Source organism: Podarcis pityusensis (assembly GCF_964106645.2).
Source record: "Podarcis pityusensis genome assembly, chromosome: 12".
NCBI lineage: Eukaryota > Metazoa > Chordata > Lepidosauria > Squamata > Lacertidae > Podarcis > Podarcis pityusensis.
This window is the reverse complement of record NC_138037.1, coordinates 56,677,594-56,738,541: the sequence shown is the minus strand read 5'-3', so window position 1 is coordinate 56,738,541 and position 60,948 is coordinate 56,677,594. Positions and strand designations below refer to the sequence as shown.

General features: G+C 42.5%; 1 protein-coding gene across 1 annotated transcript; it reads right to left on the bottom strand.

Moving 5' to 3' along the window:
- Nucleotides 1–1,421: 1,421 nt before the first annotated feature.
- On the bottom strand, nt 1,422–48,197 carry VOPP1 (VOPP1 WW domain binding protein). Its single transcript, XM_080976063.1, has 5 exons — nt 47,884–48,197; nt 12,626–12,684; nt 8,161–8,238; nt 6,066–6,202; nt 1,422–5,255 (listed from the first exon to the last, which is right to left on the bottom strand). The coding sequence occupies exons 1-5, from the start codon at nt 47,932–47,934 to the stop codon at nt 5,074–5,076; spliced, it is 507 nt and encodes a 168-aa protein (XP_080832189.1). The 5' UTR covers nt 47,935–48,197; the 3' UTR covers nt 1,422–5,073.
- Nucleotides 48,198–60,948: the final 12,751 nt, after the last annotated feature.

Below are 60,948 nucleotides of genomic sequence, written 5' to 3'. Positions count from 1 at the left end.
GGGTTTGCAATTTTGGGAGAGGGGAGCAGGCGGGCTGGGGAGGCCCCCTAGATTTAGAGGCGCTAGGTTCCAGCCTCCTTAGCCTATACATAAATCCAGCCCTGCTCCCTTGTTCCTCTGCCTATATTAGCAGGCTGTGCACAAGAGCAAGTTTTAATGCACCCACATAGCCCAGCCTATGACTAGCAATCCACATGATATTCAGAACCAGCTCAGTTTCAACTTGTGTTCACATGAATTATAATATTCAAACCTATAGGGCATCTTTAAAAATACCATGCTTTTTGTTTTTTAAAAAACTGAAAATGTTTGGGGGAAAACATGCAAGTAGTCAACAAGAGACTCATAAATTTAATCACAACTTTGCTTCTTTTTATGCAATTGAGTACCAAACACTTTCACCAGACCAACAGTCTGGCTTCATTAAAAGAGGTATATGATCCACTATCAATAACATGAAAAACCACATTTTAATTTTTTTTTTACTTTGTGTTAAGTTGGATTTCAATGTACAACATCAGAGGTGATGGTCAGAGTGGGTTCTACCCAAGGTTAAAAAACAAATTGTCAGTTCTTAAGACACACTGAATTGTTATGGGAAGGGATTACGAGAGTCAGTGCTTTTTTCTGGGGGTACACAAGGGTGTGCAGTGCCAGCACCATTTTTTTCTAGAATAAAAGCACTGGTTAAAAGTGTGGCACTCACTGTAACAACTTCATTGCGAGTAGGGGCACTTTTTTTTTTTTATAAGAAGAGTTGTCGAACAACTTCTGATGAGTGCAATATTGGCTATACTTGATTTAATGCTTACAGCATATTTTCTTTTTCCTTTATTTAAAAATTGGCACTGTTACTAGATCCATCGAAGACATGTTGGGAGTAATATAAAGCAGCCATTTTCAATTAAAGGTTTGATCTGAGAAGCTGTGCATTGTGTGTTCAAGTGATCTGCATGGGCCACAAGTGCAAATGAAAGGTGAAGCTTACACATTACTCCAGTTCAGTCTGAGTAACATTGAAAGCTGATTTCAAAACAACAGTGATTAAATCTAGAATTTAGTAGTTACTAAATTACGGTACTAAATGAGTAGTAATTTAGTAGTTACTAAATGAGAGCCAGTGTGGTGTAGTGGTTAAGAGCAGTAGTCTCGTAATCCGGTGAACTGGGTTCGATTTCCTGCTCCTCCACATGCAGCTGCTGGGTGACCTTGGGCCAGTCACACTTCTTTGAAGTCTCTCAGCCCCACTCACCTCACAGAGTGTTTGTTGTGGGGCAGGAAGGGAAAGGAGAATGTTAGCCGCTTTGAGACTCCTTCAGGTAGTGATAAAGCGGGATATCAAATCCAAACTCTTCTTCTTCTTCTTCTTCTTCTTCTTCTACTGCACACACCTAAACAAATTTACTTTGATGCAAGTCACCCAAAGTTCACGTTATTTATTATTATTATTTATTAAATTTGTATACCGCTGTTCAACCAAAGATCACAGGGCGGTTCAGAACATAAAAATGAGAACACAAAATACATAATAAAAACAGATACAAAAACTAATCAATAATCCCTCTCCATATCCTAGTTTAGATCTTTAAGATTACAGCCTTAGGGCCATTTCACATTACATGTGTCAGACAATTCTGCCTTTTTTGTGAATGCTCCTGTAGAGGTGCCTGCAATGACACGTTCAGTGCACACACTTTCTAGATTTGTAGGTACACACTTAAATAGCCTAGGTATACTTCTAAGAATCTAATCTGTTAAAAGTCTTTAATTTCATAGAACCAGAGAGTTGGAATGGATCCAAAGGGTCATCTAGTCCAACCCCCTGCAATGCAGGAATCTCAACTAAAGCATCCAAGTTAGATGGCCATCCAACCTCTGCTTAAAAACCTCCAAGGAAGGAGAGTCACAACCTCTTGAGGGAGTCCATCCCACAGTCAAACAGCTCTTACTGTCAGAAATGAGATTACTGTCAGAATCTTATTTCTAGTAACTTGAGGCCATTGGTTCGAGTCCTACCCTCCAGAGCAGGAGAAAACAAGCTTGCTCCATCATCCACGTGACAGCCCTTAAGACATATGAAGATGGCTATCATATCTCCTCTCAGCTTTCTCTTTTCCAGGCTACACATACCCAGCTCCTTCAACCATTCCTCATAAGGCTTGGTTTCCAGACCCTTGATCATCTTGGCTGCCCTTCTCTGCACACCTTCCAGCTTGTCAACATCCTCCTTAAATTGTGGCGCCCAGAACTGGACACAGTATTCCAAGTGTGATCTGACCAAGGAGGAATAGAGTGGTACCATTACTTCTCTTGATCTAGACACTACATTTCTGTTGATGCATCTGAAAATAGCACTAGTTTGGGGGGGGGGGTTGGCTGCTGCTGCTGCTGCATCACACTGTTGACTCATATTAAGCTTGTGGTCCACCTAGATCCTTTTCACATGAACTGCTACTAACCCAGGTGTCCCCATCTTATATTTGTGCATCTGGTACTTCCTGCCTAAGTGCAGAACCTATTGAAATTCATTTTGTTAGTTTGGGTCCAGTTCTCCAAGCTGTTAAGGTTATTCTGAATCCCGATTCTGTCTTCTGTGGCATTAGCTACCCCTCCCAATTTGGTGTCATCTGGAAATTTGATGAGCATCCCCTCAGTTCCTTCATCCAAGTCATTTATGAAGACACTGAACAACAACAGGGCCAGGACAGAACCCTGCGGCACCCCACTTGTCAGTTTTTTTCAGGATGACAAGAACTCCTATCCCACTTGGACTCCTTTCCCTTTGAGCATTTCTGACCATGTGATCAAACCCTGGAGCTCCTTCAGCTTTTCGAAATTGGCCTTCTTAAAGTCCAGAGTGTGTGTCCAACTACACTCAGTTTTCCCTCGCCTTTGTATCATGAAACACAGGAGGACATGATCACTTCCTCCCAAGTTCACAGGTGCTTCCACTTTGTTGATCAGTTCCTCCCTGCTGGTGAGGACCAGGTCCAAAATAGATGACCCCCTTGTTGCTTCTTCCACCTTCTGGGAAAAGAAATTGTCAGTGAGACATTTCTTCAAAATGTATTTGTTTGATTACTGCACAACACTAGAACTCATTCAAGGTTCTGAGTATATTAAAACCAAAGTTTTTTTAAAATATTGCTTTCATAATATTGCCCATTATAGCTCAGTCAGAAGAGTATGAGACTCTTAATCTCAGGGTTGTGGATTTGAGTCCCATGTTGGGCAAAAAATTCCTGCATTGCAGGAGGTAGGACTAGATGACCCTTGTAGCACCTTCCAACTCTACGATTCTATGATCACATTCAATAATAACTGTAAGACATTTTTCTAAGACAGAGAAAAGCCCACCTCTCAAGTCCCTTAAACATAATTGCATACTGATTCCCACTTTCCCTTAAACTGAAGACTGGGGTACATTGTTGTGGCATGTGCCTACACCTGGGGTCTCTGCCCGATACTTTGGTGTGTCGCCTGAGGGGCCTGGTTGATACAGCAGGTGAAGGAGGAGAGTGAACAAAGGGAAAGTGGGTGGCGTATATGGGAGAAACGGCCACTGCCTGGCCTCCCAGTTCAGGAGCAGAAACAAAGCAATGGGGAAATCTGCAGCCTGGCCACCCTAAGCAAGGTCTCGTCTGCTCTGCAATTACAACATACCAAGAGACTGAGAAGCAAGTGCAGGTGGAACCCAGAAAGGCCTAACAATGGAAGACAAATGAAGGACATTTATCGCAAGCAGAAACTATGGAAGATTCCAGTATTCTTTTTTTTTTTTTAAATAATAAACTCACCATGATATGGAATGAATCTGTTGTTTTCTAGTGGTCTTAAATTTCTACATCATTTCTTCATCATATTCTGGAAAACTGCAATCATTCCCTAGTATTTGGTAACTCTTACATCTCCTATGAAGTTCATTTTGAATAAATCAGCCACCACATCAAAAACAATGAGTAAAAGTCACCTTGAAGCAACTTTACCATGTTAAAAATGAAAGACTCAGGCCCCAGAGGAATGCGGAGAAGGAATACTAAACATCCAGATATTACCTCTGGGTCATCTGACACATCACACAAAGAAAGGCAAAACCATCAAGTGTATACTCAGCAGGCTACTGCAACCAATCCTGGAGCTCTGCTGAGTGTATTTGTCCCATTCACATCTGTCACACATTTTCAGATGCATACAATGAATATCTTCAGTGTACGCCTAAATAATGTCATGCAAAGGGGCCCAAAGTCAATAGGAAAACTCTGATTCAAAGACTACCCATTTTATTTTATGAATTCTCTTTAGAGAATAAATATTTCCTAGGCAATCAGTTTTTTTGTTGCTAGACCTCTGCTTATCATTGTTGGCGCTGAACATTTTTACCTTCCACACAATTGCTATGATATTCACACCATCAACAGTACATCACAATGTTAGCTCTTGGCAGCAAGACACTCCTTTACTCCCCAAAACAACTGTCAGCAAAAAGTAAAGGGAGCCAGATTTAAGATGCTAGGCTTGGACCACAGGCAGAGCTGCTATAATCCTGTTCCACCCAGTGTTTGTTCAAGTGAAGCTGGGCGATGGATCTTTTCCTGCCCTGGAACCATTTCCCACACTTTATCTTACCACATGATCCAGTCGCTTCCTTGATTAACAAACATCACTCATCTCACATCTTTCACTTGCTTCTGCCATTACCTCCTGTCCTGTGCTCCTGGTTTCCCATATTTAAAATACAAGTGACTCCAAGGTTTTTAGGCTGGTATACATTGTTTTGTGCTTATTACCATACTGTGCTGCATCAATATGTTAATACATGTCTTAAAATCACAAATACCATTTTTTTAAGTGTATGGGATTTAAATATAGGCTTCCAATAAAAAGCACTATAAAAACTTTCATTCTTGCTTTGAAGACATCAGAAAAGAATTCCCCCTGGGGCTGCACATCCACCAGTGTCCAAACAGTGCTAACTAGGAGGAGAGCAAGGTCAACAGAGCACTAGCAAGTCTTCTGCTGCTCCCAAGCCTGCTCTCTTCTGCCCAAGTCACTGTTCACTGCAGAGAAGAGAGGTTAAGTGGAGGATTTCACCGCCTGCTCGTATGGTGGTGGTGGGGTATTACAGTAAGAAGGGAGAGGAGGGTAAACTGGGTTCACTTGTGGGGACTTAGGTTGGACGTGGTAAGTCATAGCCATGGGGTTCATCATAGCTCCTTCTGGGTCTGTGTAGTATGCCATCCCCGGCTGCTGGGCTCCTAAAAGTGGGAGACACAAAAGAGTAATGCCGGGCATTGGTCTGTGTTGTCAATATTTGAAAGGAGTCACAGATGATTTTCAAGGCACCAACAGGCACCAACAGGCACCAACTTGTTCACTTCAAAGAAATCCCTTTCTTTATCTATCATACATATGTATTATATGTACACACACAAAAAATGGGTGCACCCCTGCTTGCTCCACTCTCTAACCCCCTTGATATTCCCCCACAGTAAACCTACAGAGCTTCCCCCTCCCTACCCCAGTGCAAATACTAAGCTTGCTATTCACCTTCCCAGTCCTATACTTGGAGGGCATTCTTGAAACCCCCCCACCCTGGATCACTCAAGCCAAAGATGGGGTGGGGAGCTTGTACATCTTTTCTCCTGATGCAATTCATTTCTATCATTTTCAAAATTTAACGTCATCCAGCAATAAGGGGCCACTTAATATTTTCTATTCGTTCTAATTGTTACATAGGAACAGTTCAGTACTTGCTGTTCTCTTCCATATTTCCTGCCACAGGAAGCAGCAGGCACAGGGAAAGAGAAAAACCAGCAGGAGAGAATTATAAAGTATAATGCGGTTTTAAGTGATCACTTGGCCAAACACATAAACACATACGGGCGACTTCCTGGTTTTCAGCATTCAGCAATGGCTATAGAATAAGTTACTCACTGGTCTGCCTAGATAAATGCTTGCATGCTAAGCGTCTGGTTATATTATCCTCAGATCAATCACAACAGTAGTCTGTGGCCAATAATTATTGTCTCACATAGCAGTACTAGTAGCAGGATGCAATTTCTGACCTGCTGCAGAGGGGTTAGGTGGCCGGGTATACGACACGTTGTATGTTGTTTCATCAACCAGCGGTGGAGGATACATCCGCCTTCGGATAAAAAACCCCGCCCCACAACAGAACAAAACTCCCATCATCAGAAGGAACCTGATCAAAGGGGAAGGAGAGAAGGAACAAATTTAACCAGAGTTTGCACAATTTGTAAAAACCCTAAACATTTACTCAGTAGTTAATTGCAGATCCAAGTTTTTTGTTTTTTACTATTTTTTATTATTACTTATTATTATTATTATTATTTACCCACCCCCCATCCTAAAGTCTCAGGGTAGATTATGGCAATGAACACACAGCATTAAAAACAAACTAAATCAACTTACAATCACAGAAAGAAGGTGGGTCCTAAAAAATATACCTCTCATGTGTCAAAGGTCAGGGTAAAGAGGGGCATCTTCGGCATTCACTGAAAATGGTATAGTGGAGTTGATAGATGCATCTCCGCGGGGAGGGGTCTTCCACCACCTAGGGACTACCACAGAGAAGGCCCTCCCGCAAATTCTTGGGGGGCAGAACTATAAAGAGGTCCCTCTCTGCCAAGCTTGACTCCCAATAGGGTCTGTAGGGAAGCAAGCAGTCTATGTAGGGCTTTAAACACTGATGTGAGCACCCCGAATTGGGCCCAGAAATATTTTGTGGCCAACAGAAGCCCTTTTTTCAAGGCTAGCTGAAGAATAGGGAGTGTGTTTTTTTTGGGGGGGAGGTCACACCTGGGGAGAGAGAAAGGTAACTCCCCCCCCCCCATGATGATCATTGACATCAAAAACCCCCCTAGATCACATGGGTCTGAAAGAAACCTTAGATCACCAACTTTAGGTAATGGGTGGTGTGGAGCCACAGCTGGGGAGGAAAAGATTAATTATTTCCTGTCTAGCTGTGACAGCCTTCACTACTGGCAAAAACATCCCTGTGCATGATATGTTCAAATAATAAATCAGTCTATTCATTCTATGATACTTTCCCTCATCAACTGTTATTATTATTACTAGCAGTAGTGGTAGTAGGAGTAACCGTATTTTTCGCCCTATAGGACGCACCGGCCCATAGGACGGACCTAGTTTTTTGGGGGGGAAATCAAGGGGAAAATTTTTATTTCCCCCCCAGGTTTGCGCAGCCATCCCCAAGCTAGAAGAGGGAGACGGAGCGCTCCGTCTCCCTCTTCTGCCTTCAGGGACAGCTTGCCCCGCTGTCCCCCGGGTTTGTGGGGCTGGCGGGGGAAGAAGCAAGCTTGCTTCTCCCCCCCCCCGCAGCCTCCAGATCAGGTCGGGGAATAGCGGGGTGGCGGCGCTCCGCCTCCCCGCTATCCCCAGAGCTTGTGGGGCTAGACCAGGTCTGGGACATCCCGCCGGGCTTGCAAGACTTGCGGATAGCTTCCTGAAGCCTGGAGAGCGAGAGGGGTTGGTGCGCACCAACCCCTCTCGCTCTCCAGGCTTCAGCGAAAGCCTGCATTCGCCCCATAGGACGCACACACATTTCCCCTTCATTTTTGGAGGGGAAAAAGTGCGTCCTATAGGGCGAAAAATACTGTAATTAGTTAGTTAGTTAGTTTATACCTTGCTTTCCCCCTAACAGGGACACAAGGCAGCTTATAGATAAAAGTAATTGCTGAGGATCTCCAGCAGAGAGACCCACCACACTTGCCCTGAACCTCAGTTCCCAGGATGCTCAAGGGGAACCCAATTATTGTTACATTCAAATTAAAACTGATATAAATTTGTAGTGTAGATATAGCCTTAGAGCAGGGGTCAGCAAACTTTTTCAGCTGGGGGCCGGTCCACTGTCCCTCAAACCTTCTGGGGGGCCAAACAATATTTTTTTTGGGGGGGGAGAATGAATTCCTATGCCCCACAAATAACTCAGAGATGCATTTTAAATAAAAGGACACATTCTACTCATGTAAAAACATGCTGATTCCCAGACCGTCTGCAGGCTGGATTTAGAAGGTGATTGGGCCGGATCTGGCCCCCGGGCCTTAGTTTGCCTACCCATGCCTTAGAGAATCCAATTAGAAGATGCAACCCTAAACTTATCAATAGTTATCACTGCCTTACCAAAAATACCATAGTCGCTGGATAGACAAAGTCCTTATGCAGCATCTTGAACCACAGCAATCTTCATAGGAGCGGCATCTGCATAAAAATAAAAAGAAGAGGAAATTTGGTGACTGCAAAGCAAAGAAGCAGCCTGGCAGAATACGGCATTGACAGGAAAGGAAAACCTCAGTGGGCTAAGATTCTGTCAAGCCTCATGGTTTTAGCTGTCAACACATTAGCTGAAGAACAGACGTAGAAGATGCAACAATTCCAATGCAGAGAGATCTAAGAATGTCATTTGTGACATTATACATCTGGAGGCTGTACCATAGCTGTACCGTGTTGCTATGGTTGCACAAGACACAGCTGGGCTGGGATGCTCCCTTGAGACTTGATAGCAATGCTAATTTGCGCCTGTAAAGAAGCCAACATTGCTAATGCCCTACAATTGTAGTCACTAATACAGAGAAGTCCTCAGCTCTGGATGCAACTGATTTTTATTTCAATCATATTCATGGTGTTCCACTTGGGATTATCCAGGAGATAAAAAGAAACACACCCACAGCTTTGAATTAATTTCCTATATGTAGTTTCTAAAACAGGAGGTAACTCTGGGGTGATTCTCACACACGATTGCAACATCAAACAGATACTTGTATGTGAATACAGGTCAATCAAAAGAAAAATGAAAAGGTATAGACTCTGAAAGGTGAAAAACACCAGAAACAACAACTAATGGAAATAATTACAAAATCAGATAAATGTTAATAATATGCAAAAATTCAGTTGTATATTGTAATGTATATTAACAGACTGTACTATAAATGACTATACCAGCTTGTGATGGGACGATGAGCTGCTTGTGTGTAAAATCCAAGTCCCTCAGAGTTTGGTCAAGTTTGCAAACCTCTGTCTGTAACGGAGCCCCTTAAACATGGCTCCGTCAGTCGCTGGCAGATTCCGACAGTGGTTGCTTTCGGAATCGCTTCCAACATAAAAGCTCCTTAACGGAAACACGTCTTCTGGACTCTCTGCGTGACAGTTTCCGGCGAGGAGTGGGTGTCCCTACAGGAGGTCCTGAAACCTCCCCACTGTTTTCGCTGGAAGTGTCTCGGAGCCATCCCTCCTGCTCACTTTCCCTCAGCTCACCTCCTCTCCCCCTACTGGTTCCCTCTTCAGCTGCTGAGTCTCTCCCAACCTGTGTGAGCCCTTTCACCTCCCTTCCTTCCGATGGCAGTTCCCTGACACAGCTAGTCACAAAATGCCTGCATGAAAAACCTTATTTAATTTGATATACTGCCAAACAGCAAATAAAACTGGAAATCCACACAATTTAAAGATGGCTGAACTCAGTCATGGCTGACAGATCACTGGACCCATTTTCACAAAGCTCTTCACCAGGAGTCAAAGTAAAAAGAAACTTAATGCTGGTTGTTTAACATATCCTGCCTTTTAACAGGATTGAAGGCAGCTAGGAAATGTCCATGAATCAAATGCAGTAAGAGATTAACATAAGCAACACTTTCTTTGGAGGGAAATCAAAGAAACAGGAAAGAAAACACGGTGAGTGAAAAAGAAAGCTGGGCAGCACTGAAGTGGTGTCATCCTGAGGACTCAGGAGAAAAACAAAATAATGCTGAGCAGGAAAAGAAATCCAAAAGTTATATCTGAAATAAAATATTTCTTTGAATTAGTACTTTATTTTTCACATTTCTATCCTACCTTTCTACTACAATGTTCAAGAGCAACTTTAGTAGTGAGTTCAAATGTATTTTAATTTGTGGGAAGAGAGTGCTAAGAATTAAGGTCTGAACTGTTGTTATGAAGTGTTTTGCAAGACCAATTTACGTCACTTAAAGTCAGATGCAGAGGCCTGCTTCACACTGTAAGCATATATGGTACAAAAGAAGCACGTTTAGAAAGACATGTATCGTACAGGTACACAAATTTGAAAGCCAGCATTGGCTGCAGCTCCTTGCCATGAGCAAATTCCTCATTGTGAATGCTGGTGCACTGCCACACAATTTGTGGAATGGCATTAAGACGTTCTAGTCCTACAAATAACTGGAACAGATGGAGAACAATGAATGTTTCAGCAATGTTTAAACCATATTACTGTGTGAGCATTGCAGGGATATTATTCCAGAAAATAAACAAACAAATGCACACAAAGATCTGGTTCTGTATGCAAGTATAATCAGGCTATGGTCAATCCAGAAGTTTAGTATTTTCTTTCAACTACAGGAACCCCTTCTGTTCCTGATGTGAGCTCTGAAGCCTTAGGACACAGTGCCACACTAGACTGGATCCCAGCCTGTTCATAAGCTGCCAGTTCAAGCCCCAGAGTCCCTGACACTAGGCTAGTTTAAAAAGCATCTGTTCATGGAATACAGAGTTCTCAGAAAGCAACACAAAGAAACCTGCAGATACTATTCGAGTATGAACATAAATCAAATAATACAAAGCCAAGAAAAGATGTATTAGGACTACAGAGGCTTGGGATGTCTCCCTCTCCCACATGGACTTGCAGGAAAAAAAAACATGTTAAGAACACCTCGTTTCTCTTTGTATACAGTAACAGGCTTTGAACAATGACCAAGCATACAATGTGTTTAATGAGATGGAGAATATCAGATCTCAATATGTCACTGGTTAGACAACAGAAGCACAAAAGCGAGAGGAAAATCTTCATTATGACAGCTCATTCACCCAATGTTTATAGATTAGATGCTAACACAACAGAACAAGACCAGATCTCCTCTTGAAAGTGTTCCCAAGGTCCTGGAGGCCCAGAAGTGTTTGGCAGCCTGGCTGGTTTGTACATCAATAAAGAAAATACCAAAATAATAGGCAAAATAAAATTTGGAAAAGATTTCTGGATTTAAAGCAGAAAAGAAAGTCAAATATTTGGGACTTTGGCTGGTGCCTAGAAATTTGAACTTATTTCATGATATTTACAGTAAAATAATACCGAATTATGGAACTGGATGAAGAATATTGGCAATCAAAATGAATATTTTACCAAAGATTATATTTTTGTTTCAAGCACTACCTGTGATAAATGGTACTGATTGCTTCCAGCAATGGAGAAAGGCTATAACTGACTTCATCTGGCAAGGGAAAAAGCCCCAGATTAAATGTAAAATTCTAATTGATGCAAAGAGTAGAGGAGGGTTTGCTCTTCCAGATTTGAAAATGTATTATGAGGCAGCGTGTTTGTGCTGGGTGGAGCTGAAAAATCCAACTATTTTGGATCTTGAAGGATTTGACCTAGTTTATGGATGGCATGCATGCTTACTTACAATACATAGCCCAGGCCCATTTATTGCAAAGGGCAGCCTGTGCAGATGTTGTTTTCTTGTTTTCTGTGGGAAGCTACAGGTATGTGGCTACATTTTGGGATGGGGGAAAACATATGTATGGCAGAATCCTAATAAATTCAAAAATTGGTTGTTCTGATTGGGTAATCAGCAAGAATAAAAACTAATTAATCTCTTTAAGCCAGGGATGAAACTTGGGCACAGGAGGACTAAATAATAAAAATTACTACTACTACTACTACTACTACTACTACCAACAAGATGAAATCCCAGCTGTTTCCTACTCAGTCTTCACCAATACTTTATCAAGCCCTGACCAAGCCTTCACCTATGTCTTCATGGTGCAAGATTCTTCAGTTAGCAGAACCTTCTGCAAAGTTTTGCTAAAATGTACCATCTCAGATTACAAATAAGAAATAGCATGTTTGAACACTCTCATATAAAAAGTCTTCTGCATATAGAACACTTGCAAGTTAGGGACACAATTGCTTTTTTATTATTCAGTTGTATGGAGCAATGGAGACAGTGTTTTCCTCCTGGCTGGGGATAGGCAATTTGTGGTAATATCACAAATTTTATGGTCTGGCTGGTTTTTTTTTTAGTATACCTTTGCTTCTTAGGGGCCACCCCACATTTTCTTCAAAAAATTGCTTTGCACAGGTAACTACCATACAGTTATCAAAAATATCAAAAGTAGGGGGTCTTCAGTAATTAGCTAATTGGGAATGACTGCTCTAGAATAAGTGCTGATATAAAGAGCTTAACAGGGGTCAGCAAACTTTTTCAGCAGGGGGCCGGTACACTGTCCATCAGACCTTGGGGGGGGGGGCAGACTATATTTTGGGAAAAAAAATTGAACGACTTCCTATGCCCCACAAGAAATGCATTTTAAATAAAAGCACACATTCTATTCATGTAAAAACACCAGGCAGGCCCCACAAATAACCCAGAGATGCATTTTAAATGAAATGCCACATTCTACTCATGTAAAAACACGCTGATTCCTGGACCATCCTCAGGCCGGATTTAGAAGGTGATTGGGCCGGATCCAGCCCCCAGGCCTTAGTTTGCCTACCCATGGCTTAAATCTATCTCCCAACATTGTAAACACACAGACACACACATCTACAGATGAACACAGAGAGAAAAGGAGGATCACTTACATATAATATGTAGGATACACCCCTTCAAAGTACCAGCACTGCTTTTTGGCCTCTGAATACTGAAAAGAAAGGAAAAAGAGGACATTGTTCATCATTTAAAGCAGAATCTGTGAGTTATACACAGCATTTAACAACTGTATCTACAAGAAGTTTTAACAGAAAATATGCCTTCAGTTCACATATGAATATATTTAGGATAACTAGAAGCAAAGTGAGAGCTAAGGCAAATGCCACGATGGGGTTTGCAGGGGCTGGGTGCTTCATCCCTCCTAGACATGCTGACCTTGCAAATCCTCACACACACACCCCCCCCCGGTTCTTCCAGTTGCAGAGGCTGGTTCTCCGGAAGGGGGAGTCCAGAATGACTTGGGGATCTCTGCAAGGAAGAATATGTGGGCTGGGAAAGGCCCATTGACTCTTTGCAAGTGTTTTCCTGCTCCTGTTGTTAGAACCAGTCTTAGGAGGAGTTGTATCCTGGAAGGATATTGACAAGTGTAATCAATAAATAAGAGGAAAACATGGTTCTAACTGTGGCAGAGGAGAGGGAATTACAGCAGAGGCATCTTGATTGCCTATTTGACAATCTGCTTCTGTCAAAATAGCCTGTTCTATTAGACCTATTTAAATAACAGGACCTATTTAAATAACAGAGATTAAAAGCACTGCTCTATGTTATTACATAGCAGATGGTGAATACATTTTTGACCTAAAGCAATGGGGCTATGATTGAGCATAATGCATTTCTCTCTCTTCCAGAAAGAAAAGGTATTCATATTTACCAAGCTAAGCTAAAAAAAAAATTGCATTGTGAATAGGTAATATCTAAGGCAATCAGCAGATATGCAAAAATGAATAAAAGTGGGAAGAACAACAGTTTGCTTCAGCTTCAGTTTAAGGGAAACATGTCTGCTGTAAACAAAGACAACTCACAATTCACTTCTAAGTGGTTAGAGGGCCTATAAGGGACTGTTGCATTCCCATGGTTGCTTCTCCTACAAGGGACCACCACGCTGTGCCTTCACACACAACTGATGCAACAGCTGACTTGCACACACAAAAATTGTGTCAATGGCTGCTTCCCACCCAATTAAGTCTATTTCTTCTGGGTCAGCACAGGGACTTTGAAATGATGAGACAGCAAAGTAATCAGGACCCTGGACAGCAGCACAGAGCACAAAGCAATATTGCCAGCCTTGGCTGATTGCTTGTTTTGAAAGGTCTGAGAGATGGGAGTTGTAGTCCAACAACATCTGGAAATATACAGGATTCCCACCCCCAACCTACAAGAAATCAGTATTCTCTCAGTCTCACTGTCCATCTCCAACAAGGGGATAAGAATTCGGACATCTCACAGCATGTTGTTAGAATTACTAATCTAGCATATGTTAAGCACCAAAAGCACATATAAATGCTGTGTATTATTATTTACATAGTAAAATAGACAGTCCTGGTGATGTTGAAATTGCTTAACTTTGCAACCACTAGTGGCTACCACTAGATCTGATACTCACTGACTATGTGACTTGTTAGGGATTAGGCCTAATTCACTTATGCATAAATAAAGCTTCATGATCAATTTATGAAGATTCATTTCACCTGTTCATGCTTGTGGTGAACCAACCATGTGAACCGGCTGTCAGGATATTTGGCCCCATGAATTCCCTCACTTGGTTCATTGCAACAATGCTGCTGATGTGTGCTTATGGCAGTCAACTCATGCAATCTATCTACCATGTGAATATTAAATACAGACAGAAGAGGAGTAATAATATTGAATGAGATAAGCCCAAATTCTGAACACATCAAATAGCTCTAATAAAATGTGAACTTGGTATTCTAAAGAGTACTAGACATTCCGTTTTGGTGACTGCAACCTGGTTGAAGGAGTCATCTGGCATGTAACTTATATCTCTGAGCTTCTAACCCTCGTATAGACAATGGTGCAGCAAATTCCTCCACTTTATTTACTAAAATAAAGCTAAATATATATATTTAAGAACTACCAATAATATACTTTAACTGAATAGTTCAGGTACACCAGATACCTACAAAAGATCACAGAAAGCAGGGACTACATATTCATACCACTGTTGTGATGCATTCCATACCCAGAGCAGAACCATCAAAGCTTCAAAGTTTTGGATCTGGCACAAAATAATCACTACTGAAAAATATGAGCATTTAGGGATGGGTTTATATGAAGTCAGGGACGTGGGTGGCGCTGTGGGTTAAACCACAGAGCCTAGGACTTGCCGATCAGAAGGTCGGTGGTTCGAATCCCCGCGGCGGAGTGAACTCCCGTTGCTTGGCCCCTGCTCCTGCCAACCTAGCAGTTCGAAAGCACACCAAAGTGCAAGTAGATAGACTTCCGGGGGCGGCGCGAACGGCAATGGCGGTCCTCTTCTGAACGGGAGAGGAGGCTCCGCAGGCAACGGGTCGTCCGCTACGGCGAAGCGGAGACCCACTCTGGAAAACCCCAGGCGGCAAGAGCCGGGGGTCTTGAGGCTCGGTGGGCGCCTTGAGTGACCCTCCAAGTGCAGAAGGAACCCCGTAAGGGGCTCCGAAGCGCGGAGGGGGGTTGCGGCGCTGTGAGCTGTTTCACAGCCTGCTACTGTCGGTGAGCGCTGATCCCTTTTCCTGCCAAATTACGGATTCGGACGAAAAAGCAACTAACTTGTGAGTAAAAGACTGAGTCACTTGAATTTGAGACTTTGAAAGAAAAACTTAAATTGGTTTGAACTTGGCTGAAAGCGGAGAGACGTGGAAGCAGGAAGTCCGTCTTCCGCAGCCATTGAACTTGAAAAAAAGCAATCAGCTGGAGGAGTGGAGGCTGAAAGAAAGACTCTAAGTATTACAGATCTAAGCATCTATTGAACCATTTTAAAGTAAAGACTTTAAGCTAAAGATTTGGGATTTTTATTTGCATTTGACTTTCCTCCTTTTATTGGATTACAAATCAGAAGGTGAAACCCAGAGTCAGGAGCTGCCTGAGCACTAAGGGAGCTGTCAGCACTGCAGATTTGGATACTGTATATTGGAACTTGAAACAATCTGAGGGTATTGAGACCTTTTAAATTTGAAACATTCTTTTTGGAGATAAATAAGCACTGTCTGCAATAAAGTGACCATTTATAAACTCTGCTAAACATTTGTATTTGAAGGTTCTTGGACATTAAATTAGACTCTGAAAGACAGATTAAGCTCCCTCTAGAGGATTGGATTAAAACAGTGACTTTACATGTACTTTTTACTTTCGATTCCCTTGCTGTTTGCTTGCTCTGGACCTTTCCATTCCCATGGGAATAACTCAGTGTGACCTTGACTGATAGATAACGTTGGAATGAGTGGCACAAGAAAAAGAGGGAGAGCTAAACAAACAACTTTAACAACTCTAACCTCAGCCTCACAGACACGTAGATCATCTGTGCCTACTTTGCCCTCAGAAGTGGAGGGAGAGGGCGAAGCAGAGCAGTTACAATTGGAAGATATGGCCTCAGGAGCATCTGTTTCTGTTCTAGACAAAATTTTTGAAAAATTGGAAGCTTTGGACAAGAAAGCAGATGCGCAATCAGCAAAGATTGATAAAAACACAGAATGTCTAAATAAATTAACCACACAAGTGGCACAGAATGCACTAGCAATTGGACAGTTAACGGAGGCCTCAGCAGAAAATCGGAAATTGGCTGAGGACACCAGACAAAAATTTGAAAATTTAGAGCAAGAGGTAAGACCACTCACTAAACAAGTCGGGGAACACCAGATTTATCTCTCTATGATAGAACTGCGAAACCGTGAGAACAACTTAAGGATTAGATCACTACAAGAGGCAGAAGAAGGGCATCTAACTGAGTTTTTGACCAAAGAATTCTCCAAGTTCTGGAACTTGGAAGAAAAGGACTTTAAAATTGTGTCAGCTTTCAGACTTGGAAGATTTATAAAGAAGGAGAGGCCCAGAGACTGTTTGATAACATTGAGATCAAAGGAGGAAAGGGACAAGATTTTGGGACTACATTTTGTAAAATCACTGGAGGTTTTGGATAGAAGAATTGAAATTTATAAAGATATCCCAAGACTACTGCTTGATCTTAGAGCCGCCTATTCTGAACTTGTTAAACTACTAAGGAGCAACGCAATTCCATTCAGGTGGGAATTTCCCCAAGGAATATCTTTTACCTTTAGAGGGAGAAAGGTTAAAGTGAGAACACCGGAAGAGAGAGACAAATTCTTGACTACATACGGAGAGGACCTTCAAAAAGGAATTGAACTACCTTCTGGGCCTGAGGCAACGCCAGTACCAACATCAGCATCTGTGGAACCTGAAGACCCTGAGAAGATACCACCCCTTGAAAAATAACCAGATAGTCCAGGATGTCTCTGCAACTGTTGAGCTGGAATATTAATGGTTGTAACATTCCGGAAAAAAGGAAGAAAATATTTCATATATTAAAAAAAGAACAATTGGACATTATTTGTTTACAAGAAACACATGTGACGAGGCTCCACAGAAAAGTGTTAATAAATAAAAGATTGGGCCAGGAATTTGTATCGTCCGACAAAGTGAAGAAGAGAGGTGTGGTGATATATGCAAAAGAGAGCCTGTCACCTAAATTCCTATTTAAAGATGAACATGGAAGAATTTTGGCTATTGAGATACAACATCAAGGAGAGAAACTGCTGATATTAGGAATCTATGCACCTAATGAAGGGAAATCGGAATTCTACAAGAAGTTGCAGGAGACAATGCTGGACTACCTAGACTATAACAACATCATAATGATGGGAGATATGAATGGGGTCGTATCAACTAACATGGACAAGTCACAAAGTCAAAATGTTACAAAAGACGGCAGACTACCTAAAACCTTTTTTGAAATGACTGACAATATGGATTTGATTGACATTTGGAGGACAAAGAACCCACTAGGAAGAGAGGGAACATTCTTTTCTGAAGCCCAACTGACCTGGACAAGAATCGACCAAATATGGATCTCCAGAGGCCTGGCACCTAAGGTCAGAAAAGTGGAAATCTGCCCAAAGACCTGCTCCGACCATAATGCAGTAAAGATGGATATGACATTATTACCAACTGGATCCTTTAGATGGAAGATGAATGACAATTTGTTTAGAGATCAGGAAATTACCAAGAAGGCCCAAAAAGTCTTGAAGGACTACTTTGAGATAAATATGAATAACATGGTGGAAAAAAGAATAATCTGGGACGCAAGTAAAGCTGTAATGAGGGGATTCTTGATACAACAGAATGCAGTAAAGAAAAGAACACAAAATGAGAAAAAAGATAAGATCTTGGAAAAAATAAAAGAATTAGAGAAGAAATTAAGAGTGAATCCGAAGTCACAGCCAACTCTGAGAGAAATTAAACTTTATCAAACACAATATTCTAAATTGATAAATCAGGAAATTGAATGGAAGGTTAAATTAATGAAACAAAAAACGTTTGAGTCGGCGAATAAATGTGGAAAACTGCTAGCTTGGCAGTTGAAGAGAAGACAAAGATTAAATATTGTTACAAACTTAGAGGTTGATGGAAAAAACATCCAGAATCCAGTGGACATTAGAAAGTGTTTCCAGAGATACTTCAAAAAATTATACACCCAAGGGCCGCAAGATGATGCTGAGATTAAACAATTTCTGGTAAAAAACGGCCTATCTAAATTGTCACAAGAAAATAGGACAATCCTGAATTCTAAAATAACACGACAGGAGATCGAACAAGCTATCCAGAACATGCAACTTGGCAAATCTCCAGGACCAGATGGGCTGACCTCCAAGTACTATAAGACATTAAAAGACTATTTGATACAACCTTTGATGGAGGTCAGCAATGAAATTATGGAGGGGAAGAGGGCACCGGAGTCGTGGAAGGAAGCGTTTATCACATTAATACCAAAGTCGGAAGCTGAAAAGACACAACTTAAGAACTACCGTCCCATCTCTCTTTTAAATGTGGATTACAAAATATTTGCAGACATTTTGGCAATTAGATTTAAAAAAGTTTTAAATGAAGTAATTCATAAGGACCAGGCCGGCTTTCTCCCAGGAAGACATCTGTTTGCTAATACAAGGAACATTATTGATATCTTGGAACTTTTGCAAACAGACATAAATACAAAAGCAGTCCTAATTTTTATAGACGCGGAGAAGGCCTTTGACAATGTCTCCTGGAAATTTATGATGGGAAATTTAAAAGAGATGGGAGTGGGACGGGGTTTTGAGAATGGGATTGGGGCAATATACTCAGAACAGAAAGCTAAACTGATAGTTAATAATGTGGTTACAGAAGAGTTTAAAATTGAAAAAGGGACACGACAAGGTTGCCCTATTTCCCCTTTGTTATTTATTTCGGTTCTGGAAGTGCTATTAAACATGATTAGAGAGGATCGGTTGGTGGAAGGAATTCAGGTCGGTCAGAAACAATATAAACTAAAAGCTTTTGCAGATGACCTGGTTTTGACCCTGCAGAAGCCAGAGCCCAGTACGAAAAGAGTATTACAACTGATTAATGATTTTGGTCGGGTGGCTGGATTTAAACTAAATAAACAGAAAACTAAGGTTTTGGGGAAAAATTTGACTGATACAGAGTCAGAACGGTTTCAGAATGAGACGGAACTTAATGTGGTTAAAAAAGTAAAATACCTAGGGGTAAACATAACAGCAAAAAATCTAAGTCTATTTAAGGACAATTATGAAAAATGCTGGACAGAAATTAAGAGAGACTTAGATAGTTGGTCAAAATTGAAACTTTCTTTGTTAGGCCGAATTGCTGCTATCAAGATGAATGTATTGCCAAGGATGTTGTTTTTATTTCAAACACTTCAGGTCTTGGACAAAACGGGGTGCTTTCAGAAGTGGCAGAGAGACATTTCTAAGTTTGTCTGGCAGGGCAAAAAGCCCAGAATTAAGTTTAAGATATTAACTGATGCAAAACAAAGAGGGGGCTTTGCCCTGCCAGACTTAAAGTTGTATTATGAAGCCGCAGCGTTCTGCTGGCTAAAAGACTGGCTACTTCTTGAGGACACTGATGTGTTGGATCTGGAAGGGTTTAACAATGCTTTTGGATGGCATGCATATTTATGGTATGACAAGGTTAAAGCAAATAAGGCCTTTAAGAACCATATTGTCAGAAAATCATTGTTTAATGTCTGGACAAAATATAAAGACTTGCTGGAAAATAAAACACCAAGGTGGCTTTCACCTTTGGAAGCCAAGGCCCGAAAAAGACCCAATATGGAGGCTAAATGGCCAAAATATTGGGAAATATTAGAAAAGGATGGAGACAATTGGAAATTGCAGAGTTTGGAGAAAATGAAAGACAAAGTGCGAGATTGGTTACATTACGCTCAGATTAAAGAAGTTTTTAAAAATGATAAGAAACTAGGGTTCCAGGTGGAGAAATCGAAATTAGAAACAGAATTGTTAGAACCAAAGATTAAGGTACTTTCAAGGATGTATAACTTGCTGTTGAAATGGAATACACAAGATGAAACGGTTAAATCGGCTATGATAAGGTGGGCACAGGACATTGGGCATAATATCATGTTTGAGGACTGGGAGAGGTTGTGGAGCAATGGATTGAAATTTACTGCATGTAACGCTCTGAAAGAAAATGTAATGAAAATGATTTATAGATGGTATATGACCCCAGTCAAACTTGCCAAAATCTACCACCTGTCTGATAATAAGTGTTGGAAATGCAAAGAGTGTGAGGGAACGTTCTTCCACCTCTGGTGGACTTGCCCTAAAGTGAAGGCGTTCTGGGAAATGATTTATAATGAACTGAAAAAGGTATTTAAATATACCTTCACTAAGAAACCAGAGGCTTTCCTTTTGGGTATTGTCGGCCAAGGGGTGGCAAGGAAGGACCAGACATTCTTTATGTATGCAACAACAGCAGCAAGGATACTTCTTGCAAAACATTGGAAAACTCAAGATCTACCCACACTGGAAGAATGGCAGATACAACTGATAGACTACATGGAACTGGCTGAAATGACTGGCAGAATCCGTGACCTGGGAGAAGAGAGGATTGAGGAGGACTGGAAGAAATTTAAGAACTATTTACAAAAGTATTGTAATTTGAGTGAATGCTAAACAAGATGCTAGATCAAAATAACTGAGCACCACTAAATTTAGAATCATAGAATCATAGAATCATAGAGTTGGAAGAGACCACAAGGGCCATCGAGTCCAACCCCCTGCCAAGCAGGAAACACCATCAGAGCACTCCTGACATATGGTTGTCAAGCCTCTGCTTAAAGACCTCCAAAGAAGGAGACTCCACCACACTCCTTGGCAGCAAATTCCACTGTCGAACAGCTCTTACTGTCAGGAAGTTCTTCCTAATGTTTAGGTGGAATCTTCTTTCTTGTAGTTTGGATCCATTGCTCCGTGTCCGCTTCTCTGGAGCAGCAGAAAACAACCTTTCTCCCTCCTCTATGTGACATCCTTTTATATATTTGAACATGGCTATCATATCACCCCTTAACCTCCTCTTCTCCAGGCTAAACATGCCCAGCTCCCTTAGCCGTTCCTCATAAGGCATCGTTTCCAGGCCTTTGACCATTTTGGTTGCCCTCCTCTGGACACGTTCCAGTTTGTCAATGTCCTTCTTGAACTGTGGTGCCCAGAACTGGACACAGTACTCCAGGTGAGGTCTGACCAGAGCAGAATACAGTGGCACTATTACTTCCCTTGATCTAGATGCTATACTCCTATTGATGCAGCCCAGAATTGCATTGGCTTTTTTAGCTGCCGCGTCACACTGTTGGCTCATGTCAAGTTTGTGGTCAACCAAGACTCCTAGATCGTTTTCACATGTACTGCTCTCAAGCCAGGTGTCCCCCATCTTGTATTTGTGCCTCTCATTTTTTTTGCCCAAGTGCAATACTTTACATTTCTCCCTGTTAAAAATCATCTTGTTTGTTTTGGCCCAGTTCTCTAATCTGTCAAGGTCGTTTTGAAGTGTGCTCCTGTCCTCTGGGGTGTTAGCCACCCCTCCCAATTTGGTGTCATCTGCAAATTTGATCAGGATGCCCTTGAGTCCATCATCCAAGTCGTTGATAAAGATGTTGAATAAGACCGGGCCCAAGACAGAACCCTGTGGCACCCCACTAGTCACTCTTCTCCAGGATGAAGAGGAACCATTGATGAGCACCCTTTGGGTTCGGTCAGTCAGCCAGTTACAAATCCACTGAGTGGTAGCATAGTCAAGACCGCATTTTACCAGCTTCTTTACAAGAATATCATGAGGCACCTTGTCAAATGCCTTGCTGAAATCAAGGTAGGCTACATCCACTGCGTTCCCTTCATCTACCAGGCTTGTAATTCTGTCAAAAAACGAGATCAGGTTAGTCTGACATGACTTATTTTTCAGAAATCCATGCTGACTATTGGTGATCACAGCATTCCTTTCTAGGTGCTCACAGACTGTTTGCTTAATGATCTGCTCCAGAATCTTCCCTGGTATTGATGTCAGACTGACTGGGCGGTAATTATTTGGGTCCTCTCTTTTCCCCTTTTTGAAAATAGGGACAACATTTGCCCTCCTCCAGTCTGCCGGGACTTCGCCTGTTCTCCAGGAATTCTCAAAGATGACTGCCAGTGGTTCTGAGATCACATCTGCCAGTTCTTTTAATACTCTTGGATGCAGTTCATCTGGCCCTGGAGACTTGAATACATCTAAACTAGCCAAGTATTCTTGTACTATCTCCTTAGTTATTCTGGGCTGTGTTTCCTTTGCTGAATCATTTGCTCCAAATTCTTCAGGTCGGGCATTGTTTTCTTTATCGGAGAAGACTGAGGCAAAGAAGGCATTGAGGAGTTCAGCTCTTTCTGTGTCCCCTGTTTGCATTTCACCATCTTCTCCTCTGAGTGACCCCACTGTTTCTTTGTTCTTCCTTTTGCTACGGACATACCCATAAAAGCCTTTTTAAGAAAATAAGTAAGACTGTGAAATTTAGCTCCTTTTGAGAATTATAAGACTATGAAATATAGAAGGGATATAAGAACTTAAATAAGATGATAAATTGCTGACAAAATGTTATAACGATGAAAATGGAGCGGGAGATGTGAGGAAGTCCAAAGAAGATGTGAAAATATGTTAAGATGAATGTTACATTGTTTATTATGTCTATTTTTATTGTAAAATTTAATAAATTGCTTTAAAAAAAAACAAAAACAAAGTGCAAGTAGATAAATAGGCACCGCCCCGGCAGGAAGGTAAACAGCGTTTCTGTGCGCTGCTCTGGTTTGTCTGCTGGCCACATGACCTGGCCAATAAAGTGAGATGAGCGCCGCAACCCCAGAGTCGGCCACGACTGGACCTAATGGTCAGGGGTCCCTTTACCTTTACCTTTATATGGAGTCAGGACTGACATTCTCTCCCCTGCTCCTTTCCCAAGGTTACCACAGATATTGAAAAAGCTCAACTAGTTTTAATTAAACCAATTAAGGTTTGCAAACACAATTAATAGATTAATCAACTAAAACTGGCATGTAACTTTGAGGAACACCACACAGCTCACTGGGTTCTGGCATCTGGCAATTAAGTTACCAACATACACCAAGGCCCAACCTATAGCTCAGACTAATATTCAGATATTCAGCAGATGTCAAACAAATTAATCCGATTACTATGGATCACTTCTGAAGTAGACTTGGGTGGTACCTTTTCGAAAGAAAAACAATATAGGCGGGTTCCATTCCCAATCCCTGCATATAAGCAGAGGGCGTATAAGTGTGCCCAACCCCATCCCACCCTCTTCCAGATCCAAAAGGACCCACACATCAGTGACCAGAGATCAAGTGGACATGCCTAAAACGCTCACGGCCTGTACTTGTAAAGTAACTAAATTTACAATGTCAGAATTCACTTCATGTAAACACACACACAATTTAGCTTATATGCTTGCCTAAATATCACGGATATTTTTTCCCTTCAACACCACAAGAACAAGCATGGGCTGTCCTTCAGCATTTCATCTAAGTTTTCAAGGATTACCCTTTATAGTACACAAAGGAGAAACCAAAAGAAAAAAGAAAACTGCCCTCAAATACACTGATATGTCTCTTGATATTCTCTCTGATTCTCTGACCTTTTGCAGTAGAACAACGGAGCTGAAAGCATCAGCTGAAAAGCCACAAGACACTGAGTGCTAGCTGTGGGGTCACAATCCCCAAAAGGTTAAGTGGGGTGGCAGTGGAAGGATTTCTTTGATGTTTCTTAAGGAATCAGAAAAGCCTGAGTAGAGGACTTCAAAGACTTTGTCCCATTCATGTTCTATTTGTGTTTTCTCTCCCCCCCCCCTTCCATGGGAGAAAGGGGGGAAACCCTGATGTGATTGTGTGTTCTATAGTATCTTTCCCCCCTCTTGCTCTTAGCACTTATCCCCAGCATTAGCCATACTTGCTCAATAACTTCTTTCAGGGCCAAAGAGAAAATGTTTATCTCAGGAGGTTTTTCTAGAGTGTTTATTTCGGAACGCCAGTTATGAAATCACAAGCCCCTTTGCAGCTTCAAAGTTCTGACAGGCAATGCTTTTGCTCTTGCAAGAAAAAGATAAAAATCACAGAAAGCTTGACAAATAACAGGTAGAAGGGCAAAGGGCATATGATATCGTTACAAGTCTTTGGGGAGCCTGGATCCTGCTTCTAATTCCTGGACACCCTTTCTAATTCCTGGGTGCCAGACAAGCACAATGTGGGCCGACTATTTGAATCCAAGGCTGCAGCAATGTGAGCCCCTCCACTGTATGCTCAGGTTGTATATACGTGTGAATAAAACATATATCATAAAGACACCACAGTCTCTGCCGTGCCTTATTTCCAAAAGCAAACGCGGACCCTGGGCAAGTACCTGGAACCCTTGGAATCCCACACAGCTTGGAGACTGGGGTGCTGCGCAACTATATATTGAAGTCGAAACATAATAAAATAAATAAAATAAAATAAAATAAAATAAATTCCTTGCAGTAGCACCTTAGAGACTAACTAAGTTAGTTATTGGTATGAGCTTGTGTGCTCATACCAATAACTAATTCACCAGACTATACCCTGCCAAACTTACCTCTGGGGTTATAAGGACTGAATTTTTTTTACTTCAAACTCCCTGTGTCTCTGGTGTTTATTCTAAACTATATTAAAATTCATTTATATTTTGTGTTTAAAACTGCCTTCAACTTTTTACAGAGTTGTGCTGTTCCCTGAATCAAGGTGTAACGGACCTACTGCTAAGTCCAATAAAATGTAGCAGATCTCACCGCTAACGGCCCCCAATTAAACCGGTAGTGAACCTACAGCACGGTACGTGAAATAATTACATTTATAAATTCCCACAGGTTATCATTTTGGGTTCTTGTGTGAGGGAAGATCTGGAGTCTTACGCAGAAGCTGAATGAATAAGAAAGGTTTTATTTACAAAACAAAGTTGATAAAACAAAGATGGGTCAATGAGTTGTGTTCTTTCAGGAAACAGTTAACTTATTAATTACAATAATTCTAAAGATGTCACAGGCATTAAAACAAAGTAGTAAATGCACAGCAAATCAGTTGTTATGCTTCAGGTAGATGTTCAGGTTTCTAGAATAGGTGGTAAAATTCCAATTTCCCCATTGCTGTTTATTTCGGTCCTGGAGTTTTGCTAAATATGATCAGAAGGGACCGTCTGATTAAAGGTATACAGGTCGGAGCTAAACAGTACAAATTGAAAGCTTTTGCAGATGATTTAGTATTGACGTTACAGGAGCCAGAATCTAGTACTAAAAGAGTATTAGAATTGATTCAGGAATTTGGTCATGTGGCAGGATTTAAGTTGAACAAGTTAAAAACTAAGGTGCTTGAGAAAAATTTAACACCGATTGAGAAAGAGAGGTTTCAGAAGGAGACAGGTTGGTTAAGAAAGTAAAATACTTGGGGGTTAATATGACTGCTAAGAATTTAAACCTATTTAAAGACAATTATGAGAAATGCTGGTCAGAAGTGAAAAAGGATTTAGAGATATGGTCAAACCTGAAGCTTTCCTTGTTAGGACGAATTGCTGTTATAAAGATGAATGTACTGCCAAGAATGTTATTTCTGTTTCAATCATTGCAAATCTTAGACAAGATGGACTGTTTCAAGAAGTGGCAGAGAGACATTTCTAGATTTGTCTGGCACGGCAAGAAGCCCAGAATAAAATTTAAAATATTAACCGATGCAAAGGATAGAGGTGGATTTGCCCTGCCAGACCTTAAACTTTATTATGAATCAGCAGCATTCTGCTGGTTGAAAGAATGGCTGCTTCTTGAGAACACAGACATTTTGGACTTAGAAGGTTTTAATAATGTTTTTGGGTGGCATGCATATTTGTGGTATGACAAGGTTAAAGCACATAAAGCATTTAAAAACCATATTGTCAGGAAAGCATTGTTAAATGTCTGGATAAGATATAAGGACTTACTTGAAAACAAAAACCCCCGGTGGTTGTCACTGATGGAAGCAAAGGCTCAGAAAAGGCTCAATATGGAGGCCAAATGGCCGAAATATTGGGAAATTTTGGAACAGGAAGGAGACAAACTGAAATTGCAGAGTTTTGAGAAATTAAAAGACAAAGTGCGAGACTGGCTTCATTATTATCAGATAATGGAGGCATACAATTTGGATAAGAAAATTGGTTTCCAGGTGGAAAAATCAAAATTGGAAACAGAACTGTTAGAACCCAAAACTAAGATTTTGTCAAAAATGTATAACTTGCTGTTGAAATGGAATACTCAGGATGAAATGGTGAAATCTGCTATGATTAAATGGGCACAAGATCTTGGACATAATATTATGTTTGCTGACTGGGAACAGTTGTGGACCACAGGTATGAAATTTACGGCGTGTAATGCCTTAAGAGAGAATATTATGAAAATGATATACAGGTGGTACATGACACCAGTCAAGCTTGCAAAAATCTACCATTTGCCCGATAATAAATGTTGGAAATGTAAAGAAAATGAAAGTACATTCTTTCACCTTTGGTGGACGTGCCCAAGGATCAAGGCTTTCTGGGAGATGATATATAATGAATTGAAAAAGGTATTTAAATATACCTTCTTGAAGAAACCAGAGGCCTTTCTCCTGGGCATAGTCGGCCAATTGGTGTCAAAGAAGGACAGAACTTTTTTTATGTATGCTACTACAGCAGCAAGAATTCTCATTGCTAAGTATTGGAAGACACAAGATCTACCCACCTTGGAAGAATGGCAGATGAAGGTGATGGACTATATGGAACTGGCAGAAATGACTGGCAGAATCCGAGACCAGGGAGAAGAGTCGATGGAAGAAGATTGGAAAAAGTTTAAAGACTATTTACAGAAATATTGCAAAATTAATGAATGTTAGAATGATGTCGGATAGAAACTAAGTGGTCTTTAGCTGAAATGTTATAAGGGAATATGAAAAAAAAATGGTTTATTAATAGGTAAAAATCTAAAATTACAAATACTTTATGATTAACGATTAGGATACATAAAGAGGGGAGGGATTTGTTGAACTAATAACTGAATTGGAATACAAAAAAGGGAGGTGTGAGGAGGTCCTGGAAATAAGCAAATGAAGGCTAAGTAACGGAAGGAAGGAATTGTTTTTAACTGTTTTTATTTTGTATTTTTCTTTTTTCTTTTTTTTTCTTTTTTTGTCTTGTAATATTCTGAAAATCTTAATAAATATCTTATAAAAAAAATAGAATAGGTGGTAAAATCTTCACTCAGTTTCACTCTCATTTCTTTACGTAGTTATGACAGGTGTTATAGTTAAATACTTTGACACAGCACAGCTTCCTTCATAGCTTAAAACTTTGTTCATGAGCAAGAGCCACTATTTGTCAGTTACCCAACTTCTTAACAGTCCCACTCCTAAGGCATTTCCAAATAGTATAACAGACCCAGGGGGTCCCCCCACCCCTCCTAACAGGCTTGGTAGTCTTCTCTTTCTAGAAGATCTCCCCGCTCCTGACTGGAAAGAGACCCAAGGAGACTTCATCCTCACAGCTTCTACTTCTCCTGCTCAAACTCAGCCCTCCAGTTCACTCCTGTCTGAATACTCTCTCAAGACACCCAACACGGTCTTCCTATCTAAGCTACAATGCTTAGAAAAAGTGAATATTTGCTCAAAGAACATGTTTTTTGGGAAATATTTCTAATTGAAATAGCTTTTTTTTTACTTAAACTGGAAGCTGGAAGAAGAGGATTCCAAACCAAATTTCCTGCACTATAGCCCATGCTCTCCAGCTCTGCCTTAGTGATCCAGATTATCATGCAAGGAAGCTGTACAAAAGAATTGTTCTAGGGCTAGCTAGCATGGGCTCTCACCCAGGGGGACAAAATATAAACCATATAATTGTTTATGGTAGGATTCCTTGCATCAATTCAAAAGAAGGGATTTAAAGTTTAAAATATCTTGGGCACCCTAGTTGGGGCCTTTCCAGGGTACAAACCCAGTTGCTTGTGGTTCTGCCAACTACTTAGAGCTTCAGAGATTAAAACCAGAGTTTTGAATGATGCTGCCTTGAATGCTGAGAGAGCCAACACAGATGCTGGAGCACTGATGCTCTGCGTTCCCCTGATCAAGAGTGTTTCGTTCTGCAAGAGTGCATATTGCAACAGTCAAGTCCTGAAGGAAAACACAAACAATACATCTTCCTAGTTCTCAGCCTATCCCTTTCAATGTTCTTGCCATTAGGCTAAATGCTCTCCGCTCCTCCACTTGCAGTTGTTTAATGTGCTTATTATTCCACCCACAAGGCTAAGACCAAGGAACATTTGTTCTAACACAGCAGCATCCACAGCATGGAGCACTGCGCTGCCCATGAGACCTTTAAACTAGTTCCAAGGCTCTCAATAGGTTACTGTAAACGCAGGGCAATGAGCAAAGAAAGGAAACAGAGAGACAGGGATTAGACCACATTCAGCATCTTGTGAGCAAAGCATGCTTCTTATCAGCACGGCTGATGAGTCTGTCATGCATTTTCCATTAAAGACTTGAATACAGTCTGCATCCATGTTCATATGACAGTGAAAGAGGCTTGTGTATGACCAGCCTTTATCATTCCACATTGCAAATTCACCCACCCTCAATTTTAAAGCAATGTAGTAATCCACATTTTTAAACTAGTTAATGCAGCCAGATTCTGGAATTAGGTCTCAATCTTCACTCCTGAAAACACACTACAGAAAGTTCAGAATGTAATGGGAGCCACAATTCGAACAGAGTTTGGAGCTAAAACCTGCTTTGAGTACAATAGCTTGGCATCCATACACACTTTGAACAGAGGACAATACTTCCAGGTCAGAGGGCATGACTTCCAGGCTTCCTGGAATTAGTCTAGAAATTGTAGAGCCACTCATGGGTTCTACTCTTAAGGTAGTCTGTTCCCAAGACATTTAGGAATTTTAAGGTTAAGACCAAAATTTGGACTAAGAAACAAATGAGGAGACAGTATAGTTTTAAAATTGGTGAGGTGCATTCTATATGTCCTGGCCCAGTTAGTAATCTAGCTGCTATATTTTGTACTAACTTTAGTTTACAAACTACTTTCAAGGGTACTGTAGCCCAGTGGCATCTTATCTGTTAATTTAAATGATGAATATACTGCCTTTCAGCAGAGCTCCCAGTTTGCAAAGATGTGGTAGAGCACACACTTTGCATGCAAAAAGTTCCTGGCCTCAATCCATGGAATTCACAGGTAGTACTAGCAAGTGCTAGAGAGCTACTGTCAATCAGCGATGACAATACTGAACTAGCTGGGCTTTATTTTGGGACCCAGCATTAAGCACTGTTCTATGTTTACATACAATACAAACTAAAATTACTAACTAAGAAATGCATACACACTATGAACATTACTCCAAACCATATTTCCACATCTAGAGATCTCATGCTTGTTGGGAACCAATCTTGTTGCCTAGGACTAGACTAAAACCAAAGAGAACATCTACATTACAGACATAAACATGTTTTAATATTCATTCCATCATTGCACTATATTAACTATATTTTGGGATGGGGTAGATCTCTAACCAAACATTTTATCACTGTCTTAACCCAAATAGACCATTTTCTATAGGATTTGAGCAAAAAGGCCCACCCAAATATTCTCCGCCCTAATTGCAGATGGTGAAATTAGGAAGGAAATTTGGCAACTACATCTCATGAAGTGGCCAAACCTGTGCAAAAAAATCGCAAGCAACAAAGTTATGTTTTGGTCTATCATCTTGATTCAAAATGGCGCCAAGTGTTCAATAAGCAATGAAGATTGTTGCCCACCTTGGGAATCCTTATGTCAAGTTTCATGACAATATCTTAACAGGCAAGATTCAAAATGGTGACTGATGTCCAAACCTCAACGAAGGACGCCCCCCCCCTCCGAAACTTTATGCCAAGTTTGGTGCCAATACCTTGAGAGGCATCCAAACGTATAGAGAACAAAAAAGAAAAAAGATAAAAAGGACAGACAGAAAAATCACGTTCCAAAATATATAGAAGCATGAATTGTGGGGGAACTTAGGAGGAATTGTAACAGTTTTTCTGAAAGGCTCTGTAATGCATAAAAACATTACAAAATGAAAAAATAGTGAGATTTCCATTCAACTAAAATCAGGAGTGGGGGTTGGGTGGGGAAATATGCACGGTCTGACCCTCATTTCAATGGGAAAGGCTTCCCAACATGTGCAACAGAATGACCCCTGTGCACTTGGGTGTGTCTCAAAACAGAATCTGTGCCACCTCATGTTGTAAAATATAGCTTCTATTATATCAATTTCATTGCTGCTAAGGGAAAAATGCATACTTGACAACATAATTACAGCTATCACTCTAATTACTATGTACTGCATTTACAAAGATTCACAGGCAAGGGGATAAGACCCACTATCTATTTTATTTTATTTGCATTGCTGCATCAAGAACCCGTTTTAATAAATTTTAGTGCTAGGGAAAGCCTGTGGACTCAATGCAGATGTAAAACCAGGTATAGACAAGAAATCAGGAGACCCTACATGTTCATGCTCTATTAATTCCCATTATGTGAATGCCCCTGTGACTTTTGGTTCCGACAATGGTCTTGGTTAGCTCCAAACCAGAGTCTGGGGCAGGTTTAGCTAGCATAATTTTCCCCAGGTGCAACACTGCTTAGTTATTTCTTCATTAACACAGAAGCATCTTTATGATTGGTTTATCTTATCTTAATAAGCTTTATGTGCTTAAATAGAACCATTTTCTATAGATAGAACATATCAAAGGTCAGGAGGAGTGAAATGGTGCAGCTTAAATACCTGATGAATCTGCAGTCCTGAGTTATTTAACACGTTTGTTATTATGCATTTATATAAACTTGCCTTTCTCCCAAACTGGTGATTCAATCCGGCCTTAGATCTAGATTTTGATATTGCTTAATGGTTTCAATATTTATTGCATTTAACCTTTTAGATAGAATGCATCAATGAATGATTCCTGTGTGCCTGCATTTTGTAACTGTGTATTTCTGTGTAAACACTGCATACCAGCCTTCTGGCCTTATCTGACCCTGGAGGGGCAAATGATGCTTTGCTGAAAGTTATTTGTTGGATTAGCTTCTGGGTGACAACCAGCAGTTCTCCTTGAAGCTATCTGAGGCCTAGAAAGAGGAGATGGGAGACCCTCTTCCATTCTCAATGAAGGTCTGGTTGCCAAGGCAACTAGGTTAAAGTGTGATAGTTGAGACCAAATGGCTTGGGGCTCCCCAATGTAAGTGTGGGAAGTTGATATCAGTATGGAGCCATGAATGTATACATCCCATGAATTGTAACCTTTATTGATATATGCAGAAGGATGTTTAAGATGTTTTATGGCTCTATGTGCAGTGTTATATATAAAGGTTAAAAAAAAGTAAAGGACCCTTGTACGGTTAGCTCCAGTCAAATTTTGAAAGCATACCAATGTGAGCAGATCAAGAGGAACTGTAGAAGTGGGAAGGTAAACAGCATTTCCATGCACTCTGGCTTCCGTCATGGTGTCCTGTTGCACCAGAAGTGGTTTAGTCATGCTGGCCACATGACCCAAAAAGCTGTCTGCAGACAAATGCTGGCTCCCTCAACCTGAAAGCGGAGATGAACGCCGAACCCCATAGTCGGTTTCAACTGGAATTAACCATCCAGGGGTCCTTTGCCTTTACCTTTTACCTATCTCTTCTGGACAGTCCTTCCTAATTGATGGTTTGTTAATAAACTTGGTCCCTGGACTACTAAGCTTGCTATTTTTCTCCTGGTTCCATGCTTTATTTAACAGTGTTCCCTCACTTGGGCAAGAACAGGTGATGTAGAGGTAAATTCTTACCACACTGGGATTCAACATTCAAACACATAATTATAAAATACAAAGTAATAAAAACAAACTAGTTAAAAGGAGTAGTTAAAATACACCGAAAATGCATTTAAAACTAGCATTAAAGTGCAGTTTGCTCTGGCAGCAGCCCAGTGGCCAGCATTGTTTTCAAAGGCCTGTCTGAATAGGAAAGCAAAATAAAAAAATAAGTTTGTTATTGGTATGAGCTTTCGTGTGAATGCACACTTCTTCAGATCTGGAAGGATTTTTTTTTATTTTGTTTTGACTACGGCAGACTAACACGGCTACCTACCTGTAACTTGAATAGGAAAGCCTTAGCCTGCCGGTAGAAGGACAGCAGAGAGCCAGTCTAACCTCTCGTGGGAGGAAATTCCACATGTCACCACCAACCATGCCTCCCATTTTGATGGACCGCATCCAAGAAGGTGCTCACCCAAAGATTTTAACACCCAGGATATGTGAGCCCAAGCCATATAGGGTGTTATAGGACATAATCAGGGTTGAGTGATATCTGTTTTCAACAACATGATATATCACTAGCTAAACATCATGATTTAGTGATATATCATGATGTCTGAAACATGGAACTATGGGGGGGGGTAGAGATCAGACAAAGGAGCTGTCTTTGGCGTTCATGCTGGTGGGAGGGGGAGATTGGGCGAAGGAGCAGTCAAGGAGCTTGATAGGTATGTGCTATCTGCACTGTGGATTCCTCCTCTCAAAGGAAGGCGAGCCCTTGCGTTCAGAGAGCAAACTCCTTCCGCTCCTCCCTAGACAGAGAGAAGGAAGAAGCAGCCAGCTACGATTCCTGCACTGGGTAGAGATACTACAGTTATTGGGAGGCGCCAAGGCTGGGCATGGAACTGTTCTGCCATCAGAGGGGAAAGGGAGCCAAAAGGGAAGGCAGGCAGCCAGCCACCAGAGGCTTACAATTACACTGCCTCCTGGATTTTTTAAAGGCTGTGCTTCGCAATACATTGCCAGCTAAATTATTTTGAAACGGTTCTCATGATGTGGTCTACAAACTGGTGTTGGATGATGTACTGACACATTGCCAAGCCCTCCCAGTCAGGGGTGTGACTGCAGCATTTTGGAACCTCTGAAGCTTCTGAACATTTTTCAAAGACCGCCCCATGTGGAGCTTGTATCCGTAGTCCAGTCAGGATGCAACAAAGGCATGCCTCTCTGTGGCCAGATCCAGCACCTCAAGGGTGCCGCTGGTGCATGAGACATAATGGTACAAATACACTCCTGGCCACCACCAAACCCTGGGACCCGAGGTTCAGGGCAGTATCCAGGAGCACACTCAAAACTTATTGTGGTACAGACTGAGAAAAAAAAGTTTGGGAGGGTGAGGGGGGGGGCTAAGAAACAGAGACGTATGGTGCGGGAACATGAGCACAACCACAAATCAGCTTAAGAGAAAACACTGATTAAAACTGGCAAGAAATAAAATTGTAACACAAATGTTTCTATGGGGTTAGTGTAGCAATGTGGTCCTGCCATGAAATATCATGTAAACGTGGCCCTGAGAGAAACTTAGTATAAATAATAATAATAATAATAATAATAATAATAATAATACAGTATACAACCCCCTGGACGGTTAAGTCCAGTTAAATGTGACTATGGGATGCAGTGCTCACCTCAATTCAGGCCAAGGGAGCCAGCGTTTGTCCACAGACAGCTTTTTGGGTCATGTGGACAGCAAGACTAAACTGCTTCTGGCGCAACGGAACACCATGACGGAAGCCAGAGTGTTGCAGCAGTACCTATTTAACTACTTGCACTGGTATGCTTTTGAACTGCTTGGTTGGCAGGAGCTGGACAGAGCAACAGAAGTTCAACCCATCACAGGGATTTGTACCGCTGACCTTCTGATTGGCAAGCCCAAGAGGCTCAGTGATTTAGACCCCAACGCCACCCACGTCCCTAATAATACACCATACACTAGGGCTAAAGCAAAACATGGAAGAGACAGAGGAAATTTGCTTATGAGAGAGGAAGAGGAAAATGAGAAAGTTACAGTGCGCTACCGATCTCCTGTTGGCTAGGAGACTGGGCATGCTACACCTGCCAATGGCCACGTGGCTAACACCTGTCAAGTAAATGCTGGCACTTGATCTAATTAAGAAAACAAGCAGTATCTAATGGGTACGGCCATTTTTCAGCTATACCAGCTAAACACAGTCTTGCAGATATATAGCTATGCTGAACCAAACTGGCATCTTCCACATCCTGGAATGTTTGGCACTTTAGCAAAGCACTGAAGTTAAATCTTCCTTATTTGGACACAGTTTATATTGCTCATTAATCTGACCTCCCAACTGTATACATACTGGGTTTGTCACACTGCGCTCAAGGAAACATTCTCACCCACCCATTCTCAAACCTCTGCAGGGAACAGATTTACAGAAGCACTTTTGTTACATAATCTCTGTTTTACATAATCTGTACCGTGCAAATCTCCTTACACAACATTAAATACAACGAGGGAGGGACGGTTGTTTAAAATAACTGTGCCACTCTACTAAATGTACAGTCTGAGTCTTCAATAAAGGATGTGGCTTTTGATCTGGAAAAATACTGATGGAAAGCCATGATTTGTGTCACCTCAGGCTTGTATATTACTTGTCTCACTTCCACAGTGGCAGAAATGCAGCTTGGCACTATGCTGGAAACTATGCCAGCTTGAAGAGGGGGGAATTCGGTTTTAACTTCCTGCTTCCACAGAACACCTATGAGGCATGGAATCACCTCATTCTCTGTCTTTGAATCCCTCCTCAAAACCCACCTTTTCTGCAAATCCTTTGCCATAAGGCCTTCGCTCTCTCCCCTACAGAATCGGGTCTAAAGACTTGTAACTGTATTTGCATATATTCTTCCATCTTCCTTTCTCTGTTGTCTCTGTCAGTGTTTACACTGAGAGATTATTGAGGCAGCAGTTTGTTACATCGCTCTATAAAATAATGTATAAAACAATGGCAGTTTTATACTTCAGTCTCCCCCAAATCAGACAGAACTCTCATTAGCATTTTCCCTACTAGTCCCAACATGTAATCCAATGTAATCAAATGTAAAGAGTGAAAGTTTTATTGGATCTATTATTACATTTTCTGCAAAATGTTGAAACTGAGCTTCACAATGAGGAACAATTAGCAAGAGCCAGATAATAAAACTGCAGCACTGTGACTATAATATTTTGCCTTTATCAATGCTACTGTGTTCTGCCATGCATCTGTGATGCTTATTTAGATAAATGACATTTAGATAGATAGCATTTTCATTTCTGCAGTTCAACAACCAAATAAGCATAGGCATCTCAGGTACAGAAACAGGTTTTTAATGCACCGTTATTTTCCTTGCCAGACATGCAAATGAGATACACATCCTGATACAATACAAAGGAGCTCTGGGGCCAAATAGTATCTTCTATGAACTACTAAACGAAACTAAGACTAAGGAGACTTGAGCAACAAAAACACAAATGAGACTTGCAACAAAATGCCAGTGTGGAGTGGGCCTTTCCTCTCTTCCAGGCTGCCAGCCAGCCAGCCAGCCAGGCCCTCTTCCAGGACACATGATTCTGCTCCCCTCCCCTCTTGGTTTTCTGTCTGCCTGCCTCCCAATAGTCCCAACAGTCAGACAGCATCCCATGGCCTATACAGATGACCAAGGGCAAATAAAGTGAGAAAGAAACTGGGGTAAAGGGTCTAGAATTTCAGGAAGAACAAGCTTCACATTTGGGCATGAATTCTTTTATTTAGCCAGTCTGCTGATGAGTATAACAGGGTGCTAAAAGTAATATGCATTAATAAATCTTGACACCACTAAAAGTTGGAACTGCATTCTAGCAATTAGATATTGTGAACTAGGAACTTGATTAACTTGATTAACTAACTTGATTAACACATGGGCTTCAGAATTTTCGTTGTGGCCAGAATATGCCCTGGAGTCAAGGATCACCTGGACCATGCAATCACCATCTGAGTCCCTTCTTTGTGTGCCTCCTCCATGAGAGGCCTGGAGGGTGGCAACGACGAGAATGGGCCTTTTCTGCAGTGGCTCCCTGCTTGTGGAGTGTTCTGCCCAGGGAAGCTCGCCTGGCACCTTCATTGCATATCTTTAGGCACCAGCCAAAAACATTTCTCTATAACCAGGGCCTTCAGCTGATTAAACAATCTATGGCCTTTTAAATGTGTTCTTGAGGGGTGGGGGGTTATTGGTTTTTGTTCTTGTTTCTCTTATGTATTTTGTGTTCTTATCTTGTGAATCACCCTGAGATCTGCAGATGAAGGACAGTATACAAATTTAATAAATATTAGTAAGTCATCATCATCAAAGTAGAAACCAGATGAACCTAGAGCTGGCTCTAAGGTTTTGAGGCCCCTCCCAAGGCAAGGCCCATAAACTGACAGAGTGGCCCAGACTCCTCTCTGAGATGTACCCTTGCATGAGACTCACCCTACCTGGTCCATATAATGTCCTCTGCCTTCACACATCCCTCAAGCTGTCTGCACATAAAAGACCACTAGAGGAGGACACTCACTCATGTTAAACTGAGTGCTTGGAAGGTAGAAGAAGTACCACACAGTCTTGCACTGCCTCCATTTTACTTGGGCAAAGTCCCTTTCTGATTGCTGAGCATTGGCAAAAACATAGCCATACTGACCTCAAGAACTAGCCGAGAAAGATGGCTCTATGACTGGATGGAATTTCATAAGATATTAAAAGAAATGTAATCAATAAAGACAAGGCATTGGCAATGCTACAAAAATAATGACTATGGAAACACTAGAATGACTGCCCAAATCTGATCGCGCAGGCAGCCTCTGCGTGTCTTCCTTCCCCTCCACACACTTTCTCTCAAGTAAATTGCTTTTGTTTATAATCCTACTTTGCTCTGTGCCTCCACTCTAAAGCCACTCATGCATGCAATTTCCATGTAATCAGGTTTAATCAACATTTCCACAGTGCACTAAGATTTCTGCATGAAATATATTACAAATGTACATTATTTCTAGCTTAAACGTTTAGTGCACCCATAATAATCTATCAGCTGTGACAGAAGAATACATTGACCCATTAACTCATTGATGCACTTCAATAAAGCTACAGCCACAAAGACAGAATTAAGAAGATTGAATCCTAGGTAAAGTAAGAGCTACAAGAAAACTAGAATACTTGGCAGACCTACCATCGCCACTAACTTAGGATTGCCTGAGCTTTTTTTGGCAAAGTTGTTGCATTTTTTAATTTTTTTTACTCAACGTTATTGACGGAAATCGGCAAAAATGACAATGGGTTGCCATATGTCCAGACACTGACTGCAGTATTCCATGTATGTCTGGGAAATTCTGGACACATGGCAACCCTCCCACCCAAAAAAATCCATTGGTACTGAAATGTTTTGATCAGTTATTTTGCAGACTCTTTTCCAAATCCACAACTTTTTTTTTTCATTTTTCAGTTTATATACACCACATTTCATCCTAAACCACCCTCATCTTATCTTTGATAATTAAAAACTTTTGACATGCAGTTGATTAACTGAAAATGTTAGGTGATGCTTGTGTGTTGCAACTTTCTTCCACTTATTAACCCTGGGTAGGAGGCTGACCAGGCATGCAAAAGGCCTTTAGGCTGTCTGCCTTCTGTGCATTTAATTTGTGTGAGTCTAATTGGCTGGCCTTCAACCGTATAAAGCTGAAACCGCACATGTTAAGTGTACATAAGTTGCAGTTGTACTGTATTGTACAAGGAGAAGGAGGAAACAAGATGTTGGGCTGCTAATTGCAGTGGCTGCCATGAAGCTCATCATGTCCTTGCTTCCCAGTGACTACCATACAAGCCTGCAAGAATTCCCCATGTTGTCCTACAGGACTACAGAATGGTCCCAGTTTTGCAACTTGCTTTGCATTCATGCCCACCAGAATTATAACACAGGCTCAGCCATTGATTTCACCCCTTCCTTTCAGGCTTTAGGAAGCCTGTCTTGCCTTGTTTTAATATTCCAGAGCAGCATGTATATACTCAGACATAAATGTCCTGTTTCATTTTCTAAAAGATAAATAAATCTGCAAACACATTTTCAAAGATGTTCTGGGCTGGGGCTAGTGAAATCAAGTGTGTTAGCCAATGTGCATCATCCATAGTTAATTTTGCCCTGTTTCAGCTGAACCCTGCTGGGCATTTGCAGAATTGTTTTTTCAGAGCTCACGTTGAGTCAATGAATGCTATGTTTGTATTGGATGCTATGAGAAACAAGTCCCACTGCTCTTAGAATTATGCCTTTCTCTATTCTAATGCAGCCTCTGACCAGTTTTAGACCAGCTTGAACAAATTTTGCTTACTTTATCACACAGGATAGAATAGAAAACATTCAATTACAGCAGCAGACTGTAATTAATATTAATACAATATAGGAATGGTGGGGGGGGTCTCTGGGGAAAACTCTTCAGAAAATATTGATAAGCCACCTCTTCAGCTGAAGTAAATCAAGGGAACATTCAGTTTAATCTTTTCTGCCTTCACAAATTTTTTCTTCACAAGCACAGAGACTGATTTACTTGTCTCTACTTGTCTCAGTGTTGCCCTCTTTTCATTGTTATCTACAGTTCTGAAAATATATGCAGATGTGCATTTCCAAAATCTTGGTGATGGCAATGTTTGAAAGTAAAATTAATCTAGTGCATTTTCATTCCCCCAACAGCAAAGAGGCCGGCCTGTTTGACATGCTGTAGCTATCGCCATTTCCAAAAGAGAAAGACTCCATTTCAGAAATCAGCAGAGCCCGGCTGCTTTGGTTGGGATGTGTATTTCCTTCTGCATCACCTAGGCAACCAAAGACTTGTTCTCCTGCTCTCTGTATTGCCAACATAGTGGCTGTCCCTTCCTGTTTGAGCATTCTTAACCCTTACTAATTTCTGGCCATTACCTCTTCCTGTGACAATTACCTCTTCCTGTAAGCATTGGTTTTAATTAGAATGAACAATGGAACAGGTTATAATGGAACAATTATCAGCCTGCTAGCTAGGGGTCATGGGAGTTGTAGGCCAAAACATCTGGAGGGCCGAGGTTGAGAAAGCCTGGGTTAGAGCATAGTGCTGGTAACACCAAGGTAGCAGGATCGATCCCTGCAGGGGACAGCTGCCTATTCCTGCATTGCAGGGGGGTTGACTAGATGATCCTCAGGGTCCCTTCCAACTCTGTGATTCTAGGTGGAAAGCATTGGGCCTTAAGAACTTGCTCCCTCTCCCATTTGGCCTTCAAAGCCATAACAGAGGCCTGGGTTAAGCAAGATGGCGAGTGCAACAGCCGTGCTGAGCTCATAGGGACTGCCAAGACCAACAGGGTGCTCTGGCCGGTCCCCGCACCGCCAACACCGATGCTGCCGCAAGCAAGGGGGAGCCAGGGGGGCCAACGTGAAGGTCGAGAGGGCTGTGTGGAGCCCCCAACCCCCTATGACCTCAGCTCCACCAGGACTGGGATTGCCCCATAAGTGATCCAGCAGAGCTCAGAGGTCTGGAGGCTTCTGGAGCTGAGCAGACAACGCCTCAGCTGAATGCTCACCAGCCTCCGCCACCACAGCCGCTGCTGCAGCCATTGAGAGAGAGAGCCAGGGGGGCCGCATAAAAGTGGGCAGCCCAGTCCAAACCTGGCCCCAAGCTAACCTCTCTGGTGACCAGCGCAAGGGAAGTGGGAAGGGGCCCATTGGGGAGAAGAAGGTCTTGCCTGGGAGAAGACAGGCGCTGGGCGGCCCCTCCCCTGCTGGTGGATGGAAACGGACACAGGATCCAAAAAATTTCTTTTCTTAATTAAAAAAAATATTTTAAATACATTATTCACTCATTCATTCTAACTCTCAAGAATTAAAATGACGGTCCCCATAAAGAGGCCCTAAACCAACACAGGCCACTTCCTGCCACCACAGCTTCAGCCCTGATCCCTCTTCTTTTTTATTTGTTTATCTTTATTTTTTTTAATTAAATGGGGGAGAAATCGGACAGTCTTTTTCTCCCTCCCTCCCTGCCCTTCCATTATTATCATCACCTTTCTTCCTCCCCCCAAAATTTTTTATTCCACTTTATTGTTATTGCTATTATTTTTCCTTCTTTCTCTTTCCTTTTCCTCTTTAAAGTGTATATATCTATCTATATCTATCTATCTATCTATCTATAATAAATAAGCAAATAATAATCCCCCCTCTCAAAACGGTTTTCAATACACTTTTTATTTTATATATATATAGATAGATAAATAAATATATATATAGATATAAAAAAAACTTTCAGATACCACACCTCAACATGTTTTCTTCTTCTTTCTTAACTCCTAAACTTTCTACTCTTTCCATCCCCCTCCTTATTCTCTCTTTTCTTTTCTCTCCTTCCCCCCCAAATAATAATAATAATAATAATAATAATAATAATAATAATAATATAAATAAATAAATTACATACCTACATACATATATCTCCCCATCTACTTTCAATAGTACCTCCCCCTTTTGTGGTCTTTTACCTCATACTATAACTTGAATCACCACTGCATTTTTTAATCATTACTATTACTAATTGCCCCCTTTATTTTTCTTTTTTATTTCCCTCTACTTTCCCTTTCCTCCCCAACTTCTTTCCCCTTTTTGTTTTTTTGAATACAACCTTGCCAGCCTTTAATTTTTAACTTTTTACTACAAAGCCCTAACCCCACTTCCCACCCTTAACTGGACCCCACTCCCTCATTTGTGGTATGAGTGTGTAGGCGTGTGTGTATCCACAAACAGCCCCCGCAACACACACCCTCCCTCTGGCCCCACCCCATCAGTCTCTTGCATCTCTGCTTGTTAATCCCTTTATGTCAACTGTTGGTCTGTCCGTCTGCTTGTCCGTCTGCCTGTCTGCTTGTCTGCTTCCCGCTTCACCAACACAGCTGAGGTGACTACAGTGACCCTTAAAACACAGCCCAGACATGACAAAATGGCAGCCTAATCCTGACAATCTGCAAAAGCCACCAGTCTACTGAGTCTGTTCAACTCAGCAACTCAACAACATCCAGGAACCATCACCACCAAAACTCCTAACTACAACACACTCCGCTCCAAAGGGACACCACACACATCTCAAACCAAGTCCACCAGAGGGACGGAGATGGCACCAACCAGGGAGATGGTGAACAGCACTGAGACCACAACATCCCCCCAGGATGACAACAACCCAACAACAAAATGGGACCTGAGGAAAACAGAACAAAGACTAGCAGAACTACCGAAGAACACAGTGACTCAGCAACCTGACTTCCAAAGTGGAAACCCTGACTAGGACCATCTCCACTCTAGAAAATAAAAACCAAATGCAAGAAAGACTAATAGAGTGGTACTGAGAGGCTCTAAACACACGTGTGAAAAATGAATTGGCTGAACTGGTAAGCCACCTGGAAACAAAGTACATAAATGAGAACTCAACAAGCAGACCTCGAAGATCGCAGTAGACATTGCAACATCCACTTCCAAAACTTCCCCGAAAAAGGACAAAACCCAGCAGACCTCATTGTATGCTGGCTAAAAGCTATGACTCAAAGAACCCCTGATGCCCTACATATCCCACCTATTCAACATCATAAAAGGAGGCCCCATTCCTAAAACCTATACCTCCTCCAAGATAGTCTCTATCCCAAAACCACACAAAGATTCAAAGTAGAATCATACTGCCCAATCTCATTAATAAACCAAGACTACAAGATATTCACATCAATCTTGGCAAACCGCCTAAAAAAATTCCTACACAAATTAAATAGCCCTGGACCAGACGGGCTTCATCTCTGGTCGTAATATAACAGACCTTATCAGGAAACTACCGAATCTGATCAAACACAGCATGGCAACTAAACTCCCACTGACAATTATGTTCCTAGCATCCTCAAAGCTTTTGATTGCCTAGAATGGAAATACCTACTAGCAGTACTAACTAACATAAAATTTGGTCCTAACTTCTTACAAACCCTCAAACAAATCTACTCCTGAGCCTCAGCAAAATGCAGGACTAACAGTATGGACTCTAATACCATAGCAATCCAAAGAGGCACAAAACAAGGATGCCCACTGTCTCCCTTCCTATTCACCCTGACTCTGGAACCTCTAGCAATCCAAATCTGAGCAGCCACAGACATCAAGGGAGTGGAAATAAAAGGCAGAACCTATAAATTAGGGCACTTTGAAGACCACCTGATGGTCACAACACCAGATTCCAAAAACACAGCAACCTTCCTAATCAGAGAACTCAACACATTTGCAATGGTGTCAGGCCTACAAGTAAATTTTGCAAAATCTAAGGCTATGTGTTTCAGCTCCCTCATATCTAAAAAGAATTCGACAACATCACCAAGATAAAACTTTGCTGCCCCAAATTCAGATACCTAGGGGTACAAATAACCAGAAACCTCAACAAACTATACCTCCACAATTACAACCCCCTGTGATGACAAATCAATAAAGATTTGAGGGGATTGTACAATATCAACTTCACTCTCGGACAAAATAGCCATGATCAAAATGACCACCCTCCCAAAATTAACCTACGTATTCCAAACCCTCACAATATGGGTTCCCCCAGCCCAACTCCACAAAAAATCAAAAATAAACCCCAAATCCACCAACCAAATGCGCCACATAATCCCGTACATTCTAGAAGACGAGACAAAACAATGGGTACACTTGGAGAGAGACATAATCGGAAATACCTCTACCACAGCATACCCATTCCTCCCAAACAACCTAAGGGAAACCCCCACAACACTAAACAGGTTCACACAGACCATGCTTAAATCATGGAAGGAAGAAGCAGGTAAACTGTCCACAACCCCATCCCCACTAATACCCCCTGGTATACCAACCCCTATTCCACCACGAAGCATGTAACCTCCAGATAAAAACTTGGCAAGCCAAAGGCTTATACTGCCTAGCAGACTTCTACATGAGAAGACAGGCTCCAGCAGACTGAGTGGATGAGATCAAGAGGAGGTCCAACAGTCAAGAAGGTGGCTTCTCATGTGCTGTAGAAGGAAAGGAGGGGCAGATGGGGCTTGTCAGCCTGGGAAGGTAGCCCATCTAGGAGAAGGAAAACTCACCCTAAACCTCCGCTACCATGTAGCTATACTCATTTATGAGGAAGGCTTTGGGAGTAAACCCCAAGGAAAAAAATCCTTGCAGGACATCTTTGGGAGAAGAAAAAGCTATGGAGTAAGTCCTACTTAAATGCAGAGTTGGAGTCCCAAGGGCAGTTGGATGGTGTCTTGTATGCAGTGTTAGAAACTCAGATATATAAGTTAGGCGCCAAATGGTTCCTTAAACCAAAGTTGCAGTCATCAAAGTGGAATGTCTGGTTGGCATTTTGGGGTAAGACAGTTCTAAAGTCTTATTTTTCAAATGATGGACTGACTGTGATTGATGGTTAGTTAAACATCTGGCAAATTCAGGTGACAACCTTGAGCTAGGTTAACAGCTCTGAGAACTTAAAGAAGAACTTAAAAGATCCAGGGACAATCCACATATATATTGGCCTGTTCCCACCTCTTTTTCTTAATGGTGCCTGCTCAGGCTACACAGAAAAAGCATTTTGGTTCCTAAAATTCATTCTGATTGTGCATATAACACATAACTGATAGAATTCTACAGGATGGGGTATTAGTATCTAAAAACAGTCCAGATCCAATGATCCCTAGGCATGCACCGCCAGGTGGTGGAGGTATCACGCGACATCCTGGCACCCAGGCATCTTCACTTGGTCACAAGTGGTCAAAGTAAGGTAAAGGTAAAGGTACCCCTGCCTGTACGGGCCAGTCGTGTCCGACTCTAGGGTTGTGCGCCCATCTCACTTAAGAGGCCGGGGGCCAGCGCTGTCCGGGGACACTTCCGGGTCACGTGGTCAGCGTGACGAAGCTGCTCTGGCGAACCGGCACCAGCGCAACACACGGAAACGCCGTTTACCTTCCCGCTATAAAGCGGTACCTATTTATCTACTTGCACTTAGGGGTGCTTTCGAACTGCTAGGTGGGCAGGAGCTGGGACCGAACGACGGGAGCTCACCCCGCCGCGGGGATTCGAAGCGCCGACCATACGATCGGCAAGTCCTAGGCACTGAGGTTTTACCCACAGCGCCACCCGCATCAAAAGCCAGGTGCAAAAATGCACCTCGTGCCTGGCTAATTTTGAACACTGCTTGTATGCCTCTTTCTGGCAACTTTTGCAGTCAAGCTTGAAGTACATCAGCAAGGCTGAGAGGGAGGCATTTTCGTTGGGGCAGCCCAGGAGTTCTATACACACTGCCCAGGCTTCAGCTCCAGAGAGGTCTCTTCGGGGCTGCAAATACAGCAAACACTTCCACTGGAGGTAGCACTCTGAGGAGGGCCTCAGCAGATGACCTTAAGACCCAGGAAGGCTCATATGGGAAGAATATAATGAACATATATACAACACAACCCAGTCAATGATAAATGAGTGTTTTGTTTCTTTAAAAGGGGGAGGGGACTAAATTCCAAAAATCCATTATAAAAGAAGGTCTGAGTCTTCCTAGAAGCCATGCACACTCCCTGAAAACTCCAGGTGTGTTGAGACCCTAAATGCTTAGATCAAAGGAAATTCTGGTATAGCAGCCAAAAAAAGCAAAACATGTACATGAAGCATTAACAACTTATGCTGAAACACCCTGTTTATAAAGTCAATTAAAGCTTACAAGGAATACTGCAGGGCTTCTCCTAAATGGATTGAACATTGAAAGCTTAATCTTCTATTGTGCTGCCATGTGCTTTGCTGGGCAATCACTGTTGTACATTCTGATTACGTTCCTTGGGGTGGGGGAAGCAGGGGATGATTGACAGTTATTAAGTTCCTAGTGGACTTTGAGGAGCCTTTGGAGCCAAGCTAAAGTAAATGCTTCCATGGACAGAATATTTATGAGTTTCTCTGTTCTATTACACAGGGAACTTGAGATCAGAAAGATTAGGACTAGAAATACCCTTGTGCATTTCAGAAAAGGGATCACCATAAACCACCTCTGATTTCCAGAGGCAAAAGAAACAGAACTTGGGTCTCTATATCTCACACCACCCACCCATGTGGACAGCTTCTGCAATGAGAGGAAGTGGGGAAAAGCTACCATTTTTTCTGTGACTTTTCACACACCTTGCATGTGAAAAGCCACTCAGGTCATATGTGCAAATCCAGTTTCCCATGATAATGATGAAAAGAGCTGCAAATTGCTTCTTCCTCCACCACCATATACACAATACACACATCAATACCCCCAGCTCAGAGTTCAACAAAATGTGTGCAGTCGATCAATCTAGAAATCTGCACTGACAAGTGTGTTCATGATGACTCCTTAATATGGAGTGATCCATATGTTTTGATCATTCGATGAACATGCAATCTGAAATCCCATAACTAACAGAAAGAAGACATTTATGTTCCTGGATACCTCCTATGATAGGGCAAAGAAGGAGTGTAAACACAGTGTTTGCAAAATTATTGGGGAGATTCACCGCCTCATGAATCAATACAGTTCAATGATAGGGTAGTTGACCTCTGCCTAGGAGCCATTGTGTCAAATCACAGCCCACAAAGAACTTCCTAGAGGTGGTTTCATATATTACAACACAATACAGATTCTGTCAAAATCAAGGGGCATGGGTGAAATACCAGGCTTAAATTTAAAAAATCCTTCCAGCAATACAGTCCTTCTGGCTATTCGTCTTTACAGATCAATCAAAGATAGAGTCGTAAAACAGACAGACCCCATTTATGAAGCTGGAAGAATTCTCCTAAGCCACCCTATGGTTTGAATAGGTGGTGATGGTGGTGGTCATACTACCTAATCACGGCTTCTATTACGCAAAATTAAGCAGTGCCGAATCTAGGAAAATGCCTTAAGTGCTTTACAAAGGCAAATAGGCCAAAGAGAAGAGACCCAGCTACAAACAGTCTAAACCCTCTTTGATTAAAACAAAGCAAAACAGCATGATGATGTAGCCAAAGAAGATTCATGAAAATTACTCTCTCAAACACAGTGAATCTTTCCTGGCATGGCTAAATAAAGGCACCTGAACAGGCCTTGCAGTGAAAACTTCTTTTCCTATTTTTTCTTTGGATCAACTCGCTGCTCATGAAACAAGGAAGTGCTGCCTCCAGTTTAACTGAGCAAGGATTCAGACGGTACAACCTGCTTGAATGCTGGGGCTGGGCTTTTACTGCGCCAATCCACCGTCACCCAGTGGCGCATTCACTGAATCCTTTGCTCCCTTGCCCCCCCTAAAATCCCTGGGTTTTTAAGCACCTGTAACTTGACTTGTAACTTGTGACAAATAAGAATCTCTCCCAGACAGCCAGACTGGTTCCCTCTCCACCCCCCAATATGGAGAGAAGACTGAGAGGCCACCTGAAGTAAGGAAGGTCAGACAGCAGTGGCTCCTCTTACATTACTTCTCCATTCCTGGTGGTCCTCTTTCAACAGCTTTCCTTATGACAACAGCACTCTAGTATCTGGATTATAATACAAATATTGGCACACAATGTCCAGTTAGGCCCTGTCACCAAGTAGCCACTCAATCTTGGATTGTACCAACAGAGCACATCCATTCTTGATTCTGAAAAATGTGGATAAGAACTGTCTTGGAGTATGTGTAGAGTATATTTCAATCACTATTTGAGTAGCCACAGCCTACCCTTACTTACCCAGGGGGTGGGGCTGGGACTTCCCTAGCAGGCAGAAAGCCCTAGGCCTCTCTACTTAAATAAAATAACTACTGAATTTAATCTACGTAACAGGATCACATTTGGGAGGAGGACACGAAGCAATAATAAGAAAGTACTTTAATGAAAAAGAACAGTAATTATTTTGCAATACAAATGATTCCTGGTGATTAATAAAATTTGTATTATATTTATTTGCAATGCGCAGGAAGCTAGTGATTTCAGATATTTCTCTATAAATAAAAACTCATAATGGTGAGGATGAGGAAGAAACAAGGCCCGTGCTATCAAAACTGTGTAAAACCTTCACAGCTGATTAAAAATGAAAATGCACCTAAGACGTATCAAATCTGTGTATCGACATCACATTTAGTTTCCTGTGGAGTTAACATCAGCAGTTAGTAATAAAGGAGTCCTCAATCCTATCTATGAACATATGCCTTCATATCCACAAACCAGTCAGGCCTATTTCTCCAGGTCCAACTACGTGCAACCTCAAAATAAAATGGATTAAAATAAACAGCTGTCATGGGAGGCTAGGGCCTTGAACTCTCCATGGGCAGAGGGTCAGGCTTAACTGTTTCCCCCAAATCATTTTTCTACTCAAAATCCCTCTCCCAATATATTTTTATCTCCACAGTTAAAAGGAAAAGTGGTCATGGGTCTTATTCCCTGCAGGGGAAGGGGAGCAATTTGGGAGGGGGCATTACTTCCAGGTAAATGCCCTGAAGGAAAAGGGTTAACTAAGCAGCCCTGCCCCACCTTCACTTTGCTCAAGTTCCCAGCCTCCCTATGGCAGCTTTGCATAAGCAGAGTGTGTCTGTGGAAAATTATATACACTTACCTGTGACATCCAGCTGGAGGTGGCAAGCCTGTCTGCAGGCTGGAAGACTGGAAGCGAGGATTTGCACACGACTGAATGCTGCTACTCTGGAGGAGCACAGCTGGGACAAGAATATCGCTTCCCATGATCTCAATAAGAACGAGGCTATTCCCTGCCTGTGTGATATGGCCTATAATCGCCCGGGTCTCCATTCAATCTCAACAAGGTTTCAAATGTATGGGAGTACATTGGGGATGGCAGAAGACACTCAAACCCCAAGCATCTCTAATGATAACAGGAGTAACAGCAACCCCTAGTAATACTGCTCTGTCTTACCTCCAGGAGCAGGAAGAGCAGCAGTAGGATCCCCGGCTGGAAATGGTTCATCTCTCCCTTTCTCCTCACACGCGCTCGGAAGCAGCAAACAGCGGCGGCATCTGGCTCCAGCGGCAGGAAAGGGCAGCGGCGGAGGAGCCTCCGGGAAAGGAGCGCGGAGGGAGCGGGGTCCCCGGCTTCTTCCCGAAGTGAGCGGAACAGCGGGTCCGGGCAGGGTCCGCCCGCCCTGGCAAGCGGCTGCGGGGTCGCGCCCCCTCCGGCTGGGCCGCTGTCCGGGGCGACAGGAGGCTCTCCGGCCGCGAGCGCCAGCCAGGGCGCACAAAGAGGAGCAGGAGGAGGAGGAGGAGGCCCGGGCGGCGGCAGAAGGGCCGGGCTGGGAAGGCCCGCCCCGGCCCGCCCCGCCGACTCCGCCCGGCAGCGCCCGCCCGCCTGCCTGCCTGCCTGCCTCCGCCCCGCCGGCCGGCCGGGAGAAGCGAGGAGGCGGCGGCCTTGCAGGCTCGACGTGTTCCTGGAAGCGGAGCGGGAGCCCTGAAGGCTGTCCTAGCGGGGGAGTCCGCTGTTCCTCTAACCCGCTGCAGGATCCCTAACACGGTTTAATTCTAGTGAAGCAGCCACGTCCAAACTCGCTTGCAAAGGTGGGTTAAAAGAATGCAATTCAAGCCTGAATTATGCCCAGCCTTCCAGGAGGTCTTTAATTGCAAATGGGCATGAGCTGCCTATCCAACACCACACAGGCTGCAGAAACGGAGGAAGAGGTTACTCTTTCTTACTCGGCTGCTGCTCAACACACAGAGCAGTATCTTCTCCTGCTTATCAACACAGAGTAGCAAGAATGAGGTTGCAGCGTTGGCTGTAAAGCAAGGGGTTCTGGTTATGTTTGAATGGCCTTCCACTGAGAAGAAGACATCTGGCAAAGTCAGCGGCGTAGCGTGGGTTGTCAGCACCCGGGGCAAGGCAAGTAATTTGCGCCCCCTAACCCCTAACCTGCCGCCGCTGCCAGCTTCTTGCTGCTGCCTGGTCTGGTCTGGTGTGGTTCTCTCCCGCGCTCAGCACTGTCCCTCCCCCAGATAGTCCCTCTCTCTCTCTCCGCACCGCACGCCTGGCACCCACCCCCTCCACAGTGGGCGGCGACCCAGCGGCTCGGATCAGATTCGCACAGCGAGCACTGCAGTGAGAGAGAGTGAGTGAGCCAGGTAGGGGCAGAGAGCTGCGAGTGCGCCCCCCCCAAATGTTGCGCCCGGTGTGGCCGGCCCCCCCTGCACCCCCCACGCTACGCCACTGGGCAAAGTGAAGGCTAGCACATCAAGCGGAAAGTGTCTCTGCACAATCTTGAGTAGCAAAACTCATAGCACAAGCCCAAATTATTGGAGGGGCTCTGGAAGGCTAGGGACATTTTAGATGGTAGCCTGAAGCTGGAAATTAGTCACCCCTAATTTGATGGAGGAATTGTATTCTTGGACTTGGTTCATGGCCCTTAAGGAAAAACTTGGTTGTCAGTTGAAGGAAAGAAAGATGCCAAGGAGAGAGAGAAATATACTTCGAGTGAAATGGTTTTCTAAATATGTTTGGGTCAAAGAGCATGACTGGACTCTATATTTGTGGGATATTTTCTCTTGTCTACTTGTTTTGTTCTTATGTCTGCTATAATCACATGTCTATGTGTGTACTTCAAGTTTTTATTTTTTCTTTGCCAGCTTTTCTTTGATATAAGTAACTACTGTATACAACATTTAGAAGACATATGAAGGCAGCCAGGTATAGGGAAGTTTTTAATGTTAAATAATAATAATAATAATAATGTTCTTCTATATGCTGGAAGCCACCCAGTCAGATGGGTGTGGTACAAATTGTTGTTTTTGTTGTTAGTCCTAATAAACTGTTCTTTAAAAAGAAAAGCGGAAACAAAACACCAAGCCCACTGTTAGTATCTTTATTTTCTACTTTCAGGAAGTGTTGTTTGTTTATATAGGTGTGCATTCAAAATCGATAACCTTCATCTCTGTTGCAAAGTTATGCTTCAAGTATAGATATAGCCTTCCTAAATACTATAGTGCTATTTTTCTAGAAAAAGAGCTACCGGAACCCATCACTCAACTAAGCCTGAAATACAATTTGATCCGTGTGAATCTCCAACACTATTCCAATGATAGAAAACAAAAACCATCCCACAAAATTCTGATCAGAAAGAGGCTGCTTTTTCAATCAAAGGAAGGAAGGGTATGGGGTCCAGTACCTGGGAGAGGGCAACCAAGAAAGATCAAGCACCTGCAGTACACTTCTTCAGCCCACCTTGGTCCTCTATTCCTGATTTCAGTCTCCAAAGGCAGTTAAAAATAAAGCCACATTTTTAAAAGACAGAAGTGCTCCAACAAGTAAAAAATCTCTTCATCTCAAGTGCCCCCCTACAAACAGAAACTGAATAGTTAGACCTCTAATCCAGTAATAATATTAATAACTTTATGGTTTCCAAAATTACAATTATAATTACAAAGGTAAAAATAATATAGTGCAAAAAATAAAAGTAGGCACAGTGCAATTATTAGAAAGGTTTTCTGTTATAAATCCCATCTCAGCTCTGATAATGCCATAAACTGATTGAATTATCCTGCAGGTAGTCGATTTATAATGACTGCCCAACTGGTATCTTACTGTCCTAGAGTCATTTGCTTTTCCTATCTCCACCAGCAGACTTGACAACAGTAGTCTCCTGGGAGCTGAATAAACATGGCACTGTAAGAAAAACGATACCTTCCATTGCCCATGACCCATAAATACCTAAGTGTTGCTTTATTGGAACCTTGGTTTGGTTTTAACACAATTACTTAGTTCTGTGAAATTTATATTTCCTCTCCCACCCCCCAGCTCTGATCTAACTGATGGTTGCTGCAATGTTTTAATCTCTTGATCTCTGTGATAAAGTGATTTGTTTTGATTTTATATTTTCCTTATTTTGTCTCATTGCAATTCTAATTTGTTTTTACTTTTATGTCACCCAGATTACTTTTTTGTTTGTTGGTTGATAAATTGAATAAATAAGTAAATCTTAAGTGTAACAACCTGATAGATATTGAAAAGTAAATGCTGTTTGTTCAGTGCTGTTAAGTCCTTTTCCAAGCTATGTGTAATACAGAGAGGGATGTGATGGCCTGGGATTCGGACTCGGACTCAGAACCGGAGGAGTTTCAGTCTGCACCGGATCCTCTGTCTCAGGCGGCGTCTGAACCGAGTCTGGGGCCTGATTCTGAAGAGCCCCAGTCTGCACAGGTTCCCCTGCAACAAGCACCAGCTGGGCCGAGTCAGGGGCCTGAGCCTGCCCTGGCTCCAGATGCGGCGATTACCGGTACCTCGTTGCCTTCAGCCAGGCAATCACTTACAGCTGCTCCAGTTGGGTCAGGGGAGGCTGAGGCGGCCTCTGGGTCTAGTAACCCATGACATCTCCTGAGCTGCAGAGACTCAGGTCTGAGAGAAGGAGAGACCTGAGTACTCGCAGGAGGAGTGCTCGCCTTCGGGCGAGACAGGGAGGTGAGTCACCAGGGGATCAGGACCGCCTGTTACCCCGACAGAGATAAAAGGCTGTCGGACCCCGCCCCAGGTTGCGGGAGCAACATTGCTGCTTGCTGGAACCTGTCTGAGATCCTGTGCCTGACCTAGCCTGGTTTCCTGTCTTGTGACCTGCCTTGGCCCTGTTGGACTGACTCCTCGCGGAATCCTTGGATTCGGGACTGGACCTGGATCGCGTTGCCTGGGCCCAGCACAGGGGAAATCTAAAGTTGGAACTTGCTCCATGTCATGCTGGATGACATGTTCCCTGATAAGTCTGCCTTTAAATATTGTTTGTACCCGCCATGGGTCCTCCTTTCTCACATTTTGCGGTTAGGGAACCTTTTATTTATTTGTGATATTTAATATCCCACTCTTCAATATAATTTCTGAGTGTGGCTTTCAGAATAAAATTAAAAAGAGCAACAAAGTTAAGAACTAATAAATAATAGGCAAAACATAAAAACACCATAATGAGATAAAAACTTGTGGTTTTTGTTTGTTTGAAAGAAAACTCTACAATAATCTAAAAGGCCTGGGAAAATGAATAAGTCAAAAAGACAACAAACTCAGCCCTAAGTGAACACTTCTGGGGAGAACTTGCAAAGCCAAGGTGCTACCACCAAATAAGCCCTGTCTCTGGGCACCGCTATGCACCTCAACTGAGAGCAGTTAGTCATGGAAGTGAGTCACTGAAAAGGGTAAACTAAGATTACCGGATGTCCCCATTTCCCAGGGACAGTCCCCAGATTTACAAATCAGTCCCCTGACAAAATCCACCTATTTAGTAGGAAGTTGAAAAGTGTCCCCGGAAAAAATCTGGAAACATTAGGGTAAACTCCTGGACAGGTTTACATGGGGGGTGGTCATCCCTGAGGTGAGTCTCAAGCTGCACAGGTCAGCACTTTTTGATTGTTCCCAGAAATGTGCTGGAAGCCACTGTAGCTGTTTCAATGGTGGCATAATATGCCTGGTTGCAGTCAGTAATCAAGCTGTTATATTTTGGAGCAACTGCAATTTTGCAAACATTATTCCAGACAGGGAAAGTGATTTAGGCTTCCAAATAACGTGGTCTGCCCCTGGTAAATAAGGACAGTTGGAGCATAGGCCTGTGTACGGCCACTGTACCGAAACCTTACCAGAGGCAATTGTGAGATAAGTGTACGCTTCACAAGCCATATCCGCTGTTTCAAATCATCCTCAATTTTAAATAACCATTGATTGATTTCAGCCTAAATATGTACCATGTAGTGGCAAATATGATCAGCTGAACATTTCTGTGAATCACCCTGAGACCTCCATGTATAGGGCAGTATATAAATTCTAATAATAATAATAATAGTAATAATAATTTCTCTGTTATGCATAGTGAGATGGGTTTTAGCTTAGAATTAAATAGATTCACACAACCTCCCTCAACACTGAATGCATACGTCAGAGGTTGCAGGGTCACAGCAGCTTAGCCCCTCCTGCTATGACAACGTGTTCACTGGCCACGCCCCCTACTGACCATTCAAATGGCAGCTGCGTGACGCACGGGTGTAGGGCTGCCCCGTGTGATGGGGAATCTTAAATGACTCAGAATTCCCCCTCATGTGAAAGAATCCTGCACAGCTGCCTCTGGACATGCAGAGGGGCATTTCACATACCTGCTAAATATGTGGTTGGTGGAAGACATAACTGCAAACACGGTGAATGTGGGGTGGGGTTAACCAGCCAGACCCCTTGACACACAACTCCCTTCCTATGTGTGAGAAGGTGTGTGCGCACCCCTTTCATATCACAAAGAAACAGAATGAAATTGGAAATCCCTTGAAACATAATTCTGCTAGAAAAGAGATTATAGATTTGCACTATGTAGCAGCAGAGCTAGTCTTACAGGGAGCATGTATAGGAAGAGACAGAGAAATCTCATTATTCTACCACATTTCTCCTGGTTTTCACTTTATATCGGTTTTGTAAGCCTATGTACAATTGTAAAATGCAACAGCCTACCAGACTCTCAATTATGGAGCGGTGCAATTAGATTCAGGGCTTGTTTCTTTTCACACTGCAGTAAATCACCATTAACCCAAATGGAATCAATGAAGCTGCAAGAGGAATAAAAAAGGCATGAGAGGAACATCAAGATCTCAATCCCTGCCTCTCTCTTTTAAAGTGAACTTTCTAATTAGACAGTTCCTCATTTAAAATAGAGCTAATTTCCTCCAATTTATCATGAGTCTCGTTGTCTCTTGCCATCTGGGTGCCCTCCACAAAATCTCCTCTAGGTCCTTTAGCTATTGTATAGTGCAATCCAACACATGACACCTGAAAAGCGTGTCCCACTGAGTTTAGTAGTGCTCTCAGGTAAGCAAGTTTAAGATTGCACCAAAATACGATTGGAAAATTCATCGGTTTTCCAGAAGTTAGAAGCCAATACCTTAGCTCATGTCCCCCAGGAAACTGCAACTTTTTTTTTAATTTATTGAGCCAGAAGATAGAGGTGAACTTATTTCATAAAGAAATGAATTCACAGTGCCTCAACATCTGAAGAGTTAAAGCTGGCAACACAGAAACCAGCACATGAAATTGTTGAAAATCTTTGGATTTGTAAAACAAAAATAAGACAACTTCAGTTCGTGGGAAGTTGCAACTATGAACAGGGGCTTCTTTAACTTGGTTAGCATACCCCTTGATCACAGTTGCAATTTCCCTAGAATTAAAGTTGCTGTCTACTTTTTACAGTGAACAGTTACTTGGTTCATTGTAACTGACTGCATGGTAGTAATAGATTATTTTGAAACTCTTTTTAAAATAATGTGTGATGTGGCAAATGAAAGTGTGTTGAATCCCTTTGCAGCTGCTGGGTGAATATCAATATACAGACTTGTCAGGATTGTAGATTTTTCTCTTCTGGCCACTACTGTAAAGCGTTTTATAGAGGCTGTTGTGAAATGTGCTCTCTGATAATATGAATTATGTATCATTCTCCCCTCTTATTTTTTGCTTCAAGAATGCCCCTAAGGTGGCAAATTACATGTAATCTCAGACATCAATTCTGGCAATGAAAAAAGGACTTTAGGCTACAGTCCTCTGTGAATCAGCTCCACAATACACTGTGGGACTTGTTCCTGAGGACCAGACTAGGCTACAGTGTCCAGAATTCTTTGAGGGGAAGTATGTGCTTTGAATGCACTTTAAAAGTGTAGTGTTAACACAGACATGTTACATGCATAAAGGTAAAGGTAAAGGTACCCCTGCCCGTACGGGCCAGTCGTGTCCGACTCTGGGGTTGCGCGCCCATCTCGCTTAAGAGGCCGGGGGCCAGCGCTGTCCGCAGACACTTCCGGGTCACGTGGCCAGGGTGACGAAACTGCTCTGGCGAGCCAGCACCAGCGCAGCACACGGAAACGCCGTTTACCTTCCCGCTATAAAGCGGTACCTATTTATCTACTTGCACTTAAGGGTGCTTTCGAACTGCTAGGTGGGCAGGAGCTGGGACCGAACGACGGGAGCTCACCCCACCGCGGGGATTTGAACCGCCGACCATACGATCAGCAAGTCCTAGGCCCTGAGGTTTTACCCACAGCGCCACCCGCGTCCCGTTACATGCATAATCACATTAAATGTGTTGGCTTTTTTAAAGTGGTTGAGATGTGGGGAGGTCAGGCTTGATCAGGTTCGGGATTGTGGCTCACAGGGAGAGAGGTAACTCTTTTTGCCACTCCTGTCCTGGAGAAAATGCCCCCCCCCCCCGGAAGGAAGCAGCAAATAACAGGTGTTTTTTGTTGAGATCATAGCACAGTGAGGGGCAAGGTTATACTTGCCTCCATCTCTGCCATGGTCTCAATCCTAATCCAGGAACATCTCCAAACTACCCACCTGCTTCTTCATGGAGAGCCACAACCCCATCCAGGATAGGCAAATTACCCAGCCTTGTAGCCAACCTTGGCATGGCTCAATGTGATGTGGCTGTAAAAAGAGGACCAGCAAGGTGTGAAGTGGTTGCAAGCTCCTCTCTAGGCAACGGCAGGTTTCCACAGTTTCACTAAACAGGTAGTCTCCAATCTTTTCAGACCCAGGACCCGCTTCTTACCCAAACATGCACTTGGGGACCCACTTCTTTATCTTTTACCATATAACTGCAGGGTGGTAAGTGTGCCTGTTGCAACCCACCTTGGATCAGGCCATGACCCATGTCATGTGAACCAGGCCACGGTATTAAACAGCTGCATGACAGGCAGTAACTTCAGCCGTGGAACTTTTTCTTGGGATTGAGCAGGAGGGGAGAAAAAAGGCTTTTGCCTGCTTGAAATTTGGCCTGATATGGTCATCTCAAAACCACAAGAGTCTGGGGCAAGTGGTGGTGGGGATAACTTTTTGAAGTGTAAATAAGATAGGTTATTGGCTCCAAATTGAATGTCTTAATATTCTTCCGCTGGAACGAATTCAAAAGCCTGATATGTGATATTTTGAAACTGCTCTTTATAACTGCTCTAACAGAAATAACCAGTCTCCCTTGCACTTTAATAAACAAAGGGGGTATAATTATATATCTTAAACCCTATATTTATAAATGTTAGCATGTTCTCTTAGCCATTGTTATAAATGGATGTTCAATACACACACACATACACAAAGCACAGCATGCAAAATGAATCATCATCAGATAACCAGACCAAATTAATCTGCTCCGGGCTGATGACCTTTACTTTTAATCAGGTCAGCACAGTTATGAAATCATGGCCAAAAATCACTCTGCCAAGTCAAGATAACATAATATGCTAGCATTATTAAAGCAGACAGGGCAGGTTTTAGGAAAATGCCAACAAAATCTGCAGTAATCAATGAGAGTGCTTGCTGCTCTTACTGTATTGTGTAATCAGCATACACGGACAATTGCAGAATAACGTAAGTAAAATATAGGTCCCTGCATGAGAAATGTACAATCTAAATGCAGTCACTGGTGATGGACAGAGACAACAGAGTGCAGCTTTGCTGACAAGTATCTTAAATGCCACATTACACATTATTATTATTTTCTACCTGACTAGGAAAAAAAATGTACATAATGCATGCCCCCCATCCAGCTTTGATTTTTCTCTATTTTTTTTTAAATTTTTGTATTTATTTATGAAACACTTGGGTTCTTCCAACCATGATGGTACTTCTGTCTTGGTTCTAAGCAGTGTTTTTTTCAGAGAGTACTCAAGGGGACACAGTACCAGCACCTCTTTTTTGGTGTTAAAAAGTGTGACGCTTCCTGTAACAACTTCGTGGTGAGTACCGGCATCTTTCTAAAAAAAAAGCATTGGTTCTAAGTGCTTTTTGCAAGGGTGCCTGTCGCTCCTCGCCACCTGAGTCCACTTTTAGAGGGAGCGATCTGATTTGGGGAGGCATACTTTTCATCTTAGTTCTCAGCCAGTCATCAGTGAGGTATTCAGGGCAGAAACCCTTTTCATAGCACTCCACACAGGGCTGGCCCACCTGCGAGGTGTGGTGAGGCAGTCACCTCAGGCAGCAGACTGGGCACAACTGTGAGGGGCGGCAGATTTGCCACTGACTGCCCACTCTGCCACTGCCACCCCCCCAGTGCCAATTGCCTCAGGCAGCAGCAGTGGGTGGCATGGCAGACATGAGAGGTCTGCCATTTTCTGCTTTGCCTCAAGCGGCAAAACATCCTGGCTCTATGTTTGAAGAATGCGGAAGTGTTTCACGGGCTTGTAGGCTAGGAGTTGGGCTGTCAGGTTGAAACCCAGGGATGTGCATTTTACCTTTAAGCTCACCAGTAAATCTCCCTCCTGTTTTTGTCTGTGATGCCCATCTTGGAAGTATGGAAGACATCTCAAGGTCTGGATCTGACAGCCCAATCTAAACAGGAATAGTAGCAGAACTTAATTTTAACCAAGCCTTCACCCTGGGAGTTGTTTTGAATGCCAGGATTTGGGCTGCTGGTGAGTGAACAAAGCCCATGTCAGTACCTGGAGGCCTTGAATGTCTGGTCCTTTATTTGTCCATTCCTCTGGGCTTGAGCCTATCTAGAAGCAGCATCTGGGAAGCCACTCCTCATTTAATATTTCCTGGAGTAACACGATGTCCAGGCCTTGTTAGTAATGGAAATGGTGGGTGGCTCAACATGCATAACCTGGTAATGCTGTCCAAAGGAAGGCTACTGGAGCCAGGGATGAATGGACCACGTAATGCTTTGCTGAGGGCTGCTCATACCTGGAGCCTATCCTGTGAATGAACAGAAAAGTAATACCTCAGTCCCTCTTAACAGCAGTGTGGGAGTTCCATGCCATTGAATTCAGAGGAAGAGGTGCAGCTGCTAATAGACTGAGCCTGTACAATGCCTGGTTCAAATCTCACCACACTAGATTACATTAATTATGGGGGAACTTTGGGGAGGCTTAATAAAAATCTACAAGCCCCAACACTCTTCCAATTTTAGCCAAACCATGGCTGTTGCTGTAACAACAGTAATTTAGAAGGCTGACCCAAAAGAGGAGCAGAACTTTCTTGTCCCCCTCATAGTTCTGAACAGCATGTCTCTGAATGACATTTACTAAGAATTGTAAGCGGGGAGATGCTGTTGCAGTCAGGGACCTGCTTGCAGGCTTCCTGCTGGATGTTGGAATAGATGGGCCGTTGGGCTGGTCCAGCCGGACTCCTGGGTACTTTGTCTGGAGCACTGGCTTTGGCCAAGTCACTGTCTTTCATCCTCAGAGCCCAACGCAGCCATACTGACCTTACGTGTTTGACCACTGTGGGCTCCTATGCGAGGGGCTTTGAACACTCACTCTGTCAGCCAGATGGTTATTACAGCAAGCTGACCAATGTATAAAATACAAAAGCACATCCTCTATGAAGCCAGTTGCCCCAAACAAATTCCAAGCTAAGAGCTAACAGTCATTGGTGATCTAAGGGACATGACAACATTCTGACATTTTGCCACCCGCTCTGTAATAAACGTATTTGTACCCTAAAGATCTATGCTAATTATTATTGTATCCTCGTTAAGTGTATTAATTTACTATTAAATGCGTGTTGGACTGGGCTGTTATAAAGCAATTAATTAACATAAGAATATATACATATGTAACAGATAATTGACATAATTAACAGTATATTAAATTATATATTAAGGGATGTGGGTGGCGCTGTGGTCTAAACCACAGAGCCTAGGGCTTGCCAATTGGAAGGTCGGCAGTTCGAATCCCTATGACAGGGTGAGCTACTGTTGCTCGGTCCCTGCTCCTGCCCATCTAGCAGTTCAAAAGCACATCAAGTGCAAGTAGATAAATAGGTACCGCTCCAGCAGGAAAGCAAACGGCGTTTCCGTGCGCTGCTCTGGTTCGCCAGAAGCGGCTTAGTCATGCTGGCCACACGACCCGGAAGCTGTACGTTGGCTCCCTTGGCCAGTAAAGCGAGATGAGCACTCCAACCCCAGAGTCGTCCATGACTGGACCTAACAGTCAGGGGTACCTTTACCTTTACCTTTAAATTATATATTCAAAGCTTGAATTCAGAAATTAGCGTGCTGATGAGTAGGATGGTAATTTAATATGAATTTCAAAGCACTAAGCAAATATCAAAGAGTTGCTTTGAATTCAAGGATGTGGCAGAAAGAGACATACTTGCTAGTTTTTTAATAGTAGGTAGAAGGTGCGCTTACTTGCTTTTACACCGGTTTCATCCTGTCTTACAACCACTGAGTGACCCCAGTTCTCTAACTGACGCAGAGGCTGTCAGCCGTTGCTTGTTTTGTCTGAAGCTAGTGGGCCTTAAGAACTTTCTGTCCTGGCATGGGGTGTGACACTATTGTCTTTTGGGGGGGAAACATGGGGGGGGGAGTGGGCACTTAGAAATGGAAGCAGAGAAAGAAAGAAAAAGTTAAGCATTGTCAAAGTTCATTGTTGAAGTTCATTGTGTTTTAATTACTTAAGTAATGTTTTAATTACATAACCTTCACACTTTCTTTACTTCTGCCTGTCCAAGTGGGACTTTTAGAACTGCAGAAAATTGGTCACAGATCTCGTTAGGCAGTGGAGTTATGAGTGGGACTAACTTTCCGTGTGCCAGGGTAAAGAAACAAGGCTTTTTATTCTGTGAACCACCCTGAGATCTTATGATGAAGGGCAGCATATAAATTTAATAAATAGTAATAGTAGTAGTGAAAACAGGTGGTTCATCTATTGAATGTATTATTCATTTTATTCAACTTTTAAAATTAAAATGTATTAAATATGTTTGGGGTTATAAAAGTACATACAGTGTCTCTGCTTTTGGTTAATAGAATTCTTTCTACAAATTGTTCATATTTGATGCGAGACAATAATGTTATAGACAGTATAAAGTTGTGGGGAAAGAGAAGTAGGGAGAGAGAGTGGGAGGTGAGAGAAGCAAACTTTCATTCTTCTACATAGGTTGTAAGGTTTTGTGTCAGCATCACACGGGCAGGTTCTCTTTCTATTCATTTATTAGTTTTGATTGGCAGTGAGGGAGACTGGGGGGCCTAGGGCATGGTTGGTTGCCTATAGTTGACTGCAGTGAGGATGGTTTAGATCACAGTTTAGTTCATTGGGTTTATTTCATAATCTATGTCATGCTCCCATTGTTTTTTGATTGAGATGTGAGGTTTCAACTGCGTTTATATTCAATGGATTTCCATGAATCCTAAAGCAAAAATGAGGATGCATTGCATTTAGCTTCCAGTGCTTTTTATTAAACTGTTTTTTTCCTGAATTGAATGAGCCGTGTCATTCAACATGCCACTGTCTAGTTCAGTGCCATTACCATTATGAATCCTGACAAGAATTTTCGCTCCTGGCTTTTGTGCAGAAATGTAAACGATAACAGAGCTAGACAACTTATAATTCAATTACATAACATGTGAAGCTCCTGCTGCTAGAACCAAGGCAGAACACACCTTTGGCTCTGACGTCAGCTTCTCCTTCTGTGCACTGTGCTCCCGTGCTTTCTCCAACATTTGCTTGTTGTTTTGTGAAACATACTAGAGTGTATTCAGCTGTTGCACTTAAACCTGCTTTGGGTTTCCCCTCTTATTTAGCTAATTATTCTAGCAGCAAAAGATTGCCTGAAGACTCATCTGCACAGCTGCAATTATAACTTTATAAGTGTGTTATAAAAATGTGACACCAGATGGCGCTGTAGAGCTCAATGGCAAATTGCAAATACAGTGGACCCTCAGGTTGCAAACGTGATCCGTGCAGGAAGCATGTTTGCAACCCGCAGCGCTGCACGCGAGTTGCAATTTGGCACTTCTGTGCATGCACAAAGCACAATTTAGTGCTTCTGTGCATGCGCAAGCACTGAAACCCAAAAGTAACCCATTCCGGTACTTCCGGGTTCGGCGTGGTGCGCAACCCAAAATCGCGCAACCCGAAGCGTCTGTAACCCGAAGTATGACTGTATATTTTATAGCATTTTCATAGTGTTTTTTATATCTGTGTAGATCCAGCTTAAGTGTAATCAGTTCTTACTTACTGTTCCCAACCCTAAACCTGTGGAAAGCCATCTAAT

Bases quoted from the DNA above. Each gene is read 5' to 3' on its own strand.
- VOPP1 (XM_080976063.1), bottom strand. From the start codon at position 47,934: ATGAACCATTTCCAGCCGGGGATCCTACTGCTGCTCTTCCTGCTCCTG. The intron at 8,239-12,625 runs GTAAGTGATCCT...ATTTTTATGCAG, and splicing joins GTGTATCCTACATATTATAT to ATGCCGCTCCTATGAAGATT. The intron at 6,203-8,160 runs GTAAGGCAGTGA...CCCTTTGATCAG, and splicing joins CAGCGACTATGGTATTTTTG to GTTCCTTCTGATGATGGGAG.